Source organism: Vulpes lagopus, chromosome 7 (genome assembly GCF_018345385.1).
Source record: "Vulpes lagopus strain Blue_001 chromosome 7, ASM1834538v1, whole genome shotgun sequence".
Classification (NCBI taxonomy): domain Eukaryota; kingdom Metazoa; phylum Chordata; class Mammalia; order Carnivora; family Canidae; genus Vulpes; species Vulpes lagopus.
Genome location: NC_054830.1, coordinates 130399980 through 130472068, shown reverse-complemented (window position 1 = coordinate 130472068; position 72089 = coordinate 130399980). Strand labels below are relative to the sequence as shown.

General features: G+C 39.8%; 3 pseudogenes; 2 read left to right on the top strand and 1 right to left on the bottom strand.

Annotated features, from left to right (window-relative positions):
* Positions 1-67: 67 nt before the first annotated feature.
* Positions 68-697, top strand: LOC121494370 (annotated as a pseudogene).
* A 4059-nt stretch (positions 698-4756) lies between these two features.
* Positions 4757-6411, top strand: LOC121495684 (annotated as a pseudogene).
* Positions 6412-46312: 39901 nt separating this feature from the next.
* Positions 46313-46679, bottom strand: LOC121496125 (annotated as a pseudogene).
* Between the last annotated feature and the right edge of the window lie 25410 nt (positions 46680-72089).

The window sequence follows — 72089 nt, the reverse complement described above, 5'->3', positions numbered from 1 at the left end:
GGGAGCCTGCTTATGCTTCTTTCTCTGTCTCCAGATTGGGACTTTCTGAAAGCAAGACTGAACCACAATGAATTCACTCCAAGAAGAAACATTCTACCCACAGTTCAGCAACAAGCTCCAGGTCACAAAGCCATACTACCGGAGGAGGACCTACCCGTGTACCAGCTGAAGCCACGTGAAGGCCCCATAACTGCCAAAGTCTGCCTTCAAACCAGGTGCCACTCGGGCCATCTGGACACAAGGCCGGTAGGAGAAATCCTGAGGCTTATGAAAAGTGCCATGCAGAAATTTGCTTTATTGACGATATAAAGTCACGACAACTAGACCCATCCCAGAGATTCGAAATCACCTGCTATGTCACGTGAAGCCCCTGTCCCACCTGTGCCAAGAAACTGGTTGGTTTGTCAAAGATCACCCCCACATCAGCCTGAGGCTCTTTGCTTCCCGCCTGTACTTCCACTGGCGCCTGAAGCATAAGGGGGTGCTGAGGCATCTGCAGACATCCAGGATCCCCATGGCCATCATGAGCCACCTGGAGTTTGAGGACTGCTGGGAGAAGTTTGTGGGCCACGAGGGCAGGCCTTTCCAGCCCTGATACAAGCTGAAGCAATACAGTGAAAGCATAGGCCTTTGGCTCCAGAGGATCCTCCAGCCCCTGAACAGTTTAGAGAATGACTTTGGAAATTTGAGACTTTAATGATCCTCAGGCCCCCCAACCCCGTTCCTGAAGCATCTCAACACTTCATAAACTGCTGCCTCTGGGAAGCAGGTTGTGAGCTCTACAAACACATCTGACTCTTTCCTTTCCTCCTTCATTTATTTCCTTTTATAAATGTTTCCTTTTATAAGTTTCCTTTTATAAAAGTGTTTCCTTTTATATATTTTTATAATTGAGAAAATAAAGAGAATGTGTAAGTTTGTAGAAGTTGGGTTACTTTCTAAAAGGGAAATCAGGACTTTCCCTCAATAAAAAAAAAAAAGGAAAGAAAAATAAAAAGATTCTCTGTGCCCTCCTCCCCCACTCACCTGCTCACTCACTCTCTAAAATAAATAAATCTTTTTAAAAATATAAAAACCATTAAAAAAGATGTGAGATACACACACACACACACACACACACACACACACACACACACACACGATGGAATATTATTCAGCCAGAAAATGGAATGAAATCTTGCCATTTGCAACAACGTAGATAAGGCAAAAAACTATTATGCTAGGTGAAACAAGTCAGCCAAAGATAAATACTGTATGATTTCATTCATATGTAGAATTTAAAAAAATGAACATGGGGAGAAAAAGAGAAAGGAGACAAACTCTTAACTACATAGAACAATTTTAACTACAGAGAATAATCTGATGGTTACCAGAGGGGAGATGGGTGGGGAGATGGGGAAATACATATGGGGATTAAGGAAGGCACTTGTAATGAGTACCAGGTGTTGTAAATGTTGAATCACTAAATTGTACACCTGAAACTAATATTACACTGTATGTTAACTGAAATTGGAATAAAAACTTTTTTAAATTAATTAACAACGTGGGGAAAAAATGGGCAGCTATTTCCACATCTTGGTTCCACTTTTAGCAATATTATAAAGGGAAAGTGTTTTTTTAACTTAATTAGCCAACATATAGTACATCATTAGTTTCAGATGTAGTGTTCAATAATTTATCTGTTGCATGTAACACCCAGTGCTCATCATATCATGTGCCCTTCTTAATGTCCATCACCCAATTACCCTATACCCCCACCACCCCTCCAGCAACTCTCAGTTTGTTTCCTATAGTTAAGAGTCTCTCATGGTTTTTCTCCCTCTCTGATGATTTCCCATTCAGTTTTCACTCCCTAACCCTATGATCCTCTATGCTGTTTCTTATATTCCACATATGGGTGAAACCATATAATTGACTTTCTCTAATTGACTTACTTAGCTCAACATAATACCTTCCAGTTCCATTTACATCATTGCAAATGGTAAGTATTCATCCTTTCTGAATAATTCTTCCTCTTTATCCATTCATCTGTCCATGGACATCTGGGATCTTCCCCAAATTTGATTATTGTGGACATTGCTGCTGTGAACATTGGGGTGCAGGTGCCCCTTCAGATCACTACATTTGTGTCTTTGGGGTAAATACCCAGTAGTGCAATTGCTGGGTCATAGGGTAGCTCTATTTTTAACTTCTTCAGGAAACTCCACACTGTTTTCCAGAGTGGCTGTACCAGTTCACATTCCCACCAACAGTGCAAGAGGGTTCCCCCTTCTCCACATCCTCACTAACATTTGTTGCTTCCTATCATTAATTTTAGCCATTCTGACTGGTGTAGGGTGGCATCTCATTGTATTTTGATTTGTATTTCTCTGATGCCAAGTGATGTGGAGCATACTTTCATGTGTCTGTCAGCCATTTGTAGGTCTTCTTTGGAGAAATGTCTATTCATGTCTTCTGCCCATTTCTTGACTGGATTCTTTGTTTTGGGGGTGTTGAGTTTAATAAGTTCTTTATAAATCTTGGATTCTAGCCCTTTATCTGATATGTCATTTGCAAATGTCTTCTCCCATTCTTTGGGTTATCTTTTAGTTTTGTTGACTGTTTCATTTACTGTGCATTAGATTTTTTATCTTTAATTTTTTTATTATTCATGAGAGACACAGAGAGAGAGGCAGAGACATAGGCAGTGAGAGAAGCAGGCTCCTCACAGGGAGCCTGATGTGGAACTCAATCCCAGGATCCTGGGATCCCAGGATCATGCCCTGAGCCGAAGGCAGACACTCAACTGCTGAGCCACCCAGACATCCCAACATTTTTATCTTGATGAAGCCTCAATAGTTCATTTTTGCTTTTTGTTTCCCTTGTCTTTGGAGACGTGTCCCTCAAGAAGCTGTTGTGGCCTTGGTTGAAGAGGTTACTGTCTATGTTCTCCTCTAGGATTTGATGGATTCCTGTCTCACATTTAGGTCTTTCATCCATTTTGAGTTTATCTTTGAGTATGATGTAAAAAAAGGGTCCAGTTTCATTCTTATACATGTGGATGTCCAATTTTCCCAGCACAATTTGTTGAAGAGACTGTCCTTTTTTCACTGGATGTTCTTTCCTGTTTTGTCAAAGATGAGTTGACCATAGAGTTGAAGGTCCATTTCTGGGTTCTCTATTCTGTTCCATTGATCAATGTGTCTGCTTTTTGTGCCAGTATCATACTGTCTTGGTGGCTAATGCTTTGTAATACAGCTTGAATTCCAGAATTGTGATGCCTCCAGAAATGTGATTCCAGAACTGTGATGCCTCAACATTTGCTATTCAGATTCTTTTCTGGTTCCATAAAAATTTTAGAATTATTTGTTCCAGTTCTGTGAAAAATGTTGATGGTATTTTGATAAGGATTGTATTGAATGTGTAGATTGCTCAAGGTAGCATAGACATTTTAACAATATTTATTCTTCCAATCCATGAGCATGAAATGTTCTTCCATTTCTTTGTATTTTCTTCATTTCAGTTTTTAGAGTATTGGGCCTTTACCTCTTTTCTTATAAGGGTTTATTCCTAGGAATCTTATGATTTTTGATACAACTATAAATGGGATTGACTCTTTAATTTCTCTTTCTTCAGTCTCATTGTCAGTGTAGAGAAATGCCACTGATTTCTGTGCACCGATTTTATATCCTGTCACGTTGCTGAATTGCTGTATAAATTCTAGCAATTTTGGAGTGGAGCCTTTTGTGTTTTCCACGTAAAGTATCATGACATGTGTGAAGAGTGAGAGTTTGACTTCTTTGCTAATTTGAATTCCTTTTATTTATTTTTGTTGTCTGATTGCTGAAGCTAGGACTTCTGGTAGTATGTTGAACGAAAGTGGTGAGAGTGGGCATCTCTGTTGTGTTCCTGACCTTAGGGAGAAAGCTCTCAGTTTTGCCCCATTGAAAATGATATTCACTAAGGGAAAATTTCTTTATCTTCCTAATAAAGAAACCATTTCTTTCCTTTGCAAAATGGAGCCTTTGGTTCATAACTTGAGAACTCAATGAGGCAGCAGTGACTGCAAGCTCAACACTTGGCTTAGGCACTGTTTTGTTTCCACATCGTTGGACGTACCCTATGCAAGGGCTGCAGGTCTGGGGCACCATTTTCTGTGGATCAGATAGGACTCCAAATTCCAGATGGGGCATTGCACGGCCCAAGAAGTCAAGAACAAACAAAGGCAGTCCAACAGCTATTTGGGACAGAAAAGACACTGCAGGACCACAAGAGTGATGCATACTTTAGAATGGACTATTGGGATCCTCCCTCCCAAGAAGTCATTCTCTCCAGGAAGACAGAAAGCTGAGAAGCTGGCATGGAGAAGAGAAAGCTGGTGCTAGCTCCAAGACTGTCACTGAGTTTCCAGACTCCAGGTTGGAAATCTCCAAGCTGATGCTTAGGGGCAATGGGAATTTGGGGGGGGTGGACACAGAGGTGAATGGTGTCAGAAGATCTACAATAAAAGGTAAAAGCTCTTCAAAGCTTCCAGAAGAAATAGTTAGGACTAGGCACCATGCAACACAGCCTCCCCTAATGTGCTACAGACATTAGAATCCATTCTCTTTTTGGCTCCCTAAGCTTATTAGTAATAATAAAAATTAATGCATTTTTGTGTCTGTTTCCTGTGATGGCCGCGGTGGTAGCCGTTGGCTCAAAAGAGTCAGTGATTTTTGCCTTGTTTATCCTGCTTGATCCCCCTACCCCCGTTTTACTTTGTCAGTAGAGCACAGTTATGGGTCCCAAGAAGAAGAAGCAGCTGAAGCCGTGGTGCTGGTATTGTAATAGAGATTTTGATGACGAGAAGATTCTTATACAGCACCAAAAAAGCAAAACATTTTAAATGCCATATATGTCATAAGAAGTTGTACACAGGACCTGGTTTAGCTATTCATTGCTTGCAGGTGCATAAAGAGACAATAGATGCTGTACCAAATGCAATTCCTGGGAGAACTGACGTAGAATTGGAAATATATGGTATGGAAGGTATTCCAGAAAAAGACATGGATGAAAGAAGATGACTTCTTGAAGAGAAAACACAAGAGAGTCAAAAAAAAAAAAAAAAAGAAGCAACAAAATGAGTCTGATGAATACGATGATGACTCTGCAGCGTCAACTTCATTTCAGCCACAGCCTGTTCAGCCTCAACAAGGTTATATCCCCCCGATGGTGCAACCAGGACTGCCACCAGTTCCAGGAACACCAGGAATGCCTCCAGGCATACCTCCATTAATGCCAGGTGTTCCTCCTCTGATGCCAGGAATGCTACCAGTTATGCCAGGCATGCCACCTGGATTGCATCATCAGAGAAAATACACCCAGTCACTTTGCAGTGAAAACATAATGATACCAATGGGTGGAATGATGCCACCTGGACCAGGAATACCACCTCTGATGCCTGGTATGCCACCAGGTATGCCCCCTCCTGTTCCCCGTCCTGGGATTCCTCCAATGACTCAAGCACAGGCTGTTTCAGTGCCAGGCATTCTTAATAGACCACCTGCACCGACAGCACCAGTTCCTGCTCCACAGCCTCCAGTTATGAAGCCTCTTTTCCCCAGTGCTGGACAGGTTCAGACAGCTGTCCAAGGACCTGTTGGTACAGATTTCAAGCCCTTAAATAGTATCCCTGCAACAACTACAGAACCCCCAAAGCCTACATTCCCTGCTTATACAGTCTACAGCTTCAACTACTAGTACAACAAATAGCACTGCAGCTAAACCAGCGGCTTCAATAACAAGCCTGCTACACTTACGACAACCAGTGTAACCAGTCAGTTGACCCATCCAGATGAAGATATATCACTGGAAGAGAGAAGGGCACAGTTACCTAAATATCAACGTAACCTTCCTCGACCAGGACAGGCTCCTATTTGGTAATCCACCAGTTGGACCTATTGGAGGTATGATGCCACCACAGCCAGGCATCCCACAACAACAAGGAATGAGACCCCCAATGCCGCCTCATGGTCAGTATGGTGGTCATCATCAAGGCATGTCAGGTTACCTTCCTGGTGCTATGCCACCATATGGGCAGGGACCGTCAATGGTACCTCCTTACCAGGGTGGGCCTCCTCGACTTCTGATGGGAATGAGGCCTCCTGTAATGTCGCAAGGTGGCCGTTACTGATCTTACTTCATCCAACCTAATAGGTTTGGAGATTAAACCTTTTCTCAACTTGTGCTGTTTATATAGCCAAGCTTCCGTCAATAAGGCTTCATTGTGACTTTAACAAACATTATCTTCCCACATACCAGGAACTATTGGACATTTATTTTACATGGGAAAAATTATTTGGAATAATAAAGCAGGAACTTTCCCTGAAGTTGCAATTTATACTGTATGACTTCTTTTTCATGTTTCATCTAGGTTTTTAGAAGTGAAGTATAGTAAATTTGGTTCGTTATATTGTGAAGGTGCTGAAATTACATGAACATACCACCTTAATAAAGGCAAGTTCTGTAAGCTTACATTGCTATTTGTAAAATTATGCCTTCACAGCATTTCAGATGCTGTTGGACTTCATGTTCCCAACCTAGCTTGGTGAGGGCTGTAACTGTTTCCAAGACCTGTACATTGGAAGTCTGAATGTATAACAATATTTAATGTATTTAGAGTTCCTCATGTTGCAGGGTTTAAAAAATCTGACCCACCTCATGTGACTTTTCTGTACTGTTAAACTTCATTGTAATAAAATGAGAGAAAAGCTTATGCCTTTTTATTCATAACCCAGCTGTGGACCACTGCCTGAAAGTTTTGTACAGATGCATGCCACAGTAGATGTCCACATAATAAAATTCATAGTTACTGATACAGTTTTGATAAATCATTGGATTCTGTCTTTGAATTGTAGGTGTTCCTTAGCTCCATGTTTTAAACTGGACATTATATATAGAACTGTATGTTAGTGCTTAAGTTGACAGAAAAACTTAGGTATATATGAGTCATTATACAGTGGGTATGAAATCTTTATATTGTGTCACCATTCCACACCCTTGGTGTCACTACATTAGATGTCCTAGATACTTAAAATGTAAACCTTAGAATGTCCTCTTCCCTGCTGATAAAGCTTAGAGCCTAGTGTCAGACCCATTCATTTCCTTCTGATTATTTTTGAGACTGCAGTACTGCGTGGACCTCAGAAGCTTTTCAGGTGCAAACTTCTAGAAGCTTAGGTGCATGCAGTAATAGTTTCTTTGCTGTTAATGGGTTGGAATCTTTTCTAAGTATAATGCCAAATGATTTAAATGTGCCTCTGTTAGGATGGATAACAGATGGATTCAAAATTTTTTATTTTATTATGTTCCTGGAAATTACATTATTTCTTTAAGATGGCTACCTTCTTTTATTATAAAGCCTCAATGGTTTTCCTCTTAACCTTTTCATTCTTGGGAATTTGAATGTTACTGTGTCCTGTGAACAACTTTTTGGTAGAGGTGACACTGTTATTAGTCAATATATCTTGTGTTGCAAGTTTCCTACAATAATAGCGCTTGTTGACATTTTTTGGCATTCATTTTTTTTCAATCTATTTTTGCAGGGTAGTTCTATGGTTATCTATGATCAAATGACCTGCATGAAGTATAATTATTAATACAATGAACTCAAGTTGAGTTTTTCTCAACGTAAAGTTAAGACTTCTAAGAAAATGATGATAGTTCTTTATAACCTATATGTGAAGGTGTAGATATGACATGAAATAGGAGTTTTTGTCTTTGAAAAAAAATTTTAACCTTGTAGGAAAATACTGAAAACTGTTTTAATCATCATAAAGAGTGTATTTAAGCAACAAGTCATTCATTTAAACAAAACAAATATTTACAAAGCTGCATGCTGTTTTAAATCGGATATTTTGCTCCAGTGAAATGTTTTATAGCTCTCTTCTTGTGGTACCATTGAGGTTCAGAAAAATTCCATAGCTTGAAAAGGCAGCATCTGTGTATCACTAAGAACGCGTTTCCTTCTGCCAGCAGCTGAGGCCCATACCCTCTCCCTCACCAAACACCTGCTTACTAAGTAGTTTTGGAATTAACATAACACTCAGATTTGGCAGCACATTTATCAGACTGCCAAAGAAGAGCTTGTGTTGAAAATCTGTGAGTTAAAATGGCATGATTAAGTTTAGAATAATTAAATAGGAAATGTTTTCCGAAACCAAATGTCTCTCAGGCATTTAATGTACAGGCTTAATTAACAAAAAATTCAAACGGGTTAGTAATGTTTCAAAAATTAATGCAGAGCATTATTTACATTTAATGCAGTGATAACATATTTTATATCAAGGTTGCTTTCTGAAGTCTGAAGGGAGAAAATCTTACTGCTTTTAAATAAATTGTAGAACTTTACTTTTAACTAAAAATTAATCTAAAGTGTTATGCATGGCACTTAAAGCACACCGTCTCCTGTGTTGTGTTAGGTATATGGCTCAGATGGTGCCCATTTGGTATATTTAAAGTGTAATTTGTGCATGCATCAGCATAATTAAGCTTCTAGAAAATCCCTTTTACCTAACTGCTTTTAGGGTCCATAGTGTGGTTAAATCACGAGTGGAACAAATCATGTTGAAATAATTAACTCTTATTTTGAATTATTCTTCCCTTAAATAGTAGATGGAGTTGAGTTGAAGTAAATTTCCATCTGCCCTCACAGAAGACATCCTTTAGGACTTGCTATATTCAGGCAGGCATTGTGATTGCCATAATTTAGAAAGTTGTAAGATTAATGGGATTGCCAACTTTGGCTCTCCCTTACTCCATTTCTATATCACCTTTAAAAAAACAAAAACAGTGACAGCGTTTTGTCTGGCACTAGTTTCTATTGTGTGTAGATTTTACCTACTGTATGTATGACAGAACAAGACCAGCAAGTGAGGATCAACTTTTGAGTGGCTGCTGGAATTAATCATTTAATTTGAATACTTATATTTTTAGTAATAATTGCACACATTTACCATTAGGAATTGGGACAAGACTCCTAGTGTACTCCTATTCCACTGATAAAATTACATATTGAGCTTAAACTCAGCTTAATTGAACTTAGTTATTTGGGGGAAGATCCCCAACAAAAATAAGTATGGGTTCAGAGTAAAATTATAGCAAACAATAGTTTGTTTTTGTTTTTGTTTTTAAGAGCTGCTCTTTTTTCCTTTGCTTGCTTGATCATTGGGACTTTTTTTAAATGCATGTCTTTTAAATTAATTGGGTAATGTTTTCTAAAATTAAAATTTTCTTCTTCCTATAGCCCTGCCACAGGACAGGCTGAGGCTGAGTCTCAGTGTTGCCCTGTTCAATCTGAGACAAGTGGGATTTATTTTATTCCTTATAGGGGCTTTCACAGCTTTATGGCTGTTGGATATTTATGTCCCCAAACTTGCAGCAAGTTTGGTGAAGGCCCCTAAATTTAATTAAACTTAGGATTTTTATACTCTTTTGGCAGAGAAGTCTCTATATTAATATTCACGTTTGACTGTGGTGTTAATAAACATAAATAAAAAGTATTTGATATAATGTAATTTTATGTAATTTTTTTTGTGTTAACAGCCTCAGTAAAGCTGGTACTGCTATATCAATCTTTAGTAATTTGACAAAATTTAACATTCTTGATTTGGAGGCATGAAATGTTTTGTTCAACATTCACTTTTAGGAAAAAGTTACTAGACGTTTTCTCCTCAAACTATTAAATTTAACTTCATGGATAAGTTTGATCATTGGAAATACCACGGGATACTGAAATCTGCATTTTTAATCCCAAAATCATGCATTGAACATTAAAGTTGAAGGGTCATGTGGAAATGCTTGTGATTTTTTAATATGTTCAAACTTCACCACATTAGAGCTAATGTTAATGTAGAGCCCTTGTGAAGAGTGGGAAGGTGGTGTGTGGTATGTATGCATATACACTACACATTTTATAAGATAAAAGGATAATTAAAGGGCTTGGGAATTAATAGACCTGTCAGTATGGATAGACTACTAATTTTCAGGTAATCAAACTGAAATTGAATCGTAAATGTAAAGTCAATACATTGAACTGTGGTTTTGGAACAATCATTTTGAGGTTTATTTTCAGCCTTCCTGAATGATGTTTTAGGCAATATGCACACATGAAAAGTATCCACATATGATTCCAACTAAAATTTGCTTTTATCTGGTGAGAATTTTGTTTATGTGTGTATGTAGTGGGAAGTAAAGAAGGAAATGGAAGATAGGCCAAAACATAAACCTGGTTTACTTTTGTTCCCCACTGTGTTTAAGCAACACATCTGTTCTACCCAGATTGCATTTGCTTTTGAACAGTAACAACGTATAGGTACAGTGTTTAGCTAACCCAGGATTGTTTTCTATGTGGTTTTAATTCTTGGAAGCATAATGAAGAAATGTACATTAAATGAATTCCAAATTTTCACCTGTACAATTAGAACATATGATTTTCTCTGTAACTGAATCATGGAAAAAAGATCTTAGTATTTGAAAAAATTTTGTCACAGCAAAAGAATACATTTATAACCTGTGTGGCTATTACATCTTCTAAGTCTCCTTAATTGGAGATGTTTTCTATTGCATCTACCATCCCCCAATATAGTGAGATATTCAAGAGTGAGGCTGCTTGTCTTAATTCTAATAATTAGAATTGAAAATATTGAAATAGGGTGAAATAATTGAAATAGGTTGAAATAATTGAAATAGGCTTACATACATACTTGAATACTGGGAGTTGGAGGGATTTTCTAAGGGTGGCATAATTTGTTAATTTTCTTGACCTCTGAAGTAGTATGATTTTGAGAATTACATGACTTTCAGGTGTCTGTCACTTCCACTGGAAAACTTCGTAAATGAAAGGAAATGTTGAACTAGCTACCTTACAGAGATAACATTTTGTTTTGAGTAAATGGATACTTGTATTTGTTAGGGGATAAAAAAAATATTTAAAATATAAAAATTTGTATAAATCAGGTATGTCTTTTTAAAGAGGCAATATTTTATCTCATATTAAGTAATCTTTGTATGTTATTCTAAAACAAAGTTGGTTTTCTCTTACTGTAACTTTTATGAAAAACTCTTGTAGAAGGAGGGATTCAATTATAAGACTATTCACTCTAAGGCAGTTTTGTAAGTAAACGCTTCCCCTAGTTACACTTCTGCTTTGCTGTCTCATGACTTGAATATTAGTAAAGGTTCTCCCCCCTCCCTTTTTTTCTTTTTACCCTTTCTCAGTATTTTGTTTTCTGTCATCTGAATCATTTTAATAAATGATTTTTTGTTTTTCTAGCATAGAAATCCTTTAACTTCTGTGTGATATTTCTTGGCAAAATTGAGAAGCAGTTACTTTAATGATGTACATAGTGGTTATCCGTAATTTTGTGATTAATGTTGAATTTTCAGAACAATACTTTTAATAAAATATCTTGCTGTCCATGTGTCCATCCCCTATCATGGGATGTAAATCAAACGAATGTTTAGGAAATGGGGGGATACAGGACTTCAGTTTGAGCTCCCTAATACTTGATATATCTCCCAACTTTTCCCCAGTGTCTTCATGTTAATACTTGGCGTTTTTGTTGAGATATAGTAAGTTTGAAAGTAGCATTTTAAAAAAAGATTTCTTTAATAAAGATCAGAAGAGAAAAAAATAATAAAATAAAATAAAAGTTAACACTCTTTGAGTACTTACTAAATACCAATGACTGTTCCGTCACTATATGAGTCTTACCTCATTTAGGCCTCTCAACAGCTTTATTTATCATCCTCTCTTTATAGATGAAGAAACCAAGAACAGTAAGGCCAAGAATTTTGCTCAAAATAGCTTGACTAAAAAAAAAAAAAAAAAAAAAAAAAATAGCTTGACTAGAAAGTGGATTAGCCTGGCTTTAAATTCTGGCTGTAGGGAGGCCTGCTGGCTCAGTGATTGAGCTTCTGCCTTTAGCTCAGGGATCCCCGGGGTCCTGGGATCAAGCTTATGCCTTTAGCCCCGGATCCCCGGGGTCCTGGGATCAAGTCCTGCATCGGGCTCCCCAAAGGGAGCCTGCTTCTCCCTCTGCCTGTGTCTCTGGCTTTCTCTGTGTGTCTCTCATGAATAAATAAATAAAATCTTAAAAAAATAATTCTGGCTGTAGAAGATCATGCACTTAACCAGTCAGCCTGGCTGTAAGCCAGTCCTCAAGTGAGGGTGGGAATTTAGACACAGCAAGATTGGCCATGAGTTGATAAGTGTGGGATCTGGGAGATAGATTCATGAGGGTACCTTGCATTATTTTCTCTACTAAAGTGAATCTTTGAATTTTTTCCATAATATAAAGTTCTTAGGCACCTGGTTGACTGTGGGTAGAGGATGCCACTCTTTGTCTCAGAGTTGTGGTCCAAGCCCAAGAAGGGTGTGGAGCTTACTTAAAAAAAAAAAGTCACAATATAAACTTCAAAATAAAAGTCCCAATGCCGGAGGTCCACCAGAGACGCCTATATTAGTGAATCAGGTGTCACCAGTGGCCAGCACCCTACCTCCCCCGCCGACCCACCACCGAATTCACAGCCCTCACCTGTCCTAACCCCGAGTAGCCAGTTAACGCCCACTGACTGTCTAAAGGGGAGCCAGGCAAACCAACTGGTAACCCAGGTTTCCAGCCAAGCCCAAAGTCCTTTGAGCCAAGCCAATATCCCCCACCAGAAACAAAGCATAAGACAACAAACCTAGAGGACAGGTTGCCCTGACCACCCCAAACATCCTATGTATTCCCCACCCACTGCCACCCCAACCCACTCACACAGGGAATGTTTAGCAGTTTCTTCTAACCAAACTTTGTTCCACTCTCCAAACTCCCGGGGGACCCAGGGCCCAAGCAACACCCTTTCCCCCACCATTGGACGATGGGTGCTAGCCCCAGGCTAGCAAACACCCTGACGTCATTCAGGTCAGAGCCCCACACACCACGTGAAGGCAAAGCTAGGGCCAGGTCACCAGTACCAGCAATACGGTGGCCAGACAGTGCTGCACCGGCCCCACAAGAAGAAAAACGTGGAACTGTGTCCTGGGACCCCCGGCCAGGCCCGAGGCACGGCCCGCAACCCCAGGATTCACCACGGAGCCTCGGGCACCCTTCGCTCATCCGTCTAATTCATTCCTTGAACTGCGCGCTGTTAAATCCCCCTCGGGTGACAGCCACCCCAGCCTCGCCCGAGTCCGCCAACAGCGGCCCCTCGGACTCCCCCACCCCACCCCCTCACGCCCCTCGCGGAGGACCGTGGGCGCCCGCATCCTTGCGTGCGCTTGGCGGGGCATCCGGGCTGCACTTTCCAGGATCCTTGGAGCGCCCAAGGACACGGCCACGCCCCCTAGACCACAGCCACCGGTGGCCCCTCCGCTGTTTCCTCAAAATAAGGCCGGGGCAGTCTCGCCAGCGAAGCCCTTTCTGCTGCTGCAAAGCCGACCCTCCCCAGAGCGCCACCCCCGCGCCCCCGGCGGCCTCCCGCACCCCCGCGCCCCCCGGCGGCCGCCCGCACCCCCGCGCCCCGCGCAGCATCCGCCGCTCTGCGGGACTGGGTTGGCGACTGGCGCTCGCGTTCCGCCGGGCGGAGCTTGGGCCTCCCGCTCGGTCCCACGCGCTGGCACTTTGCTTTGGAAACTGAGACTGGGAAGGGCATCCGGGCCTCGCCAAGGTCAGCCATGACAAGGCAGACCAAGGACGCAGAGCCTGCTCTCGAGCCACAGTTAGCGCCGGACCCGAACTCAGCTTCCGGGAGCCGGTCTGTCCCCGAGCACTCGGTTCCGAGAGTGGAGGTCGGGCCCCTCCCCAGCGCGCGGGGCGGGCGCCCCTCCGGGGCATCCCAGGGGAGAAGGGTAATGGCCGTGGGGCCGCCGAGGGCTAATTCCCCTCACATTTCTTCCCCTCCTGCTTCTCGCTGACCCGCGCACCACACTCCCAGCGGTGAGCTGCGGCCAGCCCACACGACAGCAGCCCAGCTGAAAGGACTGCGGCATCCTAGATGCCTAAATGTCCTGTCCTAACAGTGAAGGGCACAGCCTGCAGAGGCGGCTGTGGCTTGGGGAAGGGAGGACAAGCTCAGGCGGCCTCCAGGAGCTGAGGACCCGTGCGCCAAGCGGAGGCTGCACCCTGGCCACAGAGCGGGCTTGTGCTGGCCCAAGCATCGCTTCTCTGTCTAGAACTGAGAATGCTGACCCCTTCTGCCTGCTTCCGACCGAGCTTGCTGTTTGGATTTTCAGTATGTAATCGCTGGCAGTTTCTGCTTAGAGCTCTGTTTGGCCAACCTCTCTGAGAACTTCTTTCACAACAGCGATTTCCTTCCTAGGCTGTTTTTCTGTTGTTGTTTTGTTTTGTTTTGTTTTGTTTTTTTAACGCCCAGAGTTTTGTTTTGGGGTTACCATGAGGTTTGCATAAAATGTTTCCTTTTGCTGCTGATAGAAACTTATCTCTGTTTTGCTGCTACTGGTCACCACTGCCTCTGCCCCCCGGATCTGCCTCCTACACACGGTCCCTGGGGGCGCCCCCATATCTGGCAGGTGGGGTGCTGGGTTTCTTCCAGGAGACTTGTCCTGGATGCCTCAGGGACCCTGAGCAGGAGGCGCCCACACACCCCCTCTGCGGGCTGGAAGTCCCCGCCTGAGCTGTAACTGGCCAGGCTTGAGAACAGGACTTGGACAATAGCCAAACTGTGGAAGGAGCCTCGGTGTCCGTGGAAAGATGATGGATAAAGAAGATGTGGTCTATGTATACAATGGAATATTCCTCAGCCATTAGAAACGACAAATACCCACCATTTCCTTCGACGTGGATGGCACTGGAGGGTATTATGCTGAGTGAGATAAGTCAATCAGAGAAGGACAAACAGTATATGGTCTCATTCATTGGGGAATATAAATAATAGAGAAAGGGAATAGAAGGGAAGGGAGAAGAAATGGGTAGGAAATATCAGAAAGGGAGACAGAACATGAAGACTCCTGACTCTGGGAAATGAACTAGGGGTGGTGGAAAGGGAGGAGGGCGGGGGGTGGGGGTGAATGGGTGACGGGCACCTAGGGGGACACTTGACGGGATGAGCACTGGGTGTTATTCTGTATGTTGGTAAATTGAACACCAATAAAAAATTAATTTATTAAAAAAAAAAGAAAAAAGAAAACAGGACTTGGTGGGAGAGAGAAATGATGTATTCCCCGCCTCCTGCTTTTAAAGCTGTTTACTGAATTCTCAGTAAACCCGACTTGAAACTTTGCATTCCTGGCTCTGAAAGGCACCTGTAGAGCATGCAACCACAGGACATTGATGGGGGAACAACACCCGGTTGTGGTCAAGGCCTGGTGGCTTCGACGATGGGAAAACTTCCCAAGCTGGTTTAAACTCCTTAATGGGCGAATCACAGAGACAGCTGGGCATAGGAATGAATACCTTATGAACAAACGAGGGCAAGGGAACATTGTTTCTCCTACCAGTCTGGGAAACGTTATCAAAATAGATTACAGCCGTCATAAACAGCTAGATGGGAAATTAAAAATGAGATGCTCTCCTTGGATAAGGAAGATGTGGTATATATATATATATACAATGGAATATTACTCAGCCATCAGAAACAACGAATACTCACCATTTGCTTCAATGTGGATATAACTGGAGGGTATTATGCTGAGTGAAGTAAGTCAATTGCAGAAGGACAAACATTATATGGTCTCATTCATTTGGGGAATATAAAAAATAGTGAAAGGGATTATAGAGGAAAGGAGATAAAATGAGTGGGGAAAATCAGAGAAGCTGACAGAACATGAGAGACTTCTAACTCTGGGAAACAAACAAGGGGTAGTGGAAAGAGAGGTGGGCTGGGGGATGGGGTGACTGGGTGACCAGCACTGAACAGGGCACTTGATGGGATGAGCACTGGGTGTAATGCTATATGTTGGCAAATCAAACTCCAATAAAAAATTTAAAAAAATAAAAGAGATGCTCTCCTTGGGAGCCTTTTGGAACAAGGAATCAAAATTGTCTTTTTTCTAGCTATTCCTTTTATGGATTAATCCTTAAATAGGAAAAGGGGTAGTAGGGATCCCTGGGTGGTGCAGTGGTTTGGCGCCTGCCTTTGGCCCGGGGCGCGATCCTGGAAACCCAGGATCGAATCCCACATCAGGCTCCCGGTGCATGGAGCCTGCTTCTTCCTCCGCCTGCGTCTCTGCCTCTCTCTCTCTCTCTCTGTGACTATCATAAATAAATAAAAGTTAAAAAAAAAAAAAGAAAGAAAAGGGGTAGTAAGTTAAAGGATTACACAGAAACATTGGTTATCATAGCAAAGTTAAGAAAAATATGCAATTGTTTAAACACATTAATAAGATCCACATAATGGACTACAATGATGCAATTATAAAAATGATAGTGTGACTATTTTGTCATTGAAATGACTACAAACGTTGCTAAATTCACTGAAAATAGGGTTTAAATGTGTCACAGGCAGGGTTCTTCAGAGCAGACAATGTAGACAGCATGGGTGAGAGAAGCAATTAGGCATAAACATCTATGAAAGAAGCCACCAGATGTGGGCTTGGGCAGAGCGAAGAGTTAAACCATAATGCAGGCTCAACAAAACCTCCACCAGCGGACAGGGACTCCAGAAGGAGCATGACCCATCAGAGTTGACTAGCTCAACCCAAGCTGGCCAGATCCTTGTAGCCACACCTCTCCCAGGCACAGGAAGGGGCTGCCAGGGAAGGGCCTGACGCCAGAAGGCAGTTCTCTGCAGCTGAAGCCCATAGCCAAGGCTGTGCACTGAACAAACTCCTCACAGGTGAGCAGCAGTCCTTCCTTATAGGTAATGCATCTCTGTACATGCCACAACATCTGTATATGTATATATGATATATGCTTTCAGAAAACAAATTACACCTGTCTATGCCCATAGAAAAAAATCCGAAGGAAGATAAAACAGGGACTCCAGTAGGACAACTGCCAAAAAGTGAAGTGGCCTGCCTGTGATGGTTAGTGTTATGTGTCAATTTGGCCATGGTGATGTATTTTTGGAATGTGTTGGTGAGGTCTGGAGCTGATGGCTAAGAAAGAATTCTGGAAATGTCTTTGGTGCATTTATTAAAGCCCAGGGACAGGACCATCCGAAAGGACTTCCATATGCTAAAGAAAGGCCGTCAGGATACTGGAGGCCTGGCTATTGCCAAGTTAAGGTTTTTCCTTCTAGTAAGGCATTAAGACCATTGGGAGATTCCTGAGGAATGCTATTACTCTATCACAAGTCCTTGTCAATAGGTTGCAGGTTATAGAGAAATTCAAGCCCCACAGAACATTGCCAATGGCCATGAAATCCCCACCCCTGCCTCAGTTTCCCCATGCACATAATGGGATCTCTAGGAACTGTGGATATGTCCACAGTGGGAGAGCCCATTCCCTCAAGGCAGTGGGAGAATGACTTGAATGCAAACACAGTGGTGATACTGCAGGAGAAAGGGGTAAAGGTTTAGAAAGTGATGCCACAGTTCTGGATGGTAAGTCATGCAGGGGCTATTGGCTGGGCCCACACCAGATCCCAGATGGAGATTCGGGGTCCCAAGGCCCAGGTGCAGCTATGCAGGGCTTGGAGAGGAGGAAGCAAAGCACAATGTCAGGCTTGGAGGGGAGGGTGGCTATAGCTCCTCCTGAGATTCTGAGACCTTGAGCCTGAACACCTTCAGTCCTCCCCCTAGGACTTGCATCTCCCTGGTTTCACTCCTGGTGGGGTAACTAGGTAGGAGCCTTAGATGCAGGACCAAGAGCAGGATCAGGGCCTCAGGGAAGGGAGGAGATGAGAGGGTCCAGATGGAAATGTCTAGGAGGGCAAGTGGAGGGAGAAGAAAGTAAGTGGAAGAGATGAGGATGAGAAAGGAGTGGGGGGAGGGGCAGGAGCTATATTCCTGTCCTCTGGCTGGAGGTAGGAACATGCAGCCTATGGGTAGGGTCAGATACTGGAGCCCCAGCTAAGTGCCCTCTGCTCAGGGAATAAAGAGAGTCCATGAGCTTAGTGCTGGGCAGGGGCTGTCAACAGCAGTTGTTACCTGTACTCTCTGCCTCCTGGTCTCCTTGGTTAGAAAGCCTGCCTCCCACAGGCCTCTGGTTATAGAGAACCCCACCCCTTAGATCCTCCAGCCAGCAGGGGCTCAGGATCTCCAGTTTTCTGGGATGGGGAAGCTCAGCAAGCCTTCTGTGGTAGGCTAAAGATGGGTCCACAAATATGTCCACATCCTGAATCCCAGAACCTGAGAATATATTACCTTATATGGCAAAAGGGCTTTGGAGAAGTGATCAAGGTAAAGATTTTGGAGATGAGGAGACTGTCCTGGATTATCTGGGCCAGCTGCACGTCCTGGTGAGAGGGGAGGCAGGAGGAATCCATCCCAACTGAGGCAGTGTGATGGTGGAAGCACAGACTGGAGTGATGTGGAAAATGGAGAAGAGGACCACAGTCAAGGAATACAGCCAGCCACTAAAGGATGGAAAGGGCCTCAGACCCTCCAGGAGGAAACAGCCCTGCCAACACATGGACTTCAGCCCAGTAAAACTTGTAACTTCCAGAACTGTGAGATAATAAATGTGTGTTAAGCCACTAAGCTTGTGGCACTTTGTTGCAGTGGCAATAGGAAACTCACACATTCCCCCTGGGGGAGCAGGTAGTGGCCTGGATGCCACTACCTCTGATCTGCCCTAAGTCTCCCATCCCTGTCAGCCAGTTACTGCCCTCCTCTCTCCACTCAGACTCATCAGAGCTCCTGGCCTTGGCAAGCTAGCCAGGCCCTGCCTGCTGGTCCACAGCTGCCTTGTCAGTCGGACACCCTGCTAGACTTGAGAGGGGAATCAAAGAATGCATTCAATCTGCCATGAACCAGGGTCTCCTGATTAGGGATTTGATTTAAAGATGGATAAGACAGTGTTCAACTTCAAAACCTTAGAAACACCTTGGAATTTCCCTGTGGATAGCAAGAAGGAACATCTTGGCAAGGACAGGCCAATAATGAAGTATTAGAAGTATTTGATGTTCCAGAGGAGAGTAAGGCTGCAATGGAAGACCAGGGACAGAGTGGGGCAGTGTTCCTGGGAGTTTGTGCCCTCCTCTCCAGGATTACCCTCCAGGGTTGACTGATTTCATTCTGAGCAAGGAGCGCTGATAAGAGTCCCCTCAGGTCCACCTCCTGGAACTTCCACTGCTCTGCTTCCATGCTCTCTTCTGCCCTTAGAGCTGAGCCCAACCTCCTAGAACCCCTAATGCTAACTCCTGGATGCGGTGAGCACTAAATGGCCACCTCTACCCCAGACCCCAACTCCTTCCTGTCCTTGACTTCCTTTCTCCCCACAGAGCATGACTCCAAGGAGCCCACCAAGCCTCACCCCACCCCAGCTGTGACTGCATATGGCTCCCAGTGGGCATGCCCAAGGCAGCCTACCTTCATATTCCCCCTGCCCTGTTTGCACTCCCATTCTCCTTTTATCCTGCTCTTCCCATGTTCTTCTCTAGAAATTCTCCACTTTTCTCCATTTTCACTGTGTGTTGCTTTTTTTTTTTTAAAGATTATATTTATTTGAAAGAGAGTGCACATAAGCAGATGGAGGTCAGGAGAGGGAAAAGCAGGCTCCCTGCTCAGCAGTGAGCCCCATGCAGGGCTGATCCCAGGATCTCGGAATCATGACCTAAGCCCAAGGCAGACTGAGCCACCCAGGTACCCCTCACTATGCTTATAAACGAGTTGGCTCTGTGTGTTAATGAAAGGAGCATTGCTGTCCTGGGATGACCCTATTGGGGTCTTTGGGACCTTGGGACCTTCTGTGAGAGCACCTGGGGCTGGGAACTGGGCATTCACTCTAGCAGGGAAATTCCCCAACTACAGTTTTGTTAGTGCAGAGGTGGCACCCAGAAGAAGCGCCCCCTCTCCAGGGGGACCATACATATATACATGAACTCAGAACTGGCTTGCCCGATTGATGGTGCCTCGCCGAGTCCTGCCCAGGGTGGTGCTCCTTCTGGCAGCCAGGGCACTCCAGGTTGAGTGGGGGACCTGGGTGCCCTGCTAGCTGCCTTGCTTCCTTTTGCATCTCTCCAATTCCTCTCTTGTAATCCCCTTTACCCGCTCTGAGTCCCCTTCTATGGTCCCTTTAGTTTCATTCCAGCCTCTGCCTCTTCTGGCCCATCCTTAATTGCCAAATTCTCCCGTCTTGGGTTTCTCACCCCCAATGAAACAGATATGTCCCAATGTTTAAGGTGCAGGGAAGCTCCCTCAGAGAAGCAGTCCCTGTCCACCATGCCCCCTGGCCTGGTCAGGTCTGACTCATTTGGGATGCCAGTTGTCAGACTGCAGAGATCGCGGGGTATATGCCAGTGAGAGCTGAGAGAGGAGCCCTGGCCTGGGTGGCCAGGAGACCATCACTCTCCCTTAACCTTGAATGAGCCCACAGCCTGTTCCCAGTCTGATGTTCTTCTAAGGGCCTCACTCATTTCCAAGGGGCGGCCCATGGGGATCCTCTGAGAACGTTAGTATGGGAGTCGGAACCACCCCTTCCCGAGTCTCCTTCTCCTCTGCAGATGTGGACTTCAGGGGGAGTTCTTGGGCACCACCAGCCCTTTTCAGTTTAGGAATGAATGAGTGGTGACCTGTTTTTCCACCCAGCTCCTCTGATCAATGGCTACACTTCAAGTGGAGATAAATTGGAGGTGATAAATCTGGTTGGTGATGAGGAAAAACAGGCCCTCTCGCACATCACAGGAGGAAACACCTTTCGGTCTATTTTGGAAAATAATCACTAATTAAGACCACATACAAAAATATCATAATTGCAAAAAAATTTCTGGTGCTCCTCAATAGTGAGGGGGTACAGTACAGTTCATCTCTGCCATGGATTAGGACTTCAAGTTAGATTAGAATTGGTAGGATTGGGATCCCTGGGTGGCGCAGCGGTTTAGCGCCTGCCTTTGGCCCAGGGCGCGATCCTGGAGATCTGGGATCGAATCCCACGTCGGGCTCCCGGTGCATGGAGCCTGCTTCTCCCTCTGCCTGTGTCTCTGCCTCTCTCTCTCTCTCCCTGTGTGTGACTATCATAAATAAATAAAAATTAAAAAAAAAAAAAAGGATTGGTAGGATTAAGGCATGGAGGTTAGGGTTCTGGTGAGGACCCTAATGTTAGGATTGGAGTTAGGGCCTTAAATTTAAGATAAGGTTAGAGCTTGGTTTTGTACTTTAGGATTAAGTTGACTCTCAGGAGTAGGGTCTTAAAAGGAATGTGCTACGTTTCCATTAACTGGTTCATGCAGATCTCTCAGATGTGTTGAGGCACAGAATGGATACATTATAGCCCCATTTTTGTAAAACAAATGGTGAGCAACTTTTTCTGTGTGCCATTTATGTGTACACGTATACATTCATTTCAGAATGTTGTTAACATTGGATAAATGCAGGGGGAGAAGGGGATACAGGATTTTTTAAAAAGCTGCTTTATAAAGGAAGGTGCACCTACCTCTTTTGACTCCATTGACTTCACAGGGAAATATGCACTAGTCCCCAGACTTCCCTCCCTTGCCTGGTTCCTGTCTACCTTTCTAAATTCACTCACTTGTCTGTGGACACCTTGGTTTATAAGATATGGGATACAAATGATATCCTTCAGGAAAGAACAAGACCCTGCCTCTCATGCTACAACAGACAAAATAGAATACCATACAAAATGCAGCATCTCAGGTAGTAAATCTAAGGCCTCTCAGAGGGAATATCACCTACAGAAGCCAGAATGTTGTGTGTTTTCAGAAGATCATTCAGAAGTGGCAGCAGTAGGGACCCCTGCCTCAGGTCAGCACTTGCATCATCCAGGAGGCTGCCACTCCAGGAGCTCAGGAGCTCTCAAAGCTGTTCTAGACACTCCTCTTACACAAAAGCCATGTGAAATTTGGCATGTTCTCTGAATCATCCATTATAATGAGGGCCAGCCTATTGTGTATCTATTTGATCACTGCTAGAAGGACCAGGAGAATTCTGGACACAGCCAACTTTCCCAGACCCCTGGTGCTGCCATTCCCTGATGCTCAGCATCAGCTGTAGTAAGTAAAAAAAAAAAAAAAAATGCTAGGTTCCAACATTAAGCAGCAAGGGTCTGATTGTGCCTGTTACATATCTGTCATTCCACAGTGAATGATTCTAGTCCAAGACATGATTCTATGGGACCTCCTCCTCCTTAATACCCTTGAAATTCACTAGGGGATTTTTTTTCTCTACCTAACACTAGGCTCTCCTCTCAGCAGATCTGTCTCTATCCCAATCTAGAACAGTCTAGCCCTCCTCTGGCACTGGCTTCATAGAGCCCTCTATTCTGGTGTTGGTGATATATCTTGCCTCAGCCTTCCTCTTCACTTTCAGGACTTATCTCTGATTCAAATCTCAGGCACCTCGATCTCTTTTATCTTGAACTGTTGAAGGTCTGCCCTGTGGTTCTTACTATCCTAGAACAGGAAATTAGATTCAATAAAGCTAGCAATAGAGAAGATGAGTGGCTGGAAGTGGAACTGTGGGACCAGAAGACAAGGGAAATTTGGGAGGGACAGAGGCAAGAGAGGAGGAGGGTGTGTGGAGGACAGCAGACCAACATCTGTCCTAAACCTGGCCCACATACTGATCTGAGCACCTGTAGAGGAACTGATGGTGTTACTGAAGAGAGGCTTTATGATGCTCTAGACATAAATGTAGATGCTTCCATGACATGACACAGAGAGTAGATCTGGAAGGAAGAAGCGATGCTTCCTCTGGGCTCTTACATGGAGGCTGGCACCATTGTTAGCACCTCAAGGAATGAGAAGTAGAGAAGCATCTGGGCCAGCACCTCAGCCAACACACGATCATTCCCATGACAGCCAAGGGAAATGGGAGGATTTTCTAAGGGGTGTAGGGGCTATAGATGTGGCCAGCAGAGGGGGGAAGAAATCATAAAGGATAAAATCTATCAAACACAAAGATAAGTCAGATACTACAGTTAGCACTTTAAAGGACTATTGTATTTAAGTATCAAAATGACCCTACATGGAATGTAATATTGCTCTACAAGCACAGAGTATAACCTAGACGCTTAGATTTGAGGGTCAGCTCATATGCATGAGTCATGATGTCACTGTCCTCAAGTTTGCTCTGGATCTTAGCTCCATCATCTGTAAAAGACAAAAATAATAGTGACTACATGAGAAATAAAATGGGTAATAATGGCAAATGACTTGACATCATGGAGGACTTATGTAAACATCGTAACTCTCACTTATGATTATCCCCACTTTATCTATTAGCAAACATGATTAGTAACTTATCCAATACAGGAGTCCACATTTGAATAACAGACTGTGACACCAGAACACAAAATATTATCCATGAGAAAGTATCTGCCCAAAGACTCAAAACTTATAGTGTCTTCAGACAGCCATGCCCTAATATCATGGTGGCAAGGGGATTTATGTATCAACCTAAAAACTTTATAACTATCCATGTGATCTTTCAAAAGTAAGTGCTAAAAACGTCACTGAAGATATAAAATAATTGAGAGAACTTACTCCCTTACACCCTCACTAAAGGAACTGTTGAAGAATAATTTCAGCAAAAACAAAGATGAACCTAGAGAACAGACTAGGAATACAGGAAAAATGGTCCCAAACTGTATAATTATGTAATATAATTAGTTTCTTAACCCATTAAAAGAATAGATTCTATGTAACAATTAAAATTCATGGGAATATTTGATGGGTATCAGGACTGTGCTAGTACCCTTGAGAAGAGGATACAAATATAGAATAAATGAGATTTTGTCAGAAAATTTACAATTAAACTGATTTGGGAATGGGACTTCAGAATGGCAGAGTGAGGTGGTCAGCAAAGCCCTTCCTCAAAAAAGCAATTAGAGACACCATCACCATAACAAGATGGTATAAACTTACTATTCCCTGCTTCTCCCTTCTAATGCAGAAATGATATTTATTATTATCATTATTATTATTATTATTATTATTATTATTATTATTATTTTATTAAGACAGCAATAAGAAGACTCTGAAGGCTAGAAAAATAAAAGTGGACTGACCAGGAACCTCATGACTTGAGGAATTACATGGGATGAGCTCCCTGTGTGTGTGTTTTCTGTGCTCTCATATATATCCAGGACTTGGTGCCAAGGAGGTCTGGAACCTGGAACCACCAATGGGGGTATACAAAACAACAATAATAAAAACCTGCTGTCACTGGTCATAGGACAAGAAAGGAGAAGGCCAACAGAGAGACTGAGTTGGGACATTCAACCCTCGCTCCACAACTGAGTCATCAGCAAGCAGCCCCAAATGCCCATAGTGGCAGCAGCAGCAGCAGCAAAGCCCTTGGTCTCCCTGCCCTTTGCCATTGGCATAAGGAGACCCAAGAGAAATGACCTCTGACCCACCCCTTTCTTCAACAGAAGGTGGCCCACGGACACTAGAATTAGTGAACACTCTGTCCCCATAGGCAGCACTAGCAGGAATTAAGCAGGAGTCCTAGAAACTTCAGAAGAATAAAGAAGATCAGAATAGCATTGCAAGGCTCTAGACAGTCAAGCTCACAAAAATAGGTCAGAATTTACTAACCCTCAACAGCAAAACTACCTGCTAAATAGAAGATTAAAATAGGGTAAAGAGGTAAAGAGTGTCTTAACATCATAACAGAAACATTGAGGATATAACAGGGAAATCATTCCTCATATAAAGAACCAGTGAAGCCACAATTTGCATAAGAAAAGACAACTGGGGGCACCTGGGTGATTCAGTGGTTGAGCATCTGCCTTTGGCTCAGGTCATAATCCCAGCGTCCTGGGATGGAGTCCTGCATTAGGGCCCCCACAAGTGAGCCTGCTTCTCCCTCTGCCTATGTCTCTACCTCTCTCTCTGTGCGTTTCTTATGAATAAATAAATAAAATCTTTTAAAAAGAAAAGAAAAGAAGACAACTGGCTGACACCAATATCCAGACAAGTAAGATGATGGCTTGACAGACAAGGATTTTAAAGCAGTCACCATATAAAAATGCTTCAATAATCAATTACAAATTCTCTCTTGAAACAAATTAAAAAACAAAATTTTAAGCAATGAAATAGAAGTTAGAAGAAAAGAACAAAATGGGAAGAAAGAACCAATTTGAATGACAACAGATTTCTCATCTAAAACAATGGAGGCCAAAAAGAAATGGCACATTTTTCGAGTGCTGAAAGCATAGAACTGTCAGTTTTGTTTTGTTTTTGTTTTTTATTTATGACAGTCACAGAGAGAGAGAGAGAGAGGCAGAGACACAGGCAGAGGGAGAAGCAGGCTCCACGCACCGGGAGCCCGACGCGGGACTCGATCCCGGGTCTCCAGGATCGCGCCCTGGGCCAAAGACAGGCGCCAAACCGCTGCGCCACCCAGGGATCCCCAGAACTGTCAGTTTTGAATCCCATATCCTTCCTTCAGGAATGAATGGGAAATAATAGTGATATTCTAAGACAAAGGAGACAAAGAGAATTTGTTGCTAACAGACCTACCCTTAAACACTCACTAAAAGCAGATCTCCAAATTGAAAGAAAATAGTAACAGAGGGAGATTGAAACCTTCAGAAAAGAAACAGTAGAATGGGTAAAAATAGAAGTGAATATAATACACAATCCTTCACCCTATGGGTTTCTTTAATCACTTGTAGCTGAACCAAAATTTGTAACATCATCTGATGTGGTGTTCAATGTATATAGTAGAAATACTTATATCTTAAAAGTAGGGAGGGTAAAGGTAAGTAAATTTTCTACATTTCACTTAAAGTGGTAAGACATCAACACCAGTAGGCTGTGGTCACGTACATGTGAGATTACACCTAGAGCAACTACTAGGACAACTACAGGAAAAGTAACATATGCTGGCAAACATTATAAATAAATAAAATTTAACTCTAAATGCTCAGGTAACTCACAAGATTGAAGAAAAAGGAAACAGAAGAATGAGAAATATAGGAAACAGATAACAAATAAAATGACAGAAGCATGCCCTAGTACACCAATAATTATTTTAATGTCTGTAGTCTGAATATACAAACTGAAAGAGCTTGGCAGACCTAAGCATATGTTGCCTGCAAAAACTCACTTCAAACATAATAACATACATAGGCTGGAAAGTAAAAGGACAAAGCATGCAAACATTATTTTTTTATAATCAGAAAAGACTATATAGATATCAGATAAAGTAGATTTTAATGCAAAGAAACTTATTAGGAACAAAAGGTACATTACAGAATAACAAAAGGATCTATCTGCCAAGAAGATACAACAATTCTAAATGTGTATTACCAAACAATAAAGCTTCAAAATACATGAAGCAAAAATCTGAAAGAACTGAAAGGAGAAACAGACAAATTCACAAGTATAGCTGGGCACTTCTGTCCTCATTTATTAATCGATAAAATTAACACAGAAAATCAGCAAGATAGAAAAATTCAGTAATGCTAGTAACAAAAAGAATTTGATTGGCATTTATAAAACACTCCCAGAGAGTAAAATGGACATTCTTTTCTGACATCCATAGAACATTTACCAAGATAACCCTTATCCAGGGTCATAAAATAAACCTTAACAAATTTAAAAGGGTAGAAATCATAGACTACGTTCTTTGATCATACTAGACTAAAATGAGAAATCAATTACAGAATGGCAATGAAAAAATCTCCAAATATTTGAAATTAGACAACATACTTCTAAACTCATGAGTCAAAGAGGGAATCCCACAGGAAATAAAAATTGAGTGTAAATGAAAGCACAAGGTAACAAAAAATTTGTGAAATACAGCTAAAGCAGTGTTCAGAGAGGTACTTAGAGCAATAAATGCTTATATTAGGAAACAGAACTCAGTAGAAACTCAATAATCTAAGTTCCTGCCTCCAGAAATTAGAAAAACAGCAAAAATAAATACCAAGCATGCAGAGAGAAAGAATTAATAAAGACAAAAGCAGCAGCCAATGAAATTGAAACAGGAAAATAGAGAAAAATAAGCAAAAACCTACTTTTCTGTAAAAAATAAAATCAACAAGCCTTTATCAAGATTGATATGACACTAATCACCAATTATCAGTAATTAAAGAAAATATCACAATGGAACTTGCAGTCATTAAAAGAATAATGAAAGGATACTTACAACTTAAAGGAATGGAAAAAGTCTCAAAAACCACAAACTACCAAAATTAAGCCAAAATGAAGTAGATAACCTGACTATTCCTAAAACCATTGAAGAAAATTAATCTCTAGGTATAAACATCGCCCAAGAAATCCCAGAGAGTTTCATTGGAGTATTTTACCAAATATTTGAGGAAGAATTAATGCCAATTTTATACAATATTGTCCACAAAATTTAATAGAAGGGAATACTTCTCAACTCACTTTTTTGCAGCCAGTGTTGTGATACCAAAATCAGATAAATACAGCACATAAAACATCAAATCTCACATAGGTGTCTTCAAAAATTTTTTTAGCAAATCAAATCCAATAGTGTATACAAATAACAATACATGAAGAAGTGGAATTTAATATATTACAAGTATGCAAGACTCATTCAGTATTATAACATCAATCAATATAATCCACCATATCAGTACAGACTAAAGAAGAAAAGTCTTGTATGATCATATCAGTTGGCACAAAAAAAGCATTGGACAAAATTCAACAGCCATATTCCTGATTTTAAAAAATATCTTACTACAATAGGAATATAAGCAATCATCCCCAATCCTGTAAAGAATATCATACAAAAAAATCTACAACTAACATCATAATTAAATGTAAAAAGAGGGGCAGCCCAAGTGGCTCAGCGGTTTAGCGCCTGCTTTTGGTGGTGAGTGTGATTCTGGGGACCTGGGATGGAGACCTGCGTTGGGCTCCCTGCATGGAGCCTGCTTCTCCCTCTGCCTGTATCTCTGCCTCTCTCTGTGCGTGTCTCTCATGAATAAATGGATAAAATCTTTAAAAAATAAATAAAATATCTTGATGAAGTCCCAATAGTTCATTTTTGCTTTTGTTTCTCTTGCCTTCATGGATGTATCTTGCTAGAAGTTACTGTGGCCAAGTTCAAAAAGGGTGTTGCCTGTGTTCTCCTCTAGGATTTTGATGGAATCTTGTCTTGCATTTTGATCTTTCATCTATTTTGAGTTTATCTTTGTGTATGGTGAAAGAGAGTGGTCTAGTTTCATTCTTCTGCATGTGGATGTCCAATTTTCCCAGCATCATTTATTGAAGAGACTGTCTTTCTTCCAGTGGATAGTCTTTCCTGCTTTGTCGAATATTAGTTGACCATAAAATTGAGGGTCCACTTCTAGATTCCCTATTCTGTTCCATTGATCTATGCTTTTGCACAGCAAAAGATACAGTCAACAAAACTAAAAGACAACCTACAAAATGGGAGAAGATATTTGCAAATGACGTATCAGATACAGGGCTAGTTTCCAAAATCTATAAAGAACTTATTAAACTCAACACCAAAGAAACAAACAACCCAATCATGAAATGGGCAAAAGACATGAAGAGAAATCTCACAGAGGAAGACATGGACATGGTCAACACGCACATGAGAAAATGCTCCGCATCACTTGCCATCAGGGAAATACAAATCAAAACCACAATGAGATCCCACCTCACACCAGTGAGAATGGGGAAAATTAACAAGGCAGGAAACCACAAATGTTGGAGAGGATGCGGAGAAAGGGGAACCCTCTTACACTGTTGGTGGGAATGTGAACTGGTGCAGCCACTCTGGAAAACTGTGTGGAGGTTCCTCAAAGAGTTAAAAATAGACCTGCCCTACGACCCAGCAATTGCACTGCTGGGGATTTACCCCAAAGATACAGATGCAATGAAATGTTGGGACACCTGCACCCCGATGTTTGTTTGTTTGTTTGTTTATGTATGTATTTATTTATTTTTAATAATAAATTTATTTTTTATTGGTGTTCAATTTGCCAACATACAGAATAATACCCAGTGCTCATCCCCTCAAGTGCCCCCCTCAGTGCCCGTCACCCAGTCACCCCGACCCCCTGCCCACCTCCCCTTCCACCACCCCTAGTTCGTTTCCCAGAGTTAGGAGTCTTCATGTTCTGTCTCCCTTTCTGATATTTCCCACTCATTTTTTCTCCTTTCCCCTTTATTCCCTTTCACTATTATGTTCCGCAAATGAATGAGACCATATAATGTTTGTCCTCAGATTGACTTATTTCACTCAGCATAATACCCTCCAGTTCCATCCACGTAGAAGCAAATGGTGGGTATTTGTCATTTCTAATGGCTGAGGAATATTCCATTGTATACATAAACCACATTTTTATACACTCATCTTTCAATGGACACTGAGGCTCCTTCCACAGTTTGGCACCCCAATGTTTATAGCAGCAATGTCCACAATAGACTTTTCTATGCAGAATCTTTTTATTTTGATGTAGTCCTAATAGCTTATTTTTGCTTTTATTTCCCTTACCTCAAGAGAGTCATCTAGAAAGATGTCATTATGACTGATGTCAGAGAAACTACTACCTGTGTTCCTGTCAAGGATTTTTATGGTTCAGGTCTCTCATTAAAATTTTTAATCCATTTTGAGTTCACTTTTGTGTATAGTGTCAGAAAGTGATACAGTTTCATTATTTTGCATGTAGCTGTCTAGTTTTCCCAAAACCTTTTATTGAAGAGAATGTCTTTTTCCCAATGAATAGTCCTACCTCAGTTGTTGAAGATTAATTGACCACATAATTATGAGTTTATTTCTAGGCTTTCTATTTTGTTCCCTTGAGCTCTGTGTCTATTTTTGTTCCAGTACCATACTGTCTTGATGACTACAGCTTTGTAATATAACTTGAAGTCTGGAATTGTGATACCTCCAGTTTCTTTTTTCTTTTTCAAGATTGCTTTGGTATTCAGGGTCTTTTGTGGTTCCATACAAATTTTAGGATTGTTTGTTCTAGCTCTTTAAAAAAAATGCTGTTGGTATTTTGATAGGGATTGCATTCAATGTGTATGTTGCTTTGGAGAATATACACATTTTAACAATATTGGTTCTGCTAATCCATGAACATTGAGTGATTTTCCATTTCTTTATTCATCTTCAATTTCTTTCATCAATGTATTATAGTTTTTAGTGTACAGGTCTTTCACCTCTTTGGTTAAGTCTATTCCCAAGTATCTTACTACTTTTAGTGCAAGTAAATCTGATTTTTTTTAATCAGATTGCTTAATTTCTCTTTCTGCAGCTTCATTACTGGTGTATAGAAATGCAGTGGATTTCTAGAAGTACATTGAATTTTGTATCCTGTGACCTTACGGAATTGATTTATCAGTTCTGGTAGGTTTGTTTGTTTGTTTGGTGGAATCCTCAGGATTTTCTATATATATAGTATTAAGTCATCTGCAAATAGTGAAAGTTTTGCTTCTTCCTGACCAATTTGGATGCTTTTTATTCCTTTCTCTTGTCTGATTGCTGTGCTTAGAATTTCCAGTATTATGTTGAACAATAGTGGTGAGAGTGGACATCCTTGTCTTGTTCCTGACCTCAGAGGAAAAGCTCTCAGTTTTTCACATTTGACTATGATGCTACCTGTGGGTTTTTCATATAAGGCCTTTATTATGTTGAGTTGTGTTCCCTCTAACCCCACTTTGTTGAGGGTTTTTATCATGAACAATGTACTTTGTCAAATGCTTTTTTTTTAGATTTATTTGATTTATTTATTATGATAGACAGAGAGAGAGAGAGAGAGAGAGAGAGAGAGGCAGAGACACAGGAGGAGGGAGAGGCAGGCTCCATGCCGGGAGCCCGACGCGGGACTCGATCCTGGGACTCCAGGATCGCCCCGGGGCCAAAGGCAGGCGCCAAACCACTGGGCCACCCAGGGATCCCCTCAAATGCTTTTTCTGCAGCCATTGCAATGATCATATAGTTTTTATCCTTTCTCTTATTAATGTGATGTAGAATGATTGATATGTGAATATTGAACCACCCTTGTATCCCAGGAATAAATCCCATTTGATCATGGTTAATGTTGGTTTTGTTTTTGTTGTCGTTTTTTTAATGTATTTTTGGATTCAGTTTGTTAATATTTTCTTGAGTATTTTTATATCTGTTTTCATCAGGGATATTGGCCTGTGGTTATCTTTGTGCATGGTGTCTCTATCTGATTTTGGAATTTCCTTCCTCTTCTATTTTCTGGAAAAACTTGAGAAGCATAGAACTCTTTAAATGTTTGGTAGAATTCATCTGTGAAACCATCTGGTCCTAGACTTTTGTTTGTTGGAAGTTTTTTGATCACACTAACAATCTCCTTGCTGATAATCAGTCTATTACAAATTTTCTATTTATTCCTGATTCAGCTCTGGCAGGTTATGTTTCTAGAAATTTATCCATTTCTTCTAGGTTGTCCAGTTTGTTGGCATATAATTTTTTATAATATTCTCTTAAATATTCCTTTGTATTTTTTTTATTTTTTTATTTTTTTATTATTTTTTTATTTTTTATTATTTTTTTAATATATTTTTATGGTGTTGGTTGCTATTCCTCTTCTTTCATTTCTGATTTTTTGAGTACTTTATTTTCCTTTTTTATTTTTATTTTTGTGAGTCTGGGTAGAAGTTTATTAATTTTGTTGATCTTTTCAGAGAACAAGCTCTTGGTTTCATCCATCTATTCTATTTAGTTTCTATATCATTTATTTCTGCTCTAATCTTTATTATTTCCCCTTTCTACTGGCTTTAGGCTCCATTTGTTCTTTTAGGTGTAAGGTCAGATTTTTATTTAACATTTTCCTTGCATCTTGAGGTAGACCTGTATTACCATTAACTTCCCTCTTAGAACTGCTTTTACTGCATCCCAATGGTTTGGGATCATTTCTTCCATTTTCATATGTCTCTATCTGATTTTTATTTCCTCTTTGATTTCTTAATTGAAACATTTATTGTTTAGTAGGATATTATTTAACCTCCATGTGTTTCTGCTCTTTCCAGATTTTTTCTTGTGGTTGATTTCTAGTTTCGTTGCATTGTGGTCAGAAAAGATGCATGGTAAAACTTTGATCTTATTGAAATTGTCAAGACTTGTTTTGTTACTAATAGGTAATCTATTCTGGAGAATATTCCATGTGCACTTGAAAAGATGTGTATTCTGCTGTTTTAGGATGGACTGTTCTGAATATATCTATTAGATCCATCTGGTTTAGTGTGTTATTCAAAGCTACTATTTTGTTGTTGTTGTTGTTTTTGATTTCCTGTCTGGATGATCTGTCCACCAGTGTAAGTGAGATGTTAAAATCCACTACTATTAATGTATTACTATCAATTATGTCTTTTATGTTTGTTATTATCTGTTTTATATATTTGGGTGCTGCCATGTTGGGTGCACAAATATTAACAATTGTTATGTCTTTTCTTTGGATTGTCTCCTTAATGATTATATAGTGTCCCTCTGTCTCTTGTTATAGTCTTTGTTTTAAAGTCAATTTTGTCTCATATAAGTAATGCTACCCTGACTTTCTTTTCATATCCATGTGTGTGATAAATGCTTCTCCATCCCTTGAATTTCAATCCGCATATGTCATTAGAGTCCTAAGTGAGTCTCTTGTAGGCAGCATATAGAGAGGTCTTGTTTTTTATCCATTCTGTCACCCTATGTCTTTTGATTGAAATATTTAGTCCATTTACACTAAACGCAATTATTGACAGGTATATATTTATTAACATTTTGTTACTTGTTTTGTGTTTGTTTTTGTGGATTTTCTCTCTTCCTTTCTTCCCTTGCTGTCTTCTCTCACCCTAAGTTTTCTATCTTTGGTGATATATGCTAATTCCTTCTCTTCAGTTTTTGCATATCTACTCCTGGGTTTTGATTTGTGGTTATCACTAGGCATGTATATAACATCTTCTACATACAGCAGTCTATCTTAAGTTGTAAGCTTGATTCCATTATTTACTCCTTCCTTCCCCATATTTTAGGTATGGTGTCATATTTTACTTCCTTTTATTTTGTGAGTTCCTTGACTGATATCCTTATTTTTACTGCTTTTGTGTTTCTTATTTTTCTAACTCCTATGGCCTTTCCTTTCCATTTACTGAATCCACTTTAACATTTTTGTAGGGCTGGTTTAGTGGACATGAAGTCTTAACTTTTGTTTGTCTAGGAAATTCTGTATCTCACCTTCTCTTCTGAATGATAGCCTTGCTGTATACAGTATTCTTAGCCTCAGATTTTTCCTGTCAGCACTTAGAATACATTATGCCATTCTCTTCTAGCCCATAAAGTTTCCACTGAAAAATCCCCTTATGGGGTTTCCCTTTATGTAACTGTCTTCTTTTCTATTGTTGCTTTTTTTTTTAAGATTTTATTTATTTATTCATAGAGACACACAGAGAGAGAGAGAGAGAGAGAGAGAGAGAGAGAGAGGCAGAGACACAGGCAGAGGGAGAAGCAGGCACCATGCAGAAAGCCTGACGTGGGACTCGATCCAGGGTCTCCAGGATCACGCCCTGGGCTGCAGGCAGTACTAAACTGCTGTGCCACCGGGGCTGCCCTCTCCTGTTGCTTTTATAACTCTTTCTTTATCAGTGCTTTCTGCCATTTTAATTGCATGTGTCTTGGTGCAGACTTCCTTGAGTTGATTTTGTTGGAATATATCTGTGCCTCCTAGATCTGAATTTCTGTTTCCTTTCCCAAATTTGGGAAGTTTTCAGCTACTATTTCTTCAAATACATTTCCTGCCCTCTTTTCTCTCTCTTGTTCTTCTAGGATCTCTATAATATGAATCTTTTTACACTTGATGGAGTCACTGAGTTCCCTAAGTCTATTCTCACTTTGCATAATTATTTTCCTCTCACTTGCTCAGCTTGATTATTTTACATTACTCTGTCCTCCAGGTTGCTGATTCATTCTTCCACTTCTTCTAGCCAGCTATTTATTACAATGAGTGTGTATTTAACTTCAATTATTGTGTTCTTCATATCTGATTGGTTTTTTATCTCTATTAAGGATCTCATGATGTCCTCCACTCTCAAGTTCAGTGAGTATCTTTAGATCATTACTTTAAATTCCCTATCAAGCTTATTATTTTTCTGTTTTGCTTAGGTCTCTTGCTGTGATTTTGTCCCGTTATTTTCATTTAGGACCTATTCCTCTGTCTCCTCATTTTGCCTAACTCTCTTTGTCTGCTTCCATGTGTTAGGAAAGTCAGCTACCATTTTGTTCTTGAAAGTAGTGAGTAGGGCATGCACTTTTAATAAGATGGTGCTGGTCCTCTTCTACAGGGAATGTGCAGCCACTACAGAGACCGGGACAGGCCAGATTCACTCCACAATGCATGAGAAGGCAAGGGGTACAGTTTTAACAAGGTACACATGTCCTCCCTAGGAGGTGACCAGCCACCACCGCTGCTCCCCACAAAGGGAGCAGTAGGGAGACAGTGTTGGCAAGATTCACATGGTCTTCTGGGGGTGGGAAGCTGGCAGCACCAGGACTCAGGCAGGCCCAGCTGTGCGGGGAAATGGGGTTTGGTGTAAGCAAGTTAGATAAGTGCATTCTAGAGCCACACCCATTCTAGAACCATTCCCAAAAGTGGCCATGTGTTTATGCTGGGGTGCAAGGGACAGAAATTGTACCTGCCAGCTTCTTTTTTCCTGGAGAAGTCGCTCAGTGAACTCTGAGATTAATAAATTACTCTCCCTTCTGTATGCCCCAGGCATTTTTCAAACCCCTGCTTCTATGCTGTATCCCCCCTCAAGCCGTTGTGCTCTCTCTTTAAGGGCAGGGACTCAGCTTTTTTATCACCCTCTAGGCTCTTCCAGAGTGAGCCTACTGATTTTTAAATTTCCATGCTTGTTTGATTTTAAGAACTTGAAAATTTGGTCCCTCTGATTTTCAAAGCCAAATGCCATGGAGATTTGTCTTCCCCACACAGCTTCCCCAGTGTTATAGTCTATTTCTCATCTTTCACCACCCCAAGGTTCCCTCCCTCTGGCAGCCAGAGTGACGGTGTTTAGGTCTCCACTGAGTCTCCACCCTTCCTACTCTCTTCAGTGTGGCCTCTTCTTTACAGTTAGTTGTGGAGTTTGTTCTATCAGTTGTCCAGTTGTCCAGTTCTGGATTATCTTAACTAATGTTTTACCTAGTTGTATCTGTGGGGTAAATTGACTTTAGGGTCCTTCTACTCTGCCATAAGTCCATTTAGAGGTTTAATACAATTCCTATCAAAACTCAGCAAGATTTTTCATAGATATAGACAGCTAATTCTAAAATTTTTATGAAAAAGAAAAACTCCTAGAAAAAAAAAAAAAAAGAAAAACTCCTAGAATATAAAAAACAATTTCTCAAACGAATAATGAAATGTCAGGAATCACTCAATGCTAAGTCTTACCATTTAGCTACAACAATTAAAGCAGTATGGTAATATAGGGAGAAGAATTTAGCGATTCATCACTTACATATAACACCCAGTGCTCATCACAACAAGTGCCCTCTTTAACACCCATCACACACTTAGCCAACCTCCCCATCCACCTCCCCTCCGGAAACCCTCAGTCTGTTCACTATAGGTTAAGAGTCCGTCTTATGGTTTACCTCTCTCTCTTTTTCCTATGTTCATTTGTTTTGTTTCTTAAATTCCGCATGAGTTAAATGACATGGTGTTTGTCTTTCTCTGACTGACTTAATCCACTTAGTGTAATACAATCTACCTCCATCTACATTGTTGCAAATGACAAGATTTCATTCTTTTTTATACCTGAATAATATTCCATTGTATTATATATACCATGTCTTCTTTATCCATTCATCAATCCAAGGACATTTGGGCTCCTTCCATAATTTGGCTGTTGTTGGTAATGCTGCTATAAACATCAGGGTGTATGTGTCCCTTTGAATAATATTTTTGTATCATTTGGGTAAATACCTAGTAGTGCAATTACTGGGTTGTAGGGTAGTTCTATTTTTAACTTTTTGGGGAACCTCCATACTGTTTTCCTGAGTGGCTGCACCAGCTTGCATTCCCAACAACAGTACAGGAGTGTTCCCCTTTCTCCATATCTTCGCCAATGTTTGTTGTTTCCTGTGTTGTAAATTTTAGCCATTCTGACAGAAGTGAGTTGATATTTCATTGTAGTTTTGATTTGTATTTCCTTGATGATGAGTGATGTTGAGCATCTTCTCACGTGTCTGCTAGCCACCTGCAGGTATTCTTCGGTAAAGTGTCTATTCATATCTTCTGCCCATTTCTTAACTAGATTATTTGTTTTTTGGGTGTTGAATTTGATGAGTTCTTTATAGGTTTTGGTTACTAACCCTGCATCAGATAACATAATTTCCAAATATCTTCTCCCATTCTCAAAGATGCCCTGTAGCTTTGTTGATGGTTTTCTTTGCTGTGTAGGAGCCTTTTACCTTGATGAAATCCAATAGTTCATTTTTGCTTTTGTTTCCCTTGCCTCAGGAGATATATCCAGTAAGAAGTTTCTATGACTAAATCAAAGAGGTTACTGCCTGTGTTTTCATCTAGGAGATTGATGGTTTCCTTTTTTTTTTTTTTTTTTGAGATTGATGGTTTCCTATCTCACATTTAGGTCTTTAGATCATTTTGAATTTATTTTTGTGTATGATGTAAGAAGTTCATCCAGTTTAATCCTTCTGTGTGTTATTGTCTAGTTTTCCCAACACCATTTGTGGGAGAGACTCTCTCTTTTCCATTGGAAATTCTTTCTTACTTTATTGAAGATTAGTGAAGCATATAGTTGTATGTCCATTTCTGGGTTTTCTATTCTGTTCCATTAATCTATGTGTCTGTTTTTGTGCCAGTACCATACTGTTATGAAGACTGCAGCTTTGTAATATAGCTTGAAGTGTGGGATTGTGATACCTCCAGCTTTGCTTTTCTTTTTCAAGATTGCTGTGGCTATTCAGGATCTTTTGTAGTTCTGTGCAATTTTAAGATTATTTGTTTTAGCTCTGTGAAAAATACTGGTGGTTTTTTGATGGGAATTGCAATAAATGTGTAGATTTCTTTGGAGAGTAGAGACAATTTAATGATATTTGTTCTCCCAATCCATGAGCATGAAATGTTTTTCCATTTTTTTGTGTCTTCCTCAAATGTCTTTCATAAGTGCTCTATAGTTTTTAGAATTATCTTTTACCTCTTAGGTTTGTTTTATTCTGATTATCATATGGTGTTGGTGCAGCTGAAAATGGGATCAATTCCCTGATTTCTCTTTCTGCTGCTCCATTATTGGTGTATAGAAATGCAACAGATTTCTGTATGTTTATTTTGTATCCTGTGATTCTACTGAATTCGTTCTAGCAATTTTTTGGTGGATTCTTTTGGGTTTTCTACAGAGAGTATCATATCATCTGCAAATAGTGAAAGTTTCACTTCTTCCTTGACAATTTGGATGACTTTTATTTCTTTTTCTTGTCTGATTTCTGAGACTAGGACTTCCAGAGCTATGTTAAATACCAATGATGAGAGTGGACATCTCTGTCTTGTTCCTGACCATAGAGGAAAAGTTCTCATTTTTTCCCCATTGAGGATGATATTAGCTGTGGGTTTCTCATATATTGGCCTTTATGATGTTGAGCTATGTTCCCTCTATCCCTATTTTGTTGAGGGTTTTTATCAAGAATAGATGCTATACTTTGTCTAATGCTTTTTCTACATCTATTGAGGAGATTATAGGGTTCTTATCCTTTCTTTTACTAACATGGGGTATCACATTGATTTACTGATTTGCAAATACTGAATTACCCCTGCAGCCCAGGAATAAATCCCACTTGATCTTGGTGAATGATTCTTTTAATGTATAGTTGGATTCTATCTGCTAGTATTTTGTTGAGAAATTTGGCATCCATGTTCATCAGGGATATTGGCCTTTAGTTTTCTTTTTTAGTGGAGTCTTTATCTGGTTTTGGAATCAAGATAATGCTGGCCTTGTAGAATAAATTTGGAAGTTTCCCTTTAATTTTTATTCTTTGGAGCAGTTTGAGAAGAAAAGATATTAACTCTTGTTTAAATGTCTAGGAAAATTCCCCTGGGAAACCATCTGGCCCTGGACTTCTGTTTGTTGGGAGATTTTTTGTTTCCTTGCTTGTTATTGGTCTGTTCAAATTTTCTGTTTCCTCCTGCTTTGATTTTGGCAGTTTATATGCTTCTATGAACATATGCATTTCTTCCAAATTGCTCAGTTTGTTGGCATATAATTTTTCATAATATTCTCTTGTAAAAATGTTTTCTTCTGTGGTGTTGGTTGTGATATCTCCTCTCTCATTATTTTATTTATGTAGATCATTTCTCTTTTCTTTTTGATAAGTCTGGCTAAGGGTTTCTCAATTTCATTAATTCTTTCCAAGAACCAGCTCCTAGTTTCACTGATCTGTTGTGCTAGGGGGAGGGGGGGGGTGTTTGTTTGTTTTTATATCATTCATTTCTATTCTAATCTTTTATTTCCCTTCTTCTGCTGGATTTAGGCTTCATTTGTTTTTCTTTTTCTCATTCCTTTGAGTGTAAGTTTAGGTTGTGTATTTAAGATATTTCTTGCTTCTTGAGATAGATCTGTATTGTTATATACTTCCTTCTTATGATCACTTTGACTCTATCTCAAAGATTTTGGACCATCATGTTTTCGTTTTCATTTGTATCCACGTATTTTTTAAAATTTCTTCTTTCATTTCCTGGTTAATGCATTCATGTTTTAGTATGGTGTCCTTTAACTTCCATCCATGTATTTATGCTCTTTCAAAATTCTCTCTTGTGGTTGACTTCAAGTTTCAGAGCAATGTAGTTGGAAAAGATGTGTGGTATGATCTCAATCTTTTTGTACTTATTGAGACCTGATTTCTGACCCAGTATGTGATCTATTCTAGAGAATGTGCCATGTGCACTGGAAAAAATGTGTGTTCTCCTGCTTTAGGATGAAATATTCTGAATATATCTGCTAAGTCTATCTGATCTACTGTGTCATTTAAAGCCATTGTTTCCTTGTTGATTTTCTGCTTTGATGATCTGCCCATTATTGTAAGTGGGGTGGTAAGGTCCCCTACTAATATTGTATTATTGTCAAAGAATTCCTCTGTGCTTATTATTGTTTTATATATTTGTGTGCTACTAAGTTGGGGGCATGAATATTTACAATTGTTAGATTGTGTTGGATTCTTGTTGGATTGTGCCCTCTATTATGATATAGTGCCCTTTTTCATCTCTTGTTGCAGTCTTTGCTTTAAAATCTAGTTTGTTTGATCTAAGTGTGGCTACTCTGGCTTTCTTTTGACATCTATTAGCATTATAGATGGTTCTCCATACCCTAACTTTCAGTCTGCAGGTGTCTTTAGGTCTAAAATGGGTCTCTTGTGGGCAGCATATAGATGGGTCTTATTTTTTTTTATCAATTATGATACCTTACATTTTATTAGAGTGTTTAGTCCACTTACATTTAGAGTGATTATAGATAGATATGAATTTAGTGCCATTATGTTACCTGTAAAGTTGCTGGTCCTGTAAATTGCCTCTGCTGCTTTCTGATCCTTATCACTTTTAGTCTTTCTCTCCCAGTCAAAGGCTCCCCTTTAATATTTCTTGCATGGCTAGTTTAGTGGTCATGAACTCCTTTAATTTTTGTTTGGGAACTTCTTTATCTTTCCTTCTATCTTGAATGACAGACTTGCTGGATAAAGTATTCTTGGCTACTTATTTTTCCCATTTAGCATGCTGAATATACCATGCCACTCTTATCTGGCCTGCCAATTTTCTGTGAAAAGATCTGTTGCTAACCTTATGTTTCTTCCCTGGTAAGTTAGAGATTTCTTTTGTCTTGCTACTTTTAGGACTTTTTCCTTATCTCTATGTTTTGCAAATTTTATTATGATATGTCTTCATATGGGCCTGCTTTCATTAATTTTGATGGGAGTTCTCTATGCCTCCCAGATCTTAATGTCTGTTTCCTTCCCAAGATTAGGGAAGTTTTTAGATGTAATTTGCTCAAACAAATATTCTGCCCTTTTCCCCCCTCTCTTCCTTTTCTGGGACTCCTATGATACAAATGTTATTATGCTTTATAGAGTTGCTGAGTTCTCTGAGTTCTCAAAGACTGCTTTGAACTCTGCTCATTTGAACATTCTGATCATTTTTTAACATTCATGATGCAATATTTTTCTTTTTCTCTTCTTTTAAGCTTCATCATTTTCTATATTATGTATTCATTTTCTATTTCTTCCATCCTTGTCATTACATCCAGTGTAATGGATCTCAGCTATAGTGTTTTTTATTTTGGTCTGACTAGTTTTTAGGTCTTTTATCTATGTGGTAAATGACTCCTTTGTGTCTTCTATGCTTTTCTCAGGCTCAGCTAATATCCTTATGATTGCTGTTTTAAAATCTGGATCAGGCATATTACTTATACCTGTTTCGATTAGAACCCTGACCTTCACTTTTTCTTGTTCTTTCTTTTGGGATGAATTCCTTCATCTTGGCATTTTGTCTAGGTTTGTGTTCTCTTTTGTGTGTTAGGAAAGTCTGCTATGTTTCCTGCTCCAGAAAATAATGGCTTTGTTCAGAAGAGGTCATATACTATCCAGGGTCTTGTTCTTCAGTAAGTGTTTCTGGTGTATGCTGTGTGCATTCTGCTGCTGTTTTTGGCTACTCTTTCCCTCAGATCAGCCCTCTGCAGAGTTTCTCCTTGCCTGCAGTGGGGAGTTTTGAGATCTTGTCCAGAGGGTAGTGTCTTAACTAGGTGTGCTCTGGTCTGCTTGTTAATAGAGATCTGATGCTATTTCCACTAGAGCTAAAGCTTTACAGCACTATATCTTCAGTATATTGGTGCATACAGGGAGGTTTATGCTGGTCTTCTGGGGAAGGGCCCCACTGCTCTGCTTCTCAGGCATACTTACCCTAGTAAAGAAGCACCTGCTGAGTGCAGGGGGATATGCCTTGGTGTAAGCAGCTCAGGCCTCCACTGTTGGTGCTATGCTGCTCACTGAAGTCAGTCCATGCTGATGGGCAGGGGAGAAGAAGTAGCACTAGCCCTCTCCTTTGTCCCTGGAGAGGGGAATTTACTCCTGCTAATGTCTGGAAGCCCTAACAGGAGAGTGAACAATCTCCCCTCATATGTCTCAGGCATCCCTCAGAACCCTGCCCTCACTCTGTCCAAGTTGTCTGCAATTTATCCCAGGCAGACCAGCTAAGTTTAAAAACTCTAAATTTTAGGAACTCAGTGTGGTGCACACCTGCAATGGTCCTCTGGGGGAGACTCTTGCCACCCTAGGGCCAATGCAGGTTTGTCCAGAAGGGCCATTGCACCAATGCAAAGGAGCTTAGAGTTTAGAGTAAAGCATTAGCAAAAAGCCAGTATTAGGAACCCTGAGGAGGTATCTCTACTGCTATTCCAAAGGGTGAGGGAGCAATGCCAGTTCTTTTGTCCCCTCAGAAGCAATGATACCTCACCCAGATGCACTCCAAAAAGGGGAACTGCCTCTCCCAGTGTGCCCCAGGGGTTCCCCAGGTCCCTATCCTCCTTTTCCACAGGAGCACTGTAGCACCCACCAGACTCAACACCAGCCAGGGTATGGACCTCTAAAAGCAGTCTTTGAACTCTGCTCATTGCAAAAACTCACAATAATCAGCAACTATCCTTTTCCCAGTCAGTGTTTCCTTGTGTGATCCCCTGTGCACTCTTTTCTCTCCTCTCTCACCTCCCTCCATGATCAGAGCCTCAACAAATGCAGCAACAGAAACAAGCCTCAGAGTAGGGAAGAGTCAGAATCCAAGACCATTACATATATTATCCAAAATATCTATTTTCTAAATAAATAAATAAATAAATAAATAAATAAAATGTCTACTTTTCAACAACAAAAAATGTTGTCTTTTGTCATCTAATGCAAAGCAACAGGGAATTGTGATGCATATTCAGTGGGGGAAACAAACAATAGAAAGTTTCTGAAGGGGCCCATTTGTCAGACATAGCAGACAAAACTTCAAAGCAACTATTATAAATATGTTCAAGACACTAAGAGAAAAAACATTTAAAGAATTAGCGGAAAGTAGAACAAGGACTCATTCAATAACCTCAACAAAGAGAAAAAAAATTTTGAAGAGTGAAATGGAAATTCTGGAGTTAAAAAATGTAATTGAAATGAAAAAACAAAACAAAACAAAACAAAACAAAACCCAGCAGATTTCAGATCTCAGGTAGCAGAAGAATAAATCAGTGAATTTGAAAATTCATTAATAGAAATTATCTCATCACGTGAACAGAAAGAAAAACAATGAATAAAAATGAAAAAAGCCCCGCAATCCTGTGGAAAACAACACTTAGATATAATGGAAGTCCTGGAAGGATAAGAGAGAAACGGGCAGAAAAAATGATGGCCAAAAAGTTCTCAAATTTGATAGGACATTTATTTACAGATCCACAAATCTCAATGAATTGCAAGTAGAATAAATACAAAGATATCCATACCTAGATACATGAGAGTCAAACTGTTGAAAAATAAAATATTGAAAGCAGAAAGAGAAAATGACATAACCCACAGAGGAATCACAGCAAAATTAACAGCTAATTTCCCATCAGAAACTTTAGAGCCAGAATGCAGTGGATTGACATAGTCGAAGTGATAAAAGGGGAAAAGCTGTTGACAAGCAACATTAAGAAAAGTCTTTAGGTAGGATGCTAATTTGAATTCCTATGAACAAAGAAAGAGCATTGGAAAAGACAAATGTGTAGGTAATATAAAACATTGATCAATTTTTTCTTTTCTTCCTGTAATTTAAAAGGCATAAGATTACAAAATAATAATTATAACCTGGACTTTTAACATCTAAAGATGTTAAAAGCATCTCAGACAGGAGAAATAATATATTTATGTTGGAGCAAAGTTTATCTTATTTACTAGAAATAAATTAGTATGAATCACTTAATTCAAATTAATCTGAAGTATATTTCTTTTAAATTTTATTTTGATATAATTTTATATTTGCAGAAAATTGGGGGGAAAGTACAGGGAATTCCCTTATACTCTTCAGCCAGCTTCCCTTGTCAATGACAATATCTTGTATAACTACAGTACAATATAAAAACAAGGAAAGTTACATTGGTACAATCTACAAAGTTCATTTAGATTTCGCTACTTTACATGAATTTATTTGTATCTGTATTTCTATGCAATTCTTTTACATGCAGATTTGTGTTACCATCACAATCAATATATAGAACTAATCCCCAAAAGCCTCCCTTGTGACATCTCTTCATAGCCACAAACATCCACTACCCATCCCATGCCTAACCATTGTCAACCACTAATCTGTTCTCTAGTTCCATACTTTTGTTATTTCAAGAATGTTACATCAATGGAATCATATGCTATGTAACCTTTGGGGATTGGTTTTATTCACTCATCATAGTTCTCTTGAGGCCCATCTAAATTGTATGTACCAATAGTTCTTTTTTTTTTTATCGCTGAACGGCATTTCATAGTATGGATGTACATAGTTGTTTAATTATTCAGCCATTGAAGGACCTTTGAGTAGTTTCCAGTTTGAGGATATCAAGAATAAAGCTGCTATAAACTGGTGAATAAGTTTCTTCATGGAAATGTTTTCATTTCTATGTGATAAATGCCCAAAGTGCAATTGCACAGTTGAATGGCAAGTCAACTTTTGGTTTTCAAAGGAACTGCCAAGTTGTTTTCCAGAGTGGCTGTATCATTTTTTTATATTTCAATTTTTTACTTAAATTCTAGGTGTAGAATTTAATGATTCATTACTTACATATACACTCAGTGCTCATCACAACAAGTGCCCTCACTAATACCAGAGTGGCTGTATCATTTTGCATTTTGACTCACAATGTATGAATGACCTAGTTTTCTACATCCTCACCGGCATTTGATATTATCACTACTTATTTAGTGATAGGTTGTTGTGGTTTAAATTTGCATTTCCCTACTACCTAATGATGTTAAACATCTTTCTGTGTGTTTGTCATCTGCATGTCCCGAAGGAGATATTTGAAAATTCAAGATGTAAATTGTAGTTCTTAGAGCAACCACTATGAAAATAAATTTTTAAAAAAGTAAAAATAAAGGGGGAAGAGAGATTAAAATAAACACTAAAAAAATCTATTTAACACAAACAAAGGTAGTAAAGGAGGAACAGAGAAGCAAAAAGCAAAAATAAAACAGAAGACAAAACACACATGAGACAAATAGAAAATAAGTAACAAAATGGAAAAAGTAAATCCACCAATAGAAATAATTAAAATAACTGTGAATAGATTTAAAAGTCCAAATAAAAGGGCAGAGCCTGGGTTTTAAAAAGTAGACTCAATTATATGCTGACTATAAGAGATACAACTTAGATTCACATATACAAATAAGTTGAAATTAAAAGAATGGAAAAAGATATTAATTGCAAGCAGTATCCATAAAAGAGCTGGAGTAACTGTAGTAATAATTGGTAAAGGTGACTTTAAGGCTAAAAATATTACAAGGGAGGAAGTGGTGGGGCACCTGGGTGGCTCAGTCAGTTGAGCATCCAACTCTTGATTTTGGCTCAGGTTATGATCTCACAGGTCATGAGATGGAGCCCTGTGACAGGCTCTGCACTCAGTGGGGAGTCTGAAGATTCTCTCCCCCTCCTACCCCCACTCATACACATGTGCTTTCTCTAAAATAAATATTTTTTAAAAGGGAGTAAGAGGGATATTTCATGATGAAAATAGACAATAAGGTAACTACAGCTGTGTATTGTAAGACTCTATTCCCAGTAGCTGATGGAAAAACTGGACAGGAAAGTAGTAAGAATAAAGAGACTTCAACAACACTATTCAATAACTTGACTTGACATTGACTGAACACTCTGCCCCCAAACAGCAGAATATACCTTTTTTTTTCAGGACCTGTGGAACATTTTCCAAAATAGAGCATATGATTAGCTATGAAAATGTCCCAATAAACTTAAAAGGATTGAAATCATTAAATGTAGGTTTAAGGACACAGTGGAATAAAATTATAAATCAAAACTAGAAAGAAATGTGCAACCCCCCCCAAATATTTGGAAATTAAAGAACATACTTCTAAACTATGGGTCAAAGAAAAAATTATAACATAAGTTAGAACATATATTGAACTGAATGCCATCCAAACATAGCATCAACATTTTTCTAATGCCAATAAAGGGGGAATTTGTAGCTTAAAATACCTAAATTAGAAAAGAGAAAGGTTTCAAACCCCCGATCTTCCATCTTGAGAAATTTGTAAAGAAGAGCAAACTAAACCCAAAGGAAGCAGAAAGAATTAAATAATAAATATTAGAACCTAAATTAACAAATATAGAAAATGGAAAAGTGACAGAGGAAGTAAACACCACAAAATTTGATTTCCTTAAAAAATCAACACAATTGACCAGCATTCAGCCACATTGAACAAAGGAAAGCAAGAATGAGAATGGGAGATGTTCAGATGGATATAATGTAGAAAAGGCACTAACAAAGTTGGAAATGGAAGAGAGGGCATCATTTTCTGCCTTACAGATATTAAGATGATAAGGAAATACAAACAAATTTTATTCCAGCACATTAGAAAACTGATGAAATGGGCACATTCCCAGAAAGATACCAGTTTCTGAAACTAATTCAAGAAGAATTAGAAAACCTTAGTAGAGGGAATCCCTGGGTGGTGCAGCGGTTTAGTGCCTGCCTTTGGCCTAGGGCATGATCCTTTGAGACCCGGGATCGGATCCCACGTCGGGTTCCCGGTGCATGGAGCCTGCTTCTCCCTCTGCCTGTGTCTCTGCCTCTCTCTCTCTCTCTCTCTCTCTCTCTCTCTCTGTGTGTGTGTGACTATCATAAATAAATAAAAATTTAAAAAAAAGAAAAAAGAAAACCTTAGTAGACCTACAAGATATTGAATTAGTCATTTTATTTTTATTTTATTTTTTTGGCGGGGAAGAACACATGCCTTTTATTGGTCTAAGGAGCATAACTAGTTCATAGGCTTGGGCAGAGCTCCCCTATCTGTATGGCTCCCATCTCCCTCTCCTGGGGGTTTGTGACTCACCCCCAGGGAGAAGAGTGTTCTGGACAGGGGTGGCAGACAGAGCCAGGATAAAAAATACAGAATTGGGGTCTGAAAGGGTATCATGGTGAAGTAGAAAACACAGGGTTATGAGATCATCCAAATAAAAAGTCCACCAGGGCAGAAGAGAAGTTTCTCCACATGGGCCCCCCACCTGCCCTTGCCAGGAATGGGAGGGGGCAGGAAGCTTTGGCTGGAGATTTCCTACTGTGCCCTTCATGCCATCAGCATCTCCCGGATGTTGTCCTCAGCTTCCTTCACACTCCGCTCCAGGTAGGATTTTTTCTGTTCTAGTTCTTTAATTTTTTCTTCTGCTATTTTCTGTTTCTCTAACAGCTGACTGAATTACCTCCTTGGACTGAAGAATAAACATTCTTCATACACCTTCATACATGTTAGTCTCATCTACCAAAGTCATAATCTCTGTATCTGTAAGATGTGCGTGCTTTTTCATTCTGTTTAGCTGTTCAATCTGTATGTCTGCAAGCTTCACCTTCTGTTGAGTGTCAATAACTTTGGCTTGAAGTTCTGTGAAGGCCTTCTTCAACTCCAGATCCATGGAAGCCACCATCTTGGTTCCTGAATTAGTCATTTTAAATCTTCTCATAAAAAGAAGGCCAGGCCCATATGGCTTCATTGGTAAACCCTCCAAAGCATTTCAAAAAGAAATTATACCAATCCTACAAATTCCTCCAGGTATACAGGAGGGAACCCCTTCCCAGCTCATTCTATGTGGGCAGTATTAACTCTGACAAAAACAGCACAAGAAAATAAAATTTCAGGCCAATATCTCTCATGAATACAGACACAGAAATACTCAATAAGAAGCCAGCCCCTGGGTGGCTCAGTCTGTTGAGCCTCTGACTCTTGGTTTCAGCTAAGATCATGATCTTAGGCTTAAGAGACTGAGCCCCGAGTCGTTTGGGCTTGGTGCTTAGTATGGAGTCTGCTGGAGATTTTCTCCCTCTTCCTCTCCTTCCCCCTCCAATCTTCCTCTCACTTATGCTCTCTTCTCTCTCTAAAAAAACAAATAAAAAATCTATTAAAAAATACCAAATATAAGCAAACTGTACACCAGAAAGAGTGAGTTTTACAGTTTGCAAATTAAAATCAACTCAATTATGGGAGGAGCCCAGAATGGAATGTAGATTGTGAGAAATGAATCTAGGTGTGGTACAAATGGGAGCATATAAACTCCTTGAAAGAAAGCTGAAAGAAGCTGATTTTAAAACTCGTGTTTTAGGGATGCCTAGAGGGCTCAGTAATTGAGTGTCTGCTTTTGGCTCTGGTTGTGATCCCTGCAGTCTGGGATCCAGTCCCACATTGGGCTTACTACAGAGAGCCTGCTTCTCCCTCTGTTTATGTCTCTGCCTCTCTCTCTGCATCTCTCATGAATAAATAAATAAATAAAATCCTTAAATAAATAAATAAAAGCAGTGTTTTACTTAAAAGCAGTGGATACTATAAGACTACACAGAAATAATTGTACACAAACACTTTGATAAGTTCTTCACAGGGTTAGCAATTCTGAAACTACAGTACATGTATTCTAGGACTGGACAAGTAAGTAAATACATTATAAATAAATGTAAATATATTGGAAAAATTTTGGATTTGGAAAAATATTAAATTGGAAAAATAAGTAAATATAATATAGGTAGATTAGACCAGGTTTCTCTGGAGAAACAGTTGGAGAAAGAAGTTACACATAAGCAAAGGGGAACAGTTCTGGAAGGAACCCTGTGGTTCTGAATTACAGTCTGAAATGCCAGTATGGATTCATTTATGCACACACATATACACACACACACACACAGAAATACAGAAACATAGGTAAGTATGCATAGTCAGAAACATGTATTTCCTAATTCTGTCTCCTGAGAGGACTTAGAAGCCGAGACTTCCTGAATACAACTGAGTGCCCATACCTGGTTTTTTTAATTTTATTCTCCAATTAAAGGAAGCAAAGCTCCTTGGAGCAGTAATTGACTCCAGAACTGAGACAGATAAAATACAAGATGATCCTGAAGCATCTTGTGGTGCTAGAAGGTAAAGAAATCCTGCAGAAAGGGGGAAGAAGGGAATGCAGGCATGTGCAGCCTTGTTAAAAGGACTCAAAAACTACCTGAAATAATTTCACAATGGTGACATTTGGAACAATTTGAGCAACAAAATTAATAGTGATTAGATAATAGGACAAAGAATAAAATAAATCCTGATGAGCCCCTACAAATTTACATGATTGAATAAACAAACAAATCAAGAGGACCCTTCCCTAGGGAAGATTTTTTTTTTTTAAGATTTTATTTTTTTGAGAGAGAGCAGAGAGAGAGCACAAGCACAGAGACAGAGGGAAAAGCAGACTCCCTGCTGAGCAGAGAGCCCAAAGCAAGGCTTGATCCCAAGACCCCAAGATCATGACCTGAGCTGAAGGCAGCCGCTTAACTGACTGAGCCACCCAGGTGCCCCCTTAGAGAAACATTTTAATTAAATGTAGAAGAAACAAAGGAAATAGAAAGAAAATCACCATTACAACAGCACAATAATAATTGCTGTGGGCAAGATTCACAGATAATGCAAAGTTCAAGGATAAACAGGGTTCTTTTGTAGCATCAAAGTATGACTCCCTCTCCCCCCCCCATATTTATTACACAGGGGAAAATAACTATACAAAGTGGAGAACCCTGGCAGACACCACCTTAATCAGGTGATCAAGGTTAACATTTCCCATAATAAGACATACAGATATTATATACCTCTGAGATGAGAAGGGTACATCACCTCTGTGAGATTTTTCTTAAAAGTCCATAACCTCTATGTTCTTCTATGAAAACAGAGAGATACAAATCCAGGGAAATTCTACAAAATATCTAACCAGTACTCTTCAGACATATCAAGGTTACACAAAGCATTAAGACCGAGAAACGGTCAGTTTGGAAGAGTCAGAGGAAACATGACAACTAAATGCAATTTGGAATTCTGGATTGATACCAAGACAGAAAGCAACCTTTACTAGAAAAACTGGGAAAATCCAATTAAAGTCTGAAGTTTAGCTAATGGCATCATATCAATGTTAGTTTCCTGGTTTCGTTTTTTTGTTTTCGTTTTTGTTTTTGCTTTGTTTGTTTTGTTTTGTTTTTTAGATTTTATCCATTTACTCATGAGAGACACAGAAAGGCAGAGACATAGGCAGAGGGAGAAGCAGGCACCCCATAGGGAGCCCAATACAGGACTAGATCTCCAGACCTTGGATCACACCTTGAGCCAAAGGCAGACGCTCAGCTGCTGAGCCACCCAGGCATCCCAAGGTTCCTGGTTTCGATAATGGTTCGGTAAGATGATAACATTAGGAGAAGCTTAGTGAAGGCTAGATGGGATTCTCTGTACTCTTTGTAAACTGTTCTGTAAGTCTAAAATTGCAGCAAATTTAAGAATTAAATAAAGACTAAATTGTCACAGGTCATTTCCTAACATACACTAGACATGTTCAAGCCCATAGCGATGTCAGAGAGTAGGTGAGAAGTAGAAGTGGAAAAAGGCTAGTGTGTGGGTTGCTTTCCCATGCACTCAAATACAAAAATCAGGAGTCAGCATCTTAGGGGCATGAAGTGGTACTCCTTTCCTATCAGCTGAGCCATAGATAACCTGACGCAGTTAAGGCTAGCTCTTTATACAAGTCCATTTTTCCTCCACTATGTTCAAAGAACAAAGACATGGAATATTTGGAAAATTAACAAAAAGTCACATATATATTCAGTATATATTGTTATATGTAATATAATACATGTTATATATTTGATGTTATATATGTATGTTATATCATATATGTCATATATGTATATGTATTATATACATATCACCTATGTATCACACACATAAATAATATATACATATATTTTATATCAATTATATATTCTATTATTATGCATTCTAATTATGTATTATATACATATATTATACATATGTATTGTGTTATATATACATCTGTATTATACATATCCATTATATATATGTAGTATATATCATGTATATTACATATACATATAGATTATGTAATATACAATATACACATGCATATATATGACTATATATAACATAAATGTATATGACTATATATGTGTGTGGCACATATAACTTTGTTCCTTTACTGAATGTTCATGTGGTACCAAGTGTTCATATGTAGAAAGGAGAAAGATTGACAAAGGTTCAATTAAGCAAATGAGGAAGGTGGGCAGGGGCAATTATGGCAGCCCTGGATGTCTTCTCTGCTCCTCCTCTTTTGCAGGGACCCTGCCCACTGGGTGGCCCAGCCTAACAAGCTCCAGCCACCCAGTTTCTTTCTTTCTTTTTTTAAAGATTTATTTATTCATGAGACACAGAGAGAGAGCAAGAGAGGCAGAGACACAGGCAGAGGGAGAAGCAGGCTCCATGCAGGGAGCCTGTCGCGGGATTTGATCCTGGGACTCCAGGATCAAGCCCCAGGCTGAAGGCAGGCCCTAAACCGTTGAGCCACTCAGGGATCCCAGCCACCCAGTTTCTAAGGACACATCTGGCAGAAAGACAATGGGAACGGAACGTTGTCTCTGTGGAGAGAGCTAACCTACTTGATGGGGGTATTGGTCTCACAAGGCACAGTGCCGTGGCCATAGCTGGACTTTGATGGTTTCCTACAATGCTTCTCCAAGGAACCAGCGAGGCCCGTACAAAATGCCTGTGTGAGCCAGGGAAGGAGGACCAATTTTTTAGAGCCAAGCCAAGCAAGGCAGAAGTTTAGGGAACACCAAAAAACACAGCGGGTGGAGGTGCTCCTCCATCCGCGGGCCTGGGGGTTCTGCATCGGCCAGAAGCTCTTCCGCGGTGCATCAGTGCTGGGGGCGGGAGGGAGAAGTGAGGACAAACCCGCAGGCTGAGCCTGCTGCAGTTGGAGATGGCCTCAAGCTTACCCTTCCAAGACCTTGTTGATCCACTGGATCACAGCTTTCTTCTCTAGGTCAAGGTCTTCAGCAGTGACTCGATAACCTAGCTGGGGCGGTGGGGGCAGGATCATTGGGTCATTTCCCCTCGATGACAGCAGTAGTGGAATCTTGCGCTTCCGCGGCCTGGAGTGGGCAGATGCCAGTGAGCGATTCTTCAGAGTGTGCTTCCTCCCAGAAGGTGCATCTGCAACCTTTTCATTCCTGATCTTCCTTTGTGGTTCCACTGAGGCCGACGAGCTAGAATGACAGCTTTCCTCACTGGCTTTCTTTGTCGGCAGCTGGGGCTGGACTGAGGATGGGGCTGGCCCCGGCATCCCAGATGCACCTCGACAGCTCCTCTGTAAGGGTAGGAAACCTCGAGTGGAGCTGTAGGAACTGGTGATGGCATTGCGTTTGCTGCATGAGCTCAAGAAGCAGATGTGGGATTTCTTCATCAGGCTGTCTTCTAAGCTGGTGGAACAAAAGTCTCTCTTCAGAGGCCCAGGTGTGGGCACGAAGGAAGAGAGGACTCCATTGACCGTCAGACGCCTAAATGCTGACTGCACACTCCGGCTGCCCTCGGGCCTCCTTCTCAGATCATCCTGCCTCTCGGGGACTGGGTACCCTTCCTCTGGCCTTGCCAGCCCTGCCCTGCCCTCTACCAGGGAGGTCAGGTCCTCCTCCGCCTTGGCTCTCACTTGACCATTCTCTTCGAGGGCCCTCACCAAGGTCTCCCTTACACACGGATTTGGGAGGTGACCAGACAGTGAAGACCACATACAGATGACTGTGTGCTTCAGAGCCAAACGGAGCGTCGGTTTGCCCTTAGCCGATGCCATCTTCAGGATCACTGAGGTGCAGAACATCTTAGAGGTGCAAGCAGACAGCACCGGCTTCGGATGGTCGGTCTGGGGCAGAGGGGGAAAGACCCCCAGAAATAAACACCGGGCCTGCTGGAGTGGATACTGCGGCGGGCGGATCACGGCGAGCCGCCTACGAGGCCGACGGCGACGCGGTGAGGCCACAAGATCCTCATGGGACAGCCTGCGGGCCACTTCGAGGGTGGGCGCTGCTGGGTGGCTCCGGCCAGCTGGGCGAACACGGCAGGCGGCGTGCGCGGGCCCAGGCCCGAGGCTCTCGGTTGTCTCGGGCCGGTCCCCACCCAGCAGAGCAGAGGACAGTGGCCGAGGGCGAGGCCGGCTCAGGTAACTGCCCATGGGGAGCAGTTCTGCAAGGTCGGGTCCTTCAAATGGAGTCAGCGGCTCAGAGAGGTTTCCGTTAGCTGCCAAAGGGGCCCCAGGCAAAGCGCCGACTGTTGGGTGCGCCGCCTGTGACGCGTCCTTGGAACCAAGAGCAAAGAAACGGGCGCGTGAGCACTGCACAAGGGAGGGGCAGCGCACCAGAGGTCTTCCCAACCCTTGCTTCGCGTCGAAGGTGTTGGCACGAGGTAGACAAGCTCATTGCGGGCGCAGCCGCCTTCACGCAGCCAGCCCCAACTTGGTTAGCGGGACCACGCAGACCGTGGTTCCCAGAGCCCACCCAGGAGTGCCCACTGCAAGCAAAAGACTCAGAGTCAGCCCCGGCCCACCTGTGCTTCCTGCCACCCCCATACTCAGGGGTCAAACCTCTCAGAGCCCGTGCTGCCCAGTTCCTGAGGGGTGGTACAACCACCTGAAATGTTCGGGAGGTGGGAGGACAGTAGGAGGGAACTGGCTAGACAGGAGATATCAAAGCAGTGTCGCTAACCTACCCTCTTTCCTTTCCCTAGAATCTTATTTTCCAGGTATTCCTTCTTGTCTCTCCCTCCCCTTTCCTAGGAAGTAAGGATTCTAGAAACATTTTATAAAATCAGAACTTACAGACCCCAAAGAGCCAAAGCAATCCTGAGAAAGGACAAAGCAGAAGGCATCATGCTTCTTGATTTCAAGTTATATTATTACAAAGCTGTAGTAATCAAAATGGTTTGGAATTGGCATAAAAACATTCAAATCAAAAAGCAGAAGAGAGAGCTCAGTAATAAACCCATATATATATGGTCAATTAATTTATGACAAAGGACTCAAGAATATACAATGAGGAAAGGACAGACTCTTCAATAAATGGTGTTGGGAAAACTGGGTAGCCAGATGCAAAAGAAGGAAGCTAGACACTTTTCTATATCAAACACAAAAATTATCTCAAAATGGATTAAAACCTTAAACCAAAACTCCTGGAAGTAAGCATAGGTGGTAAGCTCCTCCAAGACATCAGTCTTAGCAATGATTTTTTTGGATTTGACAGCAAAGGTAAACAAGTGGGACTATATAAAAAAATAGCTCTTGCACAGCAAAAGAAATATCAACAAAATGAAAAGGCAACAAACTGAATGGGAGAAAATATTTGCAAATTATATATCTGATAAGAGGTCAATATCCAAAATATATAAAGAACTCATACAACTCAATAGCAAACACAAACAAACAAAAAAGACAACCTCCAAGTAAAAAATAGGCAGAGAACTGAATAGACATTTTTCCAAAAAAAAATCATCTACAGATGGCCAGCAGGTATATAAAAACATGTTAAAGTCACTAATCATCAGAGAAATCCAAATCAAATCTACAATGAGATATCACCTCACACCTGTTAGAATGGCTGGAATCAAAAAGACAAGAAGTGTTGGCAAGAATGTGGAGAAAAGGGAACCTTGTGCACTGTTCCTAGGAATGTAAATTGCTGCATTCACTATGGAAAATTAAATTTTAAAATTTACCTTAAAAAAATTAAAAACAGAATTGCCATATGACCCAGCAATTCATTCTGGGTATTTATCTGAAAAAACAAGAACACTAATATGAAAAGGTATATACATCCTTACGTTCTCTACAGCATTATTTACAAGAGCCAAGATGTGGAAACAACCTAAATTTTCATCAATGGATGACTGAATAAGGAAAATCGGTATCTACACCCAATGGAATATTTTTCAGCCATAAAAAAAAAGAATAAAATCCTGTCATTTGTGACAATATGGATGGACCATGAGAGCATCATGCTAAGTGAAATAAGTCAGTGAGAGAAGACAGGTACTCTATATCTCATTCTTACATGCAGAATGTAAAATTTAAAGATACAAAAAATAAAATTAAAAAAATAAAATTTCAAACACTTAGCTCATAAATACAGAGAACAGATTGGTGGTTCCCAGAGGTGGAAGGTGTGAGGTGGGCAAAATGGTCGAGGGGAGTCAAAAGGTACAAACTTCCAGTTATAAAATAAATAAGTCATGGAGATGTGATGTACAGCATAGTGACTGTAGTTAATAATGCTGCACTGCATCTGTGAAAGTTGCTGGGCAGCTCGGGTGGCTCAGGTGCCCTTCAGCCCAGGGCCTGATCCTGGAGACCTGGGTTTGAGTCCCACATCGGGCTCCCTGCATGGAGTCTGCTTCTCTCTCTGCCTGTGTCTCTGCCTCTCTCTCTCTCTCTCTCTCTCCCTCTCTCTCATAAATAAATAAAAGTCTAAAAAAAAAAAATGTTGCTAAGCAACTAAGTCTTAAAAGTTCTTTTCACAAGAAGAAATTCTGTTACTATGTATGGAACTAGATATTAATTAAACTTTCTGTGGTGATCATTTTTCAGTATGTCCAAATATCAAATCATTATGTCATACATCTGAAACTAATATAATGTGGTATGTCATTTATATCTCATTTAAAAAATAATCCATTAGATTTTTAGAAAATCAGAATTAGAGGTAACAACTTGAAGTCTTTTGAGGCAGCCAGGAGCAGTATCATCTGGCACCTAAAATTTGATTCCTGTTTTCAAGGTCATGCTTTACCATCACTTCAATCTTTGTTTTCTGCACCTTAACAGATCCTATGGGCCATTGTGTCATTCTTTTTCAATAAGTCTGTGTCTGTGGGATAAGAGAGATGACCTGGTAATTCAAGATGGAACTCAGAATTTAGCTCCCTACAAACATTCTGACTGATGTTGATAGGATTAGTTCAATAATGAATACATTAGAATATTTAAGCTACTGAACAGCTTTTTTATGTTTTCATAATTACCCTCACTTCCTTGTTGTTGTTTTTAATCTTTTTGCCTTCATTTGGAATATTATCACTTAGTGAATGACACAAGTCATTTTGTTAGGCCAGGTAGTTTGTTTTTCAAAGTAATTATTACTGCTCTCAACAAGTAGTAGAAATTACGATTTTGTAGAACCAGTACCTAGAGGGCTATACATTGGGATGCCTAAGTGGCTCAGTGGTTGAGTGTCTGCCTTCGGCTCAGGCCCTAATCCCAGGGTCCTGGGATTGACTCTGGCATCTGGAGCCTCAGAGGGTGCCTGCTTCTCCCTCTGTCTATGTCTCTGCCTCTCTCTGTGTGTCTCTCATGAAATAAAATAAATAAAATCTTTAAAGGGCTGTACATTAATAAGATATACAAATGGTTCTAAAATTCAGAAGTTGGACTATCATTTTTTTAAATATTTATTTATTCATGAGATACACACAGAGAGAGAGGCAGAGACATAGGCAGAGGGAGAAGCAGGCAGGCTCCATGCAGGGAGCCTGAAGTGGGACCTGATCCTGGATCCTGGGATCAGGCCCTGAGCCGAAGGCAGACACTCTGCTGAGCCACCCAGGCATCCTGGACTATCATTTTTAAGCAAAAAATTTTGACAATACTGACTTCTCATCCTCCCAATGTTTAATCAGCCTATTGTGCTTCAAACCCCTTTTTAAAATGAAATAAGAGAAAAATTCATTATACTACAACAACATGGATAATATTATCCTAGGCATTTAAAGGTAACCCACTACTCTACTGAAGAAATAAGTCTCAATTATAGACACATTAAAGTAAAACATAATCGTATTTCTGTGATCCAACAAATATGTTGAATAATTCTTTTCAACTACTAATTTTTAGACAGCTTTATTGAGACATTTATTCACCATAAAGTTCACCTATATTAAGATTACACTTCAAGAATTTTTAGTAACTTTACAAAGTATGTAACTTTCACCAAAATCTAATTTTATAACATTTCCATTAACCCAAAAAGAAAATGTGTGCCTGTTTGCAGTCACTCCCCATGCTTACCCACAGGCAACCACTACTATTCTTTTTGTCTCTATAAATTTACTTTTTCTGAACATTTCATATAAATGAACTCTTATAATATGTACTCTTTTGTGTCTAGTTTCTTTCACTTAGCATATTGGTTTTGAGGTTCATCTAAGTAGTAGCATGCATTAATACTTCATTACTGTTTTTTGGTTTAAACGGAAACATTTGTTCACAACTCTGAGATCCAAGTGTCAGCAGAGTGGATTTCTTTTGAGCCCACTCTCCTTGGTTTGTAGATGGCTCTCTCCCCACTGCGTCCTCACATAGTCTTTCTTTTGCATGTGTGTATCCTAGCCTCCCCTTATTATAAGAATGTGTCATATTGGGTGCACCTCAGTCATTGACTCTTGGTTTGGGCTCAGGTGGTGGTCTCAGGGTAGTGAGGTGGAGGCCCACATCCGGCTTCATGCCTGAGATTCTTTCTCCTTCTTTTCCACCCCTTTCGTCCCCTGACTGATGGTCTCTCTAAGATAAAATAAGTCAATAAAATCTTCAAAAAAAAAAAAAAGAACAAGTCATCCTGGATTAGAACTCACCCCAATGACCTCTTTTAACTCCAAATACCATATTCTGAGTTTCTCAGGGTTAGGATTTCAACATGTGAATTGTGCAAGGACACAATTTAACCATAGCACTCCATTCCCTTGTTTTTCCAGAATTTTCAGAATTCACATCCACACGTGCAAAATACATTTGCCTTATCTCAACAGTCACAAGACTTAACCTATGAACTTTAAGTCCAAAGTACCATCTAAATAACATCTAAATCAGGTATGGGTGAGATTAGAAGGATGGTTCCTCCTGAGGCAAATTCCACTACAGTGATAAAACCGTGAAACCAAACAAGTTATCTGCTTACAAAATACAATGGTGAGACAGACATAGGATAGATATTTTCATTCCAAAAAGAAGAAATTGTAAAGAAGAGAGCAAGCCCAAAACCTAACAGCAAATGTTATTAGATTTGTATGTTATTCAGACATTTAGTTTATTGTATCAACATCAGCATTAGCATCTTTGATTCTTCAGCCTGCAATATTTCTACAGAACACATTTATAAGCATTAATATATGCAGCTAATATTAAGATGTTTTTTGGAAAATTCCATTAGATTTTAAGGCTAGAGAATAATCCTCTTTGGCTCAAATGTTCTGTCCTCCAGACCATCCAAGGTACTGGCCTTGCTCCCTCAGCCCTGAGCTGCACCCCAAGCCCTCTGGAACCAGGAGGTGTCTGCACCCCAAGCCCTCTGGAACAAGGAGACAGTCTTGCTGGCTGAACATGTGCCCTTTAAACACATGGTGGCAGTGGCAGCCCTGTTGACTTCTGACCTGTGTCTGGGGTCATTTTTTCCTTGTTACTAAAGGATGACCTGTGTTCACATCCGGACAGCTATGTCATCCCATGTCCTGCCTATGGAATCCCAGAGGTCTGACAGGGTTTCTTCAGTTCATCCCACCTCTGTCTCTCCTCAGTCCAAGCTACAGTGCTTCTGCTAGGATGATTGATTGGATCCACATTATCACATACCATGATCTCTTTAGTGGAGCTTATCCAGCCACACACCTTTGGTGCTCTCTTGAGCAGACCTCATTTTTTGCAATATGAATTAACTGATAATTTTTCAAATCTTCACATTAGTTCCTTTTTGCTTGATAATTCCATTTTCAGTTGTTTCTCTCCTGTCACATTTTGCTATAAGCATTCAGGAGAATGCAAGTCATGCCTTCAATGTTTTTCTTAGAAATAGCCTCAACTAAATATCTAAGTTCATCCCTTACACATTCTACTTTTCACAACACATGGGAATACAATTTGGCCAAGTTCTTGGTCACTTAATAGCAAGGATCAGCATTCTTCCAGTTTCCAATAACATGTTCCTCATACCCATCTCAAAATTTAGTAGGAGAACTTTTAAAGTTCATATTTCTCCAGAGAGAAGAGAGGAGCTGGAAATGGAGTTAATAATTTATCATGCATATGTAAGGAAAACTCCATAAATGCCAGTAGTAGGGATTTAGAGAGTTTTGAATTCAGTAAACATATCCCTGTACCAGGAGGGTGATGTGATCCAACTCTATGAGGACAGAAGCCTCTGCTCTCAGGACCTTTCCAGACTTTGACAGTGTATCACTTTATCTGGCCGTCCATCCATATCCTTTAGCATATTCTTTATTATATAATAAACCAGTAAACATAAGTGTTTCACTGAATTCTGGAGTTGTTCTAGCAAATAATCAAATCAAAGAGGAAGGAGGGTATGAGAACCTCTTATTTATAGCCAACTTGGACAGAAGTTGTGAGTAACCTGGGGAACTACTACATGCAATTAGCATCTAAAGTTGGGGGGGGTACTTAACCTGTGGGATTTGACTCTATCTCCCGGTAGGAAGTGTCAGAATGAATTAAATTATAGGAACCCAGTTGGGATCACAAAATTGCTTGGTGTTGGGAAAACCCACACACATCAGCTGTCAGAAGTGTGACTATTAGTCACAAAAGTAATGGAGAAACACACAGGAGGGAGAGTGAGGTTTCAAAGTTTTCCTCTTGTGTTTTTGTTTCTGTTTTTTAATCTAGGAATTTTGTAGTTTTAACTCTTACATTTACATATATGATCCATTTTTAATTAATTTTTGTATATTACATGTATCCTGGTGTACTATCATCATTTATTGAAAAGATTATCCTTTACTCCACTGAATTGTGTTGGCACCTTTGTTCAAAATCAATTAATCATAAATGTAATGGTTTATTTCTCAATTCTGTTCCACAGGCCTGTGTATCTTTTCTTATACCACTATCAAACTATCTTGATTACTATAGCTTTGTAATTTTAAAATTGGGAAGTATAAAAGACCCCACATAGCCAGACAATCTTGAAAAAGAAAAACAAAACTAGGGTATTACAATTTCAGATTTCAAGTTATATTACAAAGCAGTAGTAATTAAAACAGTATGGTACTGGCACAAAATTAGACACATAGATCAATGGAATAGAACAGAAAACCCAGAAATAAACCCACAATTATATGGTCAATTAATCTTTGACAAAGAAGGAAAGAATATCCAATGGGAAAAAGCCTCTTCAACAAATGCTTTTGGGAAAACTGAACACCAACATGCAACTGAATGAAACTGGACCACTTTCTTATACCATACACAAAAATAAACTCAAAGTGGATTAAAGGCCTAAATGTTAAACCTGAAACCATAAAAATCCTTGAAGAGAGCATAGGCAGTAATCTTTCTGACATCAGCCATAGTGACATTTTTCTAGATATGTCTACTAAGGCAAGGGAAATAAAAGCAAAATAAACTATTAGGACTACACCAAAATAAAAAATTTTGCACAGCAAAGTAAACAACCAACAAAACCAAAAGGCAACCTACTGAATAGGAGAAGATATTTGCAATAAGGGGTTAGTATCTAAAACATATAAAGAATTGATATAACTCAACACTCAAAAAATAAATAATCCAAATAAAATGGGCATTTGACACGAACAGACATTTCTCCAAAGAAGACATCCAGATAGCCAACAGATACATGAAAAGATCAGCATCACTCATTATCAGGGAAATACAAATCAAAACTACAATGAGATATCACCTCATACCTGTCAGAATGGCTAAAGTAAAAAAACACAAGAAATAACAAGTGTTGTCAAGGATGTGGAGAAAAAGGGACCTTCTTGCACTGTTAGTGGGAATATGAACTGGCACAGCCATTGTGGAAAACAGTATGGAGATTCTTTAAAAAGTTAAAAATAAAGCTACCTAAGAAAAATAAATAATAAATAAATTATTTATTTATTTATTTATAATCTATAATCCAGCAATCAATCTATTGGGTATTTATTCAAAAAGTACAAAAACACTAACTCAAAGGGATACATGCACCCCTATGGTTATAGCAGCATTGTTTACAAGAGCCAAACTTTGGAAGCAGCCCAAGTGTCCATAGATGACTAGATAAAAAGGTGCGGTATATATACACAATGGAATATTATTCAGCCATATAAAGGAATGAAATTCTTTTTCATTCAGCACAGATAGAGCTAGGAAAACAAAGGAGTCAATCAGAAAAAGACAAATACCATATGATCTCACCCATATGTGAAATTTAAGAAACAAAATAAATGGGCAAAGGAAATACAAGAGAAAGACAAACCAAGAAACAGTCTTAACTAAAGAGAACAAACTGATGGTTACCAGAGTGGAGGTGGGTGAGGGGATGGGGGAAATAAGGGATGGGGAATAAAGAGTACATTTATCATGATGAAATAAAATAAATAAAATATAAAATAGGAAATTATATGTCCTCCAACTTTGTTTTTTTAAGATTATTTTGGCTATTCTTGGTCCTTTGTACGACCATAAGGATTTAAGGATGATCTTGCCAATTTCTGGGGGGAAAAAAAAGGCCAGCTGAGATTTGTAAGACATTGAATGAATCAGTAATCAACCTAGGAATATTGCCATCTTAAAACTATTACGTCTCCAAACCATGACCATGGGATATCTTTCTACTTACTTGGGTCTTTAGCTTTTGGCACAAAAGTTTTGTAGTCTTCAGTGTAAAAATCTTACATGTCTTTTGTTAAATTTATTCCTAAGTCATTTATTATTTCTGCTGCTAATGTGAACAGAATTGTTTTTCTTAATTTCATTTGCAGACTATTCATCGCTGGTTTTCAGAAATGTAACTACTCTATATTCATCTATCCTGCAGTCTTCTTTAACACCTACTTTTGGGTAGAAAAGTATGTGTGTGTGTCCTCTAGGATTTTCTATATATAAGAACTTGTTCTGAATAAAGACAGTTTTCCTTATTTTCCAATATGAATACTCTTTTTCCCTCCCTAGTTGCACTGGATAGAATGTCCCGTGTGCCGCTGAATAGAAGTGGTGAGGGTAAACTTTCTTCTTTTGTTTGTGACTTTAGGGGGAAGTATTTAGCCTTCCACCACTAAGACCACTAAGTATGATGTCAGCTGTAGGGATTTTGCAAATACTCTTTATCATTGAGGAAATCTCCCTCTATTTCTAGTTAATAAGGAGTTTTATTATGAGTGGATGGTAGATTTTGTGAAACATTTTTATGCATCTATTGAGATGAACTTATGAAATTTGTCCTATATTAATATTATGGATTATATTCACTGAGTTTCAGATATTAAGTCAATCTTGCCTTTCTGTGATAAATCCTAGGTAGTCATAGCATATTATCAACTTTATTTAGTCAGACTTGGTTTGCTTATATTTTGTTGAAGTTTTCTTGTATCTACATTCATGAAGGATATTGGTCTATAGTTATCTTTTCTTGTGATGTCTATGTAAATTTGGAATAAAAATAATCATGGCTTCATAGAACTATTTGGGAAGTGTCCCCTTCCCTATTTTCTGGGCACATTTGTGAAAGATTGGTATTATTTCTTATTTAAATTATTGAAATAATTCACAAGTATATTCATCTGGCCTGGGACTTTTTATTATGGGAACTTTTTAAAAACTCTTTGTTTTCAAATAATTATACATTCAAAGGAAGTTGCAAAAAAAGTGTACAGAGGGATCCTGTGTACCAGTTTCCCCAAATGGTAATACTTGAATAAGTATAGTATAATATTAAAGACAAGAGATTGACATTGGTACAATGCACAGAACCTATTCAGATTTCACCATTTTACATGCACTTATTTATGTGCGTGTGCACTTGCACATGTATGCGTACCACTATGCAATTTCATCACATGTGTAGAGTCACATAACTGTCAATACAATCAAGATTCAGTATTCTACAATCATCACAAGGCCCTCTGATTTCTATTCTTTAGTAACCATATTCATTACTTTGGGAAGATTTTTAATTACTATAAACCTTTACTTCTTATAGGTAGATTTAGATTTTCTATTTCTTCTGGATTAAGCTTTGATTTTTTTGGTTTTGCACTTTGTTTTTCCTTACCAATTTCTTTTATTGAAGTATAATTAACATACTGTGTTATATAGCTTCAGGTATATAATATAATGACCCAACATTTCTATACGTTACTCAGTGCTCATTATATAAGTGTACTCTTAATTCCCCTTATTTAGTTCACCTATTCCCCGCCCCGCCCCCACCTCTTTTCTGGCAACAATCCATTTGTCTTCTGTAGTTAAGAGTATTTTTGTTTGATTGTTCTTTCTTTTTTTTTTAGATTCCACATATATGTGAAGTCATATGGCATTTGTCTTTCTTTGGCTTATTTCACTCAGTATAATACCCTCTGCATCCCTCCATGTTGTTGCTGAATTCAGTTTTGGTAATTTGTGCCTTTCTAGGAATTTTCAATTTCATCTTATGAATCTAACTTGTTAGCATAAAGTCTATAATATTCCCATAAAATTCTTTTGATTCCTGTAAGGTTGGTAGTGATATGTCTCTGTCATTCCTGATTTTAGAAATTTGGGTCTTCTTTCATTTTTCTGAGAACTTAAATTTTTATGCTTTCAAGAAATGACTTTTGGTTTCATTAATTTTCTCTACTTTTTTCTGTATCCTATCCAACTTATTCCCACTATAATCTTTTCTCTCATTATTTCTGCTTACTATGAGTTTAGTTCCCTCATCTTTTTCTAGTTTCCCAAGTTGGAAGTTTAGATTATTGAATTGAGATCTCTTCCTAATAAGTGTTTCAAGCTATAATTTTCTCTCTAAACACTGTATTATCTGCATTCCATAAGCAAAACAAAAATCTTTTGTCAAAATTGTTGTGAGATCAAAAAGGACATTAAATATTGATGAAAAGGAAAATTTGCCAAGACTATAACAATTACAAATATATGTACCTAAAAGAGCCCCAAAATATATGAGACCAAAATTGATGAAATTGAAGGGAGAAATAGGTAATTCTACAAAAATAGTTAGAGATTTCACTACCCCAACATCAAGAATGGATGGAAAATTCAGACAGAAGATCAATAAAGAAATACAGGGCTTGACCAATGAAACCCAGCAAACACCAGACACTTCAACCAAAACAGCAGAATACACATTCTTCTCAAGTGCACATAAAACATCCTCCAGACTACAGCATATGTAGCCATAAAATAAATCTCAAATATTTAAGAAGACTGAAATCATACAAAATAACTTTCCAACCACAATGGCATGAATTTAGAAATCAATAACAAAAGGAAAACTAGAAAATTCACAAATATGTGGAAATTGAACAAATGAAAATAATACAACATACCAAAACATATGGAATGCATTGGTGCATTGGGAGCAGTGTTCAGAGAGAAATGTATAGCTATAAACACCTACATTAATAAAAAGAAAAATCCCAAATCAATTACCTAACTTAGCACCTTAAGAAACAAGAAAAAGAAAATCAAATTAAATCCAAAGCTAACAGAAGGGAGAAAACAAGAAGGATCAGAGCAAGACATAAAAAGAGAGAGAATGGAAACCAATAGAGAAACTCAACAGAACTGAAAGTTGGTTCTTGAGGAGGCACAAGACAGCGGAAGAGTAGGGTCCCCGAGTCACCTGTCCCCACCAAATTACCTAGATAACCTTCAAATCATCCTGAGAATCTACAAATTCAGCCTGAGATTTAAAGAGAGACCAGCTGGAACGCTACAGTGAGAAGAGTTCGCGCTTCTATCAAGGTAGGAAGACGGGGAAAAAGAAATAGAGAAACAAAAGGCCCCCAAGGGGGAGGGGCCCCGCGAGGAGCCGGGCTGAGGCCGGGGCGAGTGTCCCCAGGACAGGAGAGCCCCGTCCCGGAGGAGCAGGAGCTGCACCAACCTTCCCGGGCGGAAAGGGGCCCGCAGGGAGTTAGAGCAGGACCCAGGAGGGCGGGGATGCCCTCGGGCTCCCGGGGACACTAACAGGCACCTGCGCCCTGGGAGAGTGCGCCGAGCTCCCTAAGGGCTGCAGCGCGCACGGCAGGACCCGGAGCAGCTCCGAGGGGCTCGGGTGCGGCTCCGCGGAGGGGGCTGCGGGGCGGGAGCACGAATCCAACAGCGCAGGCCCCAGAGCACAGGGCGCCGGGACACAGCCCAGGATCCGGCCTCCCCCCCGGGACAGGCAGAGGCCGGGAGGGCCCAGGACAGCAAGGACGCTCCTGCCCCGAGCTGAGCAGAGCAGCAGCCCCGCCCCGGAGCCTCCAGGCCCTGCAGACGGAGAGCCCCGGAGCTACTGCGGGAGCTGACTCCAGGGCTGCAGAGCTGGCCCCGCCACTGTGGCTGTTCTTCCAGGTCCTCACGGGGTGAACAACCCCCACTGAGCCCTGCACCAGGCAGGGGCAGAGCAGCTCCCCCAAGTGCTAACACCTGAAAATCAGCACAGCAGGCCCCTCCCCCAGAAGACCAGCTGGACGGACAAGTCAGGGGAAGTCAAGGGACTTAAAGTAGACAGAATCAGAAGATACTCCCCCGTGGCTTTTTCTTTTCTTTCTTTTTTTTTTTTTCTTTCTGATTTCTGTTTGCTTCCCCCAACCTTTTTTTTTCTTTCCTCTTTTTCTTTCTCTTTTTCTTCTCTTTTTTTCTTTCTTTCTCTTCCTTTTTTCTTTTTCTTTTTTCTTTCCTTCTTTCCTCTCCTCTCTTTATCTCCTTTTCCCGATACAACTTGTTTTTGGCCACTCTGCACTGAGCAAAATGACTAGAAGGAAAACCTCACCTCAAAATAAAGAATCAGAAACAGTCCTCTCTCCCACAGAGTTACAAAATCTGGATTACAATTCAATGTCAGCCAATTCAGAAGCACTATTATACAGCTACTGGAAAAAAGCATAAAGGACTCAAGAGACTTCATGACTGCAGAATTTAGATCCAATCAGGCAGAAATTAAAAATCAATTGAATGAGATGCAATCCAAACTAGAAGTCCTAACGACGACAGTTAACGAGGTGGAAGAAGGAGTGAGTGACATAGAAAACAACTTGATTGCAAAAAGGGAAACTGAGGAAAAAAGAGACAAAGAAAAGACCATGAAGAAAGATTAAGGGAAATAAACGACAGCCTGAGGGAGAAAAGCCTACATTTAATTGGGGTTCCCGAGAGCGCCGAAAGGGACAGAGGGCCAGAATATGTATTTGAACAAATCATAGCTGAAAACTTTCCTAATCTGGCAAGGGAAACAGGCATTCAGATCCAGGAAACAGAGAGATCCCCCCCTAAAATCAATAAAAACCGTCCAACACCTCAACATTTAATAGTGAAGCTTGCAAATTCCAAAGATAAAGAGAAGATCCTTAAAGCAGCAAGAGACAAGAAAACCCTGACTTTTACGGGGAGGAGTATTAGGGTAACAGCAGACCTCTCCACAGAGACCTGGCAGGCCAGAAAGGGCTGGCAGGATATATTCAGGGTCCTAAATGAGAAGAACATGCAGCCAAGAATACTTTATCCAGCAAGGCTCTCATTCAAAATGGAAGGAGAGATAAAGAGCTTCCAAGACAGGCAGGAACTGAAAGAATATGTGACCTCCAAACCAGCTCTGCAAGAGATTTTAAGGGGGACTCTTAAAATTCTCCTTTAAGAAGAAGTTCAGTGGAACAATCCACAAAAACAAGGACTGAATAGATATGATGACACTAAACTCATATCTCTCAATAGTAACTCTGAACGTGAACGGGCTTCATGACCCCATCAAAAGGCGCAGGGTTTCAGACTGGATAAAAAAGCAGGACCCATCTATTTTCTGTCTACAAGAGACTCATTTTAGACAGAAGGACACCTACAGCCTGAAATAAAAGGTTGGAGAACCATTTACCATTCAGATGGTCCTCAAAAGAAAGCAGGGGTAGCCATCCTCATATCAGATAAACTAAAATTTACCCCGAAGACTGTAGTGAGAGATGAAGAGGGACACTATATCATAGTTAAAGGATCTATCCAACAAGAGGACTTAACAATCCTCAATATATATGCCCCGAATGTGGGAACTGCCAAATATTTAAATCAATTAATAACCTTAGTGAAGAAACACTTGGATAATAATACACTTATACTTGGTGACTTCAATCTAGCTCTTTCTATACTCAATAGGTCTTCTAAGCACAACATCTCTAAAGAAACGAGAGCTTTATTTTTTTTTAATTTTTTTTAATTTATTTATGATAGTCACGCAGAGAGAGAGAGAGAGAGGCAGAGACACAGGCAGAGGGAGAAGCAGGCTCCATGCACCGGGAGCCCGACGTGGGATTCGATCCCGGGTCTCCAGGATCGCGCCCTGGGCCAAAGGCAGGCGCCAAACCGCTGCGCCACCCAAGGATCCCGAAACGAGAGCTTTATAAAAATTTTTTTTTTTTTAATTTTTTTTTTTTTTTTTTTATGATAGTCACAGAGAGATAGAGAGAGGCAGAGACACAGGCAGAGGGAGAAGCAGGCTCCATGCCGGGAGCCCGACGTGGGATTCGATCCCGGGTCTCCAGGATCGCGCCCTGGGCCAAAGGCAGGCGCCAAACCGCTGCGCCACCCAGGGATCCCCCGAAACGAGAGCTTTAAATGATACACTGGACCAGATGGATTTCACAGATATCTACAGAACTTTACATCCAAGCTCAACTGAATACACATTCTTCTCAAGTGCACATGGAACTTTCTCCAGAATAGACCACATACTGGGTCACAAATCGGGTCTGAACCGATACCAAAAGTTTGGGATCGTCCCCTGCATATTCTCAAACCATAATGCCTTGAAATTAGAACTAAATCACAACAAGAAGTATGGAAGGACCTCAAACACGTGGAGGTTAAGGACCATCCTGCTAAAAGATGAAAGGGTAAACTAGGAAATTAAGGAAGAATTAAAATGATTCATGGAAACCAATGAGAATGAAGATACAACCGTTCAAAATCTTTGGGACGCAGCAAAAGTAGTCCGAAGGGGGAAATACATCTCAATACAAGCATCCATTCAAAAACTGGAAAGAACTCAAATACAAAAGCTCACCTTACACATAAAGGAGCTAGAGAAAAAACAGCAAATAGATCGTACACCCAGCAGAAGAAGAGAGTTAATAAAGATTTAAGCAGAACTCAATGAAATCGAGACCAGAAAAACTGTGGAACAGATCAACAAAACCAGGAGTTGGTTCTTTGAAAGAATTAATAAGATAGATAAACCATTAGCCAACTTTATTAAAAAGAAGAGAGAGAAGACTCAAATTAATAAAATCATGAATGAGAAAGGAGAGATCACTACCAACACCAAGGAAATACAAACGATTTTAAAAACATATTATGAACAGCTCTACGCCAATAAATTAGGCAACGTAGAAGAAATGGAAGCATTCCAGGAAAGCCACAAACTACCAAAACTGGAACAGGAAGAAATAGAAAACCTGAACAGGCCAATAACCAGGGAGGAAATTGAAGCAGTCATCAAAAAACTCCCAAAAGACACGAGAGTCCAGGGCCAGATGGCTTCCCAGGGCAATTCTATCAAACGTTTAAAGAAGAAATCATACCTATTCTACTAAAGCTGTTTGGAAAGATAGAAAGAGATGGAGTACTTCCAATTTCGTTCTATGAGGCCAACATCACCTTAATTTCAAAACCAGACAAAGACCCCACCAAAAAGGAGAATTACAGACCAATATCCCTGATGAACATGGATGCAAAAATTCTCAACAAGATACTAGCCAATAGGATCCAACAACACATTCAGAAAATTATTCACCATGACCAAGTAGGATTTATCCTCGGGACACAAGGCTGGTTCAACACTCGTAAAACAATCAGTGTGATTCATCATATCAACAAGAGAAAAAACAAAAACCATATGATCCTCTCATTAGATGCAGAGAAAGCATTTGACAAAATACAGCATCCATTCCTGATCAAAACTCTTCAGAGTGTAGGGATAGAGGGAACTTTCCTCAACATCTTAAAGCCATCTATGAAAAGCCCACAGCAAATATCATTCTCAATGGGGAAGCAGTGGGAGCCTTTCCCCTAAGATCAGGAACAAGACAGGGATGTCCACTCTCACCACTGCTATTCAACATAGTACTGGAAGTCCTCGCCTCAGCAATCAGACAACAAAAAGACATTAAAGGCATTCAAATTGGCAAAGAAGAAGTCAAACTCTCCCTCTTTGCCGATGACATGCTACTCTACAAGAAAACCCAAAAGCCTCCACCCCAAGATTGCTAGAACTCATACAGCAATTTGGTAGCGTGGCAGGATACAAAATCAATGTCCAGAAATCAATGGCATTTCCATACACTAACAATGAGACTGAAGAAAGAGAAATTAAGGAGTCAATCCCATTTACAATTGCACCCAAAAGCAGAAGATACCTAGGAATAAACCTAACCAAAGAGGTAAAGGACCTATACCCTAAAAACTATAGAACACTTCTGAAAGAAATTGAGGAAGACAAAAAAGTCCAAGATCAGATGTTTTCAATGTTTCAATGTTGCTACCAAACATTTATAGAGGAATTAAAACAAAATTCTTCTCAAACTCTTCCCAAAATTAGAAGAGGGAACATTCCTAATTCATTCTATGAAGTCAGTATTATTCTGATAACAAAACCAGATAAAAACACTACAAGAAAACTACAGAGCAGTATCCCTTGTAAACATAGATACAAATCGTCCACAAAATATCATTGAACTATATCCAGAAGCATATTACAAGGATTATGCACCATAACCAGGTGGGGTTTATCCCAAGAAAGAAAGCAAGGGTACCAAAAATCAATGTGTACCACACTGATAGAATGGAAGAAAAACTATAATCATCTCAATTGATGAAGGAAAAGCATTAGACAAAATCTAAGAAATTTTCATGATAAAAACATGCAATAAAGTAGGAATAGAAGGGAGACTTCCCCATGATGATAAAAGGCATCCACAAAAGGCCCACAGCTAACGTAGTACTCAATGATGAAAAGCTAAAAGCTTTGACCCCTAGGATCAAAAATATGATAAGCAGACCCATTTTGCCACTGCTTATTCAACATAGTACTGGAAATTATTAGACCAGAAAAACAAGTAAAAGCATTCAAGTTAGAAAAAAAGAATTAAAATTATCTCTATTTGAAGGTGATATGACCCTGTTACAAAAACTAGGGGATCCCTGGGTGGTTCAGCAGTTTAGTGCCTGCCTTTGGCCCAGGGCATGATTCTGGAGTCCTGGGATCAAGTCCCACATCGGGCTCCCTGCATGGAGCCTGCTTCTCCCTCTGCCTGTGTCTCTACTGCTCTCTCTCTGTGTCTCTCATGAATAAATAAATAAAATCTTTTTAAAAAACAAAAACTACTTGAGAATCCATAAAAATACAGAAAAATGCTATTGGAGCCAATAAATGAATTCAGCAAAATTGCAAGTACAAGGTAATACATAAAAATCAGTTGTGTTTCCATATACTTGCAATAAACAATCCAAAAAAGGAAAAAAAAAATCCAAAAAATGAAATTTAGAAAACAATTCAATTTATAACAGCATCCAAAAAAAGGTCCATAGGAAAATATTCAAGGAGTGTAAGAATATACACTGAAAGCTAAAAAACATGCTGAAGAATTTAAAGACCTAAATAAATAAAAAGCCACCTCATGTTCATGAATTGGAAGACCTTTATTAATGAATTGGAAGACAATACTGCTAATATTTCAATACTCCCCAAAGAAATCTACAGTCTATAGAATCACTATCAAAATCCCGAGGCAGTTTGTTTTTGTTGTTGTTTTAAGAAATGGAAAAAACAATTCTAAGTTCATATGTAATTGCCAGAGAACTTAAATAGCCAAATAGTCTGAAAAACAAAGTTGGGAGACACACTTCCTGATATCAAATCTTACTACAAAACAACAATGATCAAGACACTGTGATGCTGGTGTAAGGATAGATGTAGAGATAAATGAAATAGAATTGAGAGGTCAGAAATAAATTCATATATCTATAGGCAGTTGATTTTCAACCTGGGTGCCCAACACAATTCAGTGGGGAAAAAATAGTCTCTTCAACAATGGTACTGAGACAACTGGATAGCAAATATGCAAAAGAATTAAATTAGATCCCTATCTCACACCATAAATAAAAATTAACTCAAAATGGATCAAAGATCTAAATGTAGGAGTTAAAACTATAAAGCTCATAGAATAAAAGATAGGAGTAAATCTTTATGACATTGTTTTTTGTTGTTTTGTTTTGTTTTTTCAAAGATTTTTTTATTTATTCATGAGAGACACAGAGAAAGAGGCAGAGACACAGGCAGAGGGAGAAGCAGGCTCCTGAGGGGAGCTCGATGCAGGACTCAATCTTAGAATCCCAGGATCACGACCTGAGCCAAAGGCAGATGCTCAGCCACTGAGCCATCCAGGTGCCCCTAGGACTTTGGATTTAACTAGGGTTTCTTAGATACAACATCTAAAGCATATGTGACAAAGAAAAAAATGAACTTGACTTCATCAAAATTTAAAATTTTTGTGTTTTAAAGTACACTATCAAGAGACCGGAAAAAAAAAAAAAAAAAAAACAAGAACTTAACAGAGAATGGGAGAAAATATTTGCAAATCATACATCTGATAAGGTTCTAGTATCCAAGATATATAAAGAACTCCTATGCGTCAAAAAGACAAACTACTCAATTTAAGAAATGGACTAGGTGCTTGAAATAGACATTTTTCCAAAGAAGATATATAAATGACCAATAAGGACATGAAAAGATGTTCAATGTGATTAGTTATTTGGGAAATGCAAATCAAAACCACATTGAGATACCACTTAACACCCACTAGGATGGCCATAATCAACAAAATAAATATCAAGTGTTGGCCAACACATGGAAAACTGCCACCCTCATACATTGCAGATAGGAATGCAAAATGGTGCAGCTACAATAGGAAACCATTTGATGGTTCCTTAACAAATTAACTTAGAATTACCACAGGACCTAGCAATTCTGCTCCTAAGCACATGCCCAAAAGAATTGAAAACAGGTACTCAAAACACATACCTGTACACACAAGTTCATAGTAGCGCTATCCATAGTACCCAAAAAGTGGACACACCCTAAATGTCCATCAGTGGATAAATGTATAAGCAATATGCAGTCTATCCATACAATGAAATATTATTCAGTCACAAAAAAAATTAAGTGCTGATATAGACTACAACATAGATGAACCTTAAAACTATGCAAAGTGAGAGAAGCCAGACACAAAAGGCCATATATTGCATGGTCGTATCTATATCTAGAATAAGCAAATTACAGACACTAACAGCTGCCAGGGGATGAGAAGCGGTGAAGTCGGGATGGCTGCTTTATAAATAAAGCATCTCCTTTTGAGGAGATGAAAATGTTATGCAACTAGATGGTGGTGATGGTTGCACATTATAAAGTACTAAGTCCCACTGAATAGCATACTTTAAAGTGGCTAAAATTGTGAATTTCATTATGTGAATTCTATCTCAACAAAAAGGAATAGATTACTGATGCAATGACTTAGATGAATCTTAAAAGCATTATGCTAATTAAAAGAAGCCACTTCAAAAAGCTACCTAGTTACTTCATGATTGCATGTGTTTGATATTCTGAAAAAGGCAAAGTAGATTAGTGGTTGCCAGGGGTGAATGCTACAGGACAGCATGAAGGAATTTGGGTGAGTGATGGAATTGTGTATCTTGGTTAGGGTAGTTGATACACCCATCTGTGCATTTGACGAAATTTATAAAACTGTGTATCAGAATTTCATTGTAACTAAATTTTAAAATAAATTTTTAAATGGGTATACTATGAATCATGTCTTTTATTTTCTAAATGCTGATGCTTTGACATCTAGAGTTTTGTTGATCCTGGAAGGACTGTCCCTCTCAGGTTAGCTAACTCCTAGAGATAGTAAACAACTTCTAGGAAGGCAAATGTACCCTTCATATGCAAACCACATAACCCAGAGC